The 72,089-nt window shown below is 37.4% G+C and overlaps 1 protein-coding gene across 1 annotated transcript; it reads right to left on the reverse strand.

The window, feature by feature from the left end:
- Window positions 1–8,706: 8,706 nt before the first annotated feature.
- On the reverse strand, window positions 8,707–49,217 carry SLC35F5 (solute carrier family 35 member F5). The gene is made up of 16 exons (XM_012468419.2): window positions 49,160–49,217; window positions 48,250–48,340; window positions 47,958–48,099; window positions 45,430–45,573; window positions 41,285–41,347; window positions 38,750–38,831; window positions 37,573–37,760; window positions 30,076–30,157; window positions 28,881–28,968; window positions 25,867–25,931; window positions 23,795–23,899; window positions 19,444–19,603; window positions 16,979–17,069; window positions 12,989–13,143; window positions 11,820–11,913; window positions 8,707–9,280 (listed from the first exon to the last, which is right to left on the reverse strand). The coding sequence occupies exons 1-15, from the start codon at window positions 49,197–49,199 to the stop codon at window positions 11,838–11,840; spliced, it is 1,572 nt and encodes a 523-aa protein (XP_012323842.1). The 5' UTR covers window positions 49,200–49,217; the 3' UTR covers window positions 8,707–9,280; window positions 11,820–11,837.
- Window positions 49,218–72,089: the final 22,872 nt, after the last annotated feature.

Genomic DNA, 72,089 nt, shown 5'->3' on the forward strand with positions numbered 1-72,089 from the left:
CAGGACAGCAGGTGGAAACTGGGACTGTCCTTGGCAAACCGGGACACGTGGTCACCCTAGAGACCCTTGAAAAATGATGCTATGAGCCAGGCGTGGTGGCTCACGCCTGTAATCCCAACACTTTGGGAGGCTGAGGTGGGTGGATCACGAGGTTAATAGATTGAGACCATCCTGGCCAACATGGTGAAACCCTGTCTCTACTAAAAATACAAGAGTTAGCTGTATGTGGGGGCACATGCCTGTAGTTCCAGCTACTCAGGAGGCTGAGGCAGGAGAATCACTTGAACATAGGTGAAGACTGCAGTGAGCCAAGATCGCGCCACTGCACTCCAGCCTGGAGACAGGGTGAGACTCCATCTCAAAAAAGGAAAAAAGATGCTGTGATTAGGGAACTGATTTTAAATGTTTATCTCTAAAGGTTAGGACTGACAAATGACTAAGTGACTTTTCAAAGTAATTAGTGGATGAAGAAAAGTTATAAGTAGACAGAGCAAGCCTTTAAGAACACCATCTCCTTAAGATTCTCTTTTCAGTCTTGCAAGAAAAAAATTTAAGAAATTATTCTTTACTTTCTCTTTACCAACACTTCTATGAATACACTATGCTGAATGCTTCCATTCTCATCTTTTGTCACTGAAAAACATTTTTCACGTTTTATATGTGTATGGTTTTAAAGAGGCAATAATGTTCTTCACATTTCCCTTTAGCCCAGTTTGGGAGAAGTAAAAGGGAAAGGGGAATAAGTAGAGGAAGAAGAGGGATGGAATTCGAAATACAAGTCCAGGGCAGGCACTTTCCCCTAATTCCGCTTTCTGGAGTCAACCTCAGATGGATAAAGGTGATCTTGGTTCCAGAATATTTCTTATACGATGACGTCTTCGCAGGCTGTGATTCTATTGTTGAAAGGTAAGTGTTGTCCATATAATATGGTCCCCAGTGCAAGGCAGCTACTTAGCGCCTGTGTCCATTTGAGCTTGCTTGACCTGAGATCTGCTGCTCTGCTCTAAGTCAGGGGCATTGACACCAGACGGATATATCTCCCAAGCTCCTGTGCCAGCTGGCTTCCAGTCAGGTCTTGTCAATGGGAGTCAGTGGCAAAAAGAAAAGAAAAGCGAGTATTTCTTTCCTACCTTCTTTGCCGCCAGCTGCAGCACCCTGAAAGAACCTGTGCTCTGCAGTGGAGGTTCTGCGTCCTCTGAGTGACCCTGGCCTTGAGCTTTGTGACGGCTTCCTCCCTCCACCCCACCGTCCTAGGGATAGCATTGGCTTTCCGCTGTTGCTAATTTCTATCCCAGTTCTGGAGGAAAAGATCAAAGGAAGGGACTTATCGTGAGATGGAATGTAGATCTCTTACACAAGACTCTCCCAAGGGCAATTTGATTATTCAAAAATTTCACCTTCTCTGTTGGCTTCAGACCTTAATATGCATAAGATGCAACTCAATGCATTTAATATTTGGTCTCCAAAGCTGAATGAATGTTCTCCACCAGAAGACCTACCTTATCAAATACCCAAGATATGTCTTCGAGATTGAGGTGTGAAATTATGAATGAGTGAAAATGTTTTAATAAAAGGAAACTAGAAATCAAATATTTGTATAAGGATAGATTTGACTTTTTATGTACTTTAAATGAGCTAGAAAATGCATGCTATAAATAGAATATACAAATGATTTTACACAAATAAAGCATTAAAAAATTCACAAATTTTATATTTGGTTATTCACAGTCTATAAAATAATGTTCCCAAATTATATAGTTTAAAATACACAATGTTTCAAGTTGCAGACAAAACCAGGATAGTTTTGGTCCTAAATCATAACTATTAACATAAGTAGAAATTATAATTAATTTTATAATTGTGTTTAAATTTTAAATACTCTAGAATTTGAAAATGTTAAATATTAAGTAGATGGAGGGATAAAATTATCAAGTTTTGTAACAAAATTGAGGTAAAAAAATCTGCATTAAATTACACCAAGATAAAACATTGTTTCCATAACTCATTATAAATATTTCATCTTCCGAAAGTACTCTTTGATTACCTCTGGCCTTCTGGGTCTGGTAATTAAGTTGACTTAACATTTGCACATAGCTACTGATTACTTAATACAGACCTATCAGATACAATTAAAATGCTGCAACTGGATCAGAATGATGCAATCTCGTCTTATATAAATATACAAATCACAGTATGCTGGCACTATACAATTTCAGCTTTAGTTGCCAAAGGGGATTTAGAATATACTATAAAACTGTATATAAAACAAACCTTTACAAGGATTTACTACACTGACTACAAAGAAAAGCAAATTAAATATACCTGGTCCCACACAAGAATTGTTGCCTAACCTCATATGCAAATTTGAATATGAAGACTCACTTTTTAATTTTTTAATTTTTTTGAGACAGGGTCTCACTCACTCTGTTGTCCAAGATAGAGTGGAGTGGTGCGATCTCAGCTCACTGCAGTGTCTGCCTCCTGGGTTCAAGCGATTCTCCTGCTTCAACCTCCCAAGTAGCTGGGACTACAGGTGTGCACCACCATGCCTGGCTAATTTTTTTGTATTTTTAGTAGAAATGGGGTTTTGCCATGTTGGTCAGACTGGTTTTGAACTCCTGATCTCAGGTGATCCACCCGCCTCAGACTCCCAAACTGCTAGGATTACAGGTGTGAGTCACCATGCCTGGCCTGAATATAAAGACTCACTTTAAATTATATTAGTTGAACCTTTATACTACAATGTATCCTGGAATTTATTTTTTTAAAATCATTATCAGAGATTCCATGTTCTACTAGTAAAAGGAATTAGCATTTTCAATGTCCTATCTGCATTCCTCCTAGCCTCTCTCTGCTCAGGTTTTGGAAAATATATCTTTCAAATGCAATTGTAGTACCCAAGGAAAGTCCTCCCAACCACACCACCAGTGTTCATCCTGTGGGCACCCCACAGTCAACAGTTTAAGACCATTCTGGATAAATGCAAATGCTTGATTCAATTTTTCCAAAACCCAATCAACTAGCTACACTTTTTATTGTATACAATCTTTCTGACATTACAGTAGAGCAGTCTAGATGGCTGGGGAAAGGCAAAAGAACCCTGGTTGTGATTATATTTTCTAACAAAATGGAATTAAAAGATGAGAAAACCTAGTAGTATTTTAGCCGGGTGCTTTTAGCATCCCCAACTTCTAATATTATAAATTCACAATAATGAACACCCTAGTGACAACTTTTAAATAAAATACTGGACAGCCAGGCACAGTGGCTCACACCTGTAATCCCAGCATTTTGGGAGGCTGAAGTGGTTTAGTTCAAGACCAGCTGGGCCAACATGATGAAACCCCATCTCTACTATAAATACAAAAAATTAGCTGGGTGTGTGGGGGTGCATGCCTGTAATCCCAGCTACTAAGGAGGCTGAGGCAGGAGAATCACTTGAACCTGGGAGGCGGAGGTTGCAGCGAGCCGAGATCAGACCACTGGACTCCTGGGAGATGGTGCAAGACTCTGTCTTATAAAAAAATAATAATAATAAAATACTGGACAATTACGTGCTATATTAAATTAATCATATGCTCACAATTTTAGCTTGGATTTATTTTGCAGCTAATTTGATGCTGTCTGAAAATCAAGCAGGTGATGAAAACTACATATTTTGAACATGTATTGGGTAACCAGGGAGCAACTTAGTGGAAACTAATAAGGCCAGCAACTCAGGGAAATCAGCCTATTCATTTGACATACTTGGCCTCCATAAAACTGCCATGGATTCAAATTGCACTCAAATGTAATACAACTTCTTAAATGCTACTTTATAAATCTGAAAACTTTTAAGGAGTCAAGATGCTAATCCCCAACAAAAGCAAAAACAAAACTATGGTCTATGTGGTATCACTGTTATTACCACTCTTTATAAAGCACTAAGTACACATAGGTGTTTGAGGTCAGGAATTCAAGACCAGGCATTGTCTCTTGAACTACAAAACTTTTAGAATCACAGCATTTTACACCTGAGAGGAATCTTAAAGGATACTGAATTTCGCTCCTCATTTTATAGCTGAGAAGAGTGAGGGGAGGACTGACCATGGGAGTCAGCATTTTTCAAGCACCCAGGCATGCTGGGTTGGGTGTTTCAACTATAGTTTCTCTTTTCTCACAGTCCCAGGCAGGTTGCATTAACCTCTACTTCATAGCTAAGTAAATGCGGATCTAGCATATTGAATAGTTTCCCCCAAATAAATGCACTAATGAGGAACAGAAGGAATCCAATGTCAAAGTTAGTGTTCTTCTCAGAGTAATAATTTGCAAAGCATGGTCCTGGGACCAGCAGCCGAGGCATTACCTGGTCACTTGTTAGAAAGGCAAATTCCCAGGCCCACCACCCTCACCCCCAGGCCTACTGAATCAGAAACTCTAGGGTGGTGCTCAGCAATCAAGGTTTTGTTTTGTTTCCAATAGACAGGGGTCTTGCTGTATTGCCCAACTTGGTCTTGAACTCTTGGGTTCAAGTGATTCCCCTGTCTCAGTCTCCCAAAGTTGAATTACAGGCATGATCCACTGTTTTTTCCCTCTCTGCCAAAAATGTGTATTCAACAAGGCCTTCAGGTGATGCTGATGCTGTTTGAGAGCCACTGCTCTACATGTTGTCTCTGAAACTTTACTTGGTAGTATGCATATTGAAATATATATAACTTAACGCTACACTACTACAAAGGTCAAAATAATTTAGTGTATTGTACTTTAGTTTAATGGATACTTTATTTTAATGGATACTTCAATGAAATTTTGCTTTGGATGCTACATGGTCTGATCAACAAGGAATTTATAAGAAAAATAAATGTGAAAACTATTCCAAGTAAGCAAATGCTGGCAAAAACAATCTGAAGAATTGGTTTTGGTCAGGCACGGTGGTTCATACCCGTAATCCTAGCACTCTGGAAGGCCATGGCGGGTGGATCACTTGAGCTCAGGAGTTCAAGTGGCCAACATGGTGAAACCTTGTCTTCACTAAAAATACAAAAATTAGGCAATATAGTAAGACCCCATTGCTACAAAAATACAAAAACCTAGTCAGGCATGGTGGTGCATGCCAGTAGTCCCAGCTACTCAGGAGACTGAGGTGGGAGAATGGCTTGAGCTTGGGAGGTTGCAGTGAGTCAAGATCCTACTGCTGCACTCCAGCCTGGGTGACACAGTGAGACTTCATCTCAAAAAAAATTCACCTGGTGTCAAAAATAAGACTCTTTGAAAGAAATCTTCTGTCTGCCTTGCAAAGACCCACTGAAATTAATGGATACTCTCACAGGACTGACTTTAATATTAAATACTTGCTGTAATCAAAACTAGGTATAGGAAAATCAAGTATAGAAATACTGAATGCCTAGCATATAAGGATCTAAGTGAAAGTTAATAAAAGTAGCTCTTAAGAAAGACATCTCATGCAAAATTAAAAACTAAGAATTTCATGAAGACCTGTTAAGAGTTTCAATTTAGAAGCTTTACTTTCCCAGTTTTAAAATATCATGAATGAAATGGTGTCTTCATCTAGGTGCTTCTCCAGCAAAACCTCTAGCTCAAAACCAAAAATCATGTTTATGTCAGCACAAATTCAAAAATGCTTTTATTGGAGATATGGCCATTTCACATGAACATTCTAGTAAATATGCATATAGAAGGTACTCATTACTTTGGGCTGGTAATTTTTCTTTAAATATATTTCAATGAATTCATTGTTTGACATTCTCATAGTTAACATATACTGAGTACAGAAAATTTTGTAGGAAAACACTATTTTTTAAATGTAGTAACATTAAAATATTAAAATGTCCCCAGTTTATTAAAAGATCTTAAGATTTAAAGAAAAATTTCCTATGCACATACAATGTACCTATGAAATACTATATTCTTAATTATTACACAGGCAAATGAGGCTGTTACTGTAAAAAAATGTGGTGTCTAGAAATTGCAAATCTACATGAAAAATGAACCTCAATTTATCTAAATGGGATTTTGGGGACATGACAGACTATTAAAATAGAACTCAAACTTCAAATTCTGTAAACTGAACATCTCATTAATGCCACTTCACGATTTAAAAAAGCACACAATGTTAGCTATGCAAGTTTATCTGCAGATGTTACAGGTAATTATTTCTGTTAATTCCTCCTAAAATATTCAGTAATAAAGAATATTTCAAAAGGAGAGTAGGGAGAAATGAAGCAAGATCATAACTATAATTATTTAATATGAAAATAACATTTCATTTATTTGCTAATATGTGGGAAAAAAATGCTTTCTAATTAATTCCTCCTTTATCCTTTTAAAGACATTTTATTTCTTCAACCAGCACACTGAGGATTAGTGCTATGGATATTACCAGTGCCTTATGAAAAAATTTGGCTTCCAGAGCAGTCATACCTCGCAACCCCAAATTGGCTCCACATGATTGATTTTAAAGTGTGCATTAGAATTCTTCTGAAACAAGGTTATGTACCTTTGAGAACATTCACATTTAACCTTGTGAGCTCACTTCTACAAGAACAATGAACTTATTTGTCAGCTGCCAGGAGGAAAATCAGCTTAATGTAAAGATTAATTAAATGAGGCTGACAGAAGCCAATATCTCAATTTTTTTAAATTAAAATTTATTTAAAGGAATAAGTATGGGTGCATTACATAAACCTAATAGCTTTTCTAAGCTCCAAAAAGCATTCGTTTCAAAAGCATTCACTTTTAAGGCTGCCTCATTTTTCAGCTTCGTTGTAGTTGAGATTCTGGTGTTCACCTGACAAAGTCTTTCTGACAAAACAGACTTCCTTCAATCAAGGTCATAATTTGAAACATTATACAATAATGAGATTTTAAGTTATGAATGGAAAGAAAAGTAGGAGACTGAAAAGATATCAGAAATTTCTACTTGTTTTTAAGATTCAGAAAAATATAATTACAGGCCAACATGGTTCTGATAGAGAGGAAGGACATCAGCAGTTACCTGCATGTAACCCCTTCTCAGCATTTCCAAAGACCCGAAATGTGGTCGTTGTAATCTATGGGCCTTGTTACCAAGTTTCTAGGTAATCCATAGAATTGAAGCAACCCGGCACAACTTTATTTCTTGAGAAGATGAACCCTTAACTATGAAGGCGCAGAAAGGAAGTTTTCAACTGCTCACTCACCATGGCTACAGTATTCGAATACAACATTCAGAAAAATAAAACCTGTGAGAAAAAGATAACAGGTGGGCAAGCAAAGCAGCAGTGATTCATACTTTCAGTTATCCAACTGAATGGTGGTACTTCTTTTTAAAGAAGTAGTTCTTTGATTTAAGAAACAGAAAAGCAGCAGTGTACTGGAAGAAGACTGGCTGAAGATCTCTCCAGCATGTTAACTACGCCTTAGTACTTCCAGAATCCTGAGTGACAACACATGACCTGTGTGATGATATGAGTACAGAGCACATGAACAACCAAAAGATTCTAAGCTCAGCCTCTTTCCCCATCATATTTACAGAATAATTTTAAATTTCAGTTTCACCTCCACTACTTCAACTATTTTATCCTGTAAATTGATGAAGGTCTTTGTGAACTGTCAAACAGCAAAAACAAAACATAAAGGTATCTAGATAATAAACTTCAACCAAAAGTAGTCCTTGAGTAATTAAAACGTTATTTCATTAAGCTCTTTTTAAAAGAACATTCCTTAGAAATCCACATTCTTTACATGTCTTCACCCTGTTGAGCTAAACAGGTCAAAAGTATAATAAAATCAACATTATTTTTAACTTGCGTTATTGGTGGTGCCAAATGAGAAAAGAACTGTTTTTGCCATTTTGGGCTGGATGATTAAAAAAAGAGAGAGAGTTGTTTATATTTTAAATTTAATATTATAAGCAATTTTTAAAGTTAATATAATATAGAAGTTCTCAGAATGAAGCAGAAGGAAGGCTAAACTTCATTTTAGACTCATGGTAACACCAAAGCAATTTGAGGAATGTGAATAGGAAGCTAAACACTCCACAGGGAATTCTTAAGAATCAGATTAGTTAAGAAATTTGGAAGACAACTAAACTATTCACACAAAACTTGAAAAGAATATTGATTAATCAAAAGCCTGTGAATCCTGGGACATACCTTTACTGACGTCTATGGTGAAGAGAGTCCAGGAGCAGTTGCACAGCAAGTACATATAGGGCCTAAGTTTAAGAACTGCAATTAGAAGTATTTTACATTTAATTTAATCTCAGTAGAGGAAAAGGTCAGATATGATTTTAAAAGCAGAATCCCTTCTCACCTTTCTTCCATGGTACTTCAACCATTACAAATTTATTCAGGAAAACTAAAATTCTTTAAAGAAGAGGCATCTAGTTCTAGAGTAATCTGGCACATTTATATGTGAAAAAATTATAAATCACTTGATACATCTATAATACACAAATACACATAAAAACATTGTATTTTAATAATACTCTTTGTCACTACAATTTAAATCATTCCATTATGAAAATTTCTTAAAGAGAGAATATTTCTTCAAAACTCTAAATTAAACAGAGCTTTATCAATTAAATTTATAGCAATATAGCCTTTAGAAATACATAATTCTTCATTTTATAATAATACTTCCCCTTTAAAAATTTGCCATGGTTTGTCACAGATTTAAAATACAAGGCACCTAATGCTATAAAAGAATAATACAGTAAATGTAGTGTAAGTGAACCAGATATTTTCTCAAATATTTATTCTTTTTAAAGTCCCACAAAATTTGCACAAACATGCTTGTTGCATAAATTAAACATTTTTTGTGTGGTTCATTTGCAATATTCTACAAAACCCAAAAATATAATCCACACTTATTACAGGTAGCTTATTTTAGCCTTTTACCTGTCAGAAACACTGATCTGTGAACATTTAAATGATTTCTTGAAAACATTTTCATAATATAGTCCAGCATTTAACAAATATGTGAAAATAAAGTCCCAGAACATTAGGATTTATTCCTTGATTAGTTCAAATGATTTCAACAGCTGAATTCCTTGAGATGTGTAAGGCAGGTTGGTCCTTTGGATGGACTGTAGACTGGAACTTCCTATAATTGTAGTGATATGTACACAGCTACATAGCAAAGTGCTTCATTATGAAAATGAAGAAAACATATATGAGAAAAATATATTTTAGAGTTTCAAAGAACTGAAACTGTTATTTTTCAGACTAGGCACTGAAACATTTTTCTACAAAAACTTGCCAGAGATTGTCTCTTCGCTGTATAATGTTCCAATTTCAAGCTAAAAACAAAAACCACAGAAGTGTGATTAGATTATAATCTTCATAGCTTTAGTTTGCTATAGTTTATATCTTAAAATTGAAATATCTATTTTCACTGTATACATTCTTAATACCTGGATACTGAAACTTGGCGTATTAAGAACTTATGAATGTGACTTCTACAGCAATGCCAAAAGCTGACATCAATACTAGAGACTGTGTATTAGAAGTTAGTTTTACTCCTGGTATATTACACTATTACTCCTGCAGAGACAAAGACACTTGCCCAGTCTATTCTACTCTACTGCAATCCATCTTCTTTAGTTTTTACTCTTTCTCCTTTATCCAGCTCTCACGTCTAAAAATACTGAAACCTTGCTGGTGGGTATGGCTGGGTTTAAGTGTGAGTATGAGAACAATGCACAGCATACCAAAGAAAAGTAATACATAAATTACAGCATTAAAAAGCTATCAAAGAATACAAAGTCCTCACTTAATGTCATCGATAGGTTCTAGGAAACTGACTTTAGTTTCCTGAATAACATTGTTTTGTTCAATGATGTTTCATTATAATGTTGATGCAAAAAAAAAATGGTTTTGCTGTCATTTTGCTTAAAGTCACAGTTTACAAGAACCTAATGATGATGTTAAGTGAGGACTTAAATTGTGTTTACAGTTTTTTAAAATTTAAAGATGGCACATAAACACATATTTAGTTCTACTTGCACTTTAAAACTTCACTAAAAAAAAAAGACAATTAAGGGTTAAAAAAATTTAATACAGTAAGGTCTCATGATGTTGCCCAGGCTAGTCTCAGACTCTTGAGCTCAAGTGATCCTCCCTCCTCAGACTCCCAAAATACTAGGATTACAGGCATGAGCCACTGTGCCCAGCCTAGAATTATTTTCTTAAAAGGAATAAACCACATGGACAAAAAGAAAAGTAGAGAGATGAGAAAATAACAGCCAACTCTTAGCAATGGAAAAATAGGACCAGATATCTCTGTAAAGAGGGGTGAAGAAACAACTAAAAACAAGAAGACTGGTACAATGTCTATAGAAAAAGCAGACAGTCTCAGATGCTCTCTCTTACTTTTCCCAGTTGGCCAAGTTTTCTCTATCCCAGGAGAAGACTTAAGGTTTATTCTCCAAAAAGAGTAGTAACAGAGAATCTCTGGATAGGGGAAATACCAAGCAGAATCCTACATGGCTCAGATAAGTAATAATTATTTAATGACAACAATATAAACACTGACTACAGATCTATCCAAAATTGATGAGGAGGCAGAACTGATAGGGAGACAGGAGGCATGTGAGGTGGGAGCAGAGGAGGAGTAAACTTGAAAAAAAATCTGTCCTCATTGATCTTAGTGGAAAAGTCAACTGAAGATGCCTAAAACTGAAAACACATGAAACGGAAGTCACAAGCATGATGCTTAGGGAGATAAGGAGGAAAATACTGAAAGCATCAGCTAAGAGTTTAATTTTCTCAGAGTGAAAAGAGAATGAAAGCAGGATGGGCAGGGCAGGGAAGGGCAGGGGTAGCTGCCTTGCACAAGAAGTCTTGGAAAGCTAGAGGTAAAATCGTGTACAGGTATAAACATCATAACAGTACAAACGAGGTTTAAAAACAGCCCACTAAAGAAAAACAGAAAAACAGGACAATTAGCCATAGGTTAGAGGCAAGTTTACTATAAGGATAATGAAACTTAATCTTCAAGGCCAGTGTAAGTGTTAACAATTGACAGGAGTTGTACAATGTTCTAGGTAGAGAGGAAAAACTCAGTAGCAATTAAAAAACATTTCGATATAAATTGCCTAAAGATATCTCAGAAAAAGGGACCAGGATCTTTAGAATTCTAGTATTTTATTGTGATCTTTCATTCTAAATAAATAATCACTTTTGTACCTGCAAAATCTGTATGTTGGATTTAATTCAAGCAAAATATTAAATGTCATTTACTCTATCATCTAAGACATATAAAAGATACTATTTCTTAACATGTGAAAAATGGAAAAATATTCCAGAAGCATTGTTAAGTGACAAAGCACCGTCAGAGAATGAGAATATACACTGTGCCAGTTATATAAAACACACATATAAAGACTAGTATTTTCCAACCAGTTGTACACCAGAATACTACATTTTTCTTACTTCTATCATCAGAGAAAAAATATTTTTCTAAAACATATCATTAAATAAAATAACTCTTAGCATTAATAAAAATAAGAGTTAAAAGTTTCTGATCATTTGATTCGGGCACTACTGTATATACTTTAAATTAACCAAGTATTTACTCTTTTAACATCATTATGAGGTAGATTCTATTGTAATCCCTTTTCACAAATAAGAAAACCGAAGCATCAAGAGATTAAGAACCTTGCATAGGGCCATACGGCTAGTATGTGGAGAAGATGGAATTGGAGCCCAGACTTTAGCCCCCTTAGCTTTTAAGACTGTATTGCCTCTCAAAAAACTAATTACAGAAAATCAATCTTGTGTTTGAATATTACAGAAATAAGAACCTTACTTAACACTAAAGCCAGCTCACATACAAACCTGGGCTACAGAGAACAGCTAACTAGTTCCATCCTCCTGAGAAACACTGTGCATAGAAATGAGACTCTCGCACTGTTCGCTGTCTTCTGGAACTCTTAAGGAAAAAAAAAGCAATAATTAAGGAAAGCTTTAGAGCTGAAAAGGAACCTTAAACCTTATTTATTCCACTGGCTGAAGCTATATGGGCAGGATGCAAGTCAGTGGCAGAACCAAGATTAGGATACGATTTCCCAAAAACTTGTCCCAAGTTAGTGTTTTTTGGTTTTTGTTTTTGTTTTTGTTTTTGTTTTTTAAATAAGAGATAGGGTCTCACTCTGCCACCCAGGCTAAAGTGTAATGGTGCTATCATAGTTCACTGCAGCTTTGAATTCCTGGGCTCAAGTGATCCTCCTACCTCAGCCTCCCAAGTAGCTTGGGACTACAGGTATATGCCACCATGCCTGGGTAATTTTTTTTTTATTTTCTGTATGTTGCCCAGGTTGGTCTCAAGTTCCTGGCCAAGCAATCATCCCACCTCAAACTCCATAGTCACTGTGACAAAGTTCTTTTTATAGCAAAATGTAAAAAGCTTTCTTTCTTAAAAAGAAAGAAATTTGAAAGAAAAATTGGGGCAATACTATCATATTCTATTGTGAATTATGTTCAAACCAATACAAGTTTTCCATATTTAAGTTCGTTACGGCAAAACAGTAAACTTTTTGGTATTACCTGTGAATCAAAACATTTCTTTTGAAAATGTAGTTACTAGGTGGCAGATCATTTGGGGTCAGGAGTTCAAGACCAGCCTAGCCAACATGGTGAAAAGCTGTCTCTAGTGAAAATATAAAAAGTAGCTGGGCATAGTGGTACATGCCTGTAATCCCAGCTAGCCAGGAGTCTGAGGCAGGAGAATCATTTGAACCCAGGAGGCAGGCAGAGGTTGCAGTGAGCCGAGATCATGCCATTGCACTCCAGGCTGGGCTACAGAGCAAGACTCCATCTCAAAAAAAAAAAAAAGAAACTATCTTATTACCCAAAAGATCTAAACAAATTATTTTATTTTTATCTGCATAAGTTATAATCTTTCAAAAATTCCTCACAAAATCTCTAAAAGCAAGGCCAGCATGATGTGATTCTCAGTTTATTTAGCAAACACTATTTTTAAAAATCCGTATTGGGACTAAACCTACCTCTGAATTCGATGTTTTCTGCATATAAAAGCAAATATTCTTCTGATTCCCACCATCACAGGATCCCAATTATTATAATGGCATAGGAGAGTTACAATAAAAAATGAAAAAAATACAGGGATAGCTCCTGCAAAAAATAACCAAGAAAACTGCACCTAAAAATAAAAGAGGAAAAAACAAACCCATAATTATCATTAAGGCAAATTCCCCCTTCAATGTTAGTTTTCTCTTTGTGAAAAACAGCAGGAATAAGAACACCAACAGACAAAATTAATCATTGAAAATTTATTATTATTAAGTGTATTATTATGAAATAAGAATTCAAGACTTCAACTTAAAATTCCACTTGTCTAAATTACCAACAACAATAGTTCCTGCTTGGAAAATAGGCTAAAGGAAAGCCAAGAAAGCATGCTTTCCATTTATTAGGCATAGTGCACTGAGAGTGGAGATAGACAGTATGAAACTTTGGTCTTGCACACCATGCTGCTCATTTCTTCTTCACTATTTGCTGCCTAGTCTCGAGTGGGTCCCTCTGCCTCAGTTTCTGAAGTCATCTTCAAAAAATGTACGTTTTTGTAAAAAGTTATAGTTGTGCTATAATGTGTATGCTACAGTTCTTCTGTCAGTACCAAAAACAAATGAAGTACAAATTTATGACACTTAAGTGCAAATTTATAACACTCAAAACTAGCTTGATTATCTAGTAATAAATGAAAAAAGCTCAAAATAAAATAATTACCAAGTAAAATGAAGAAAAAACATAGGAACATTTTTACTAACGAATGTTAGCTAGAGAAGACAAGCAACAACTCAAGCCTCATCAGTGAAGAGCCCTCTGATGTCAACAAGTCTGATCCTCCAATCCATCATTTATCAGGGTTGTCAAGAAAATAATATCAGTAAGTAGGGTGGAGGTATTAAAATCAAAAAGAAAAATAAATAAATAAGGAAAACAAATAAATAAATAAAAAGAAAATAAAAAATAATGAGATGCCATAAAGTTACCAAAACAAAACTCGTTCTTCCCTTTCGCTAGTTCACTTTTACCATCTGGACTCAACTAAGGATCAGAAACAATTGTCAAAGAAGTCCACAATGATCAACTAATAAGACTTAAGTGCAACACACAGGAGGTTTGCTTTAAAAATAATGATGAAAATAGTAACATCTATCTGTAAAATAGGTAAGGAAAACTGTGTTCGCCTTCTTTGAGAATTTAAAAAAAAAAAAGGTCTGGAATCATAGGCAAGACTCCCTCTGGTGGAAAACATATACTATTCCATTTCATAGCACCATTAGTCAGAGTAAAGGAGTTTTGCAAGAATAATGTCTTTTATGAGGGAACTCACAATGCATAATATGAGAATAATAACTGACAATTTTTAACATGCGTGCCCTATTTGTATGGTATTCACACACAGTGACTGAGTCAGCCTAAGAACACCCTGGAAAGAACAGTTATTAAACTAAAAAGCCTTCATTTAGTTATGAAATTGCCAATATATTTTAACAGATTCCTGGAATATTTGCTAGAATGTCTAATAATCAGGAAAAACCATGTTACATTTAAATTACCCAAGATCAGAAAAGATATTAAGAAGTTATAAATAATGCAATTAAAAATGTAGATATAGTTGATAGAATGATTTCATGAATATTTAACTAAAAACCTTATTTCATAACTGAATTAAAGCAAACTTAATAAAGGTAGATAAAGCCCTAGAAGACTTTAGAGGGCAGGTTCACTTTCAACAATGTTGTTTATGTGTTGTCTCATAATTAAAAACTTCTAATTAGATTTTCAACAAGCTAAGACAAAAGAAATGAAGCCATTTATTACAACAAAGAAAATTACCTATGTAAACAACAAAAAAAATTTTCCAATTCCTAAACATATCTGAATATAAAATGGAATAAGATCAGGGATGCTTCCTATTATATAAAATAATTATAAATTTAAATAACCAATTTGTTTCAAGAATAATGCTAATAAATGCTAACATTTCAGAAGCTATACATAAATACAGTTAGTTAATAGAACCTAAAAACCCTATAAAAGTAGATTTCTCTTATCATGTTTCTGTTACAGTTCTGGGCACATCTGCCGCTTTTTCCAGATGGAATCTCCCAAACCTCAATCCTGACACCAAAGGTACAGCCTACTCATTTAACTGACTGCCCATTTCTAGATATGAAGACAATCAAGAAAACCAAATCTTTTCTTGATTGTCTTCATACCTAGAACTGGAGAATCAGTTAAAAGTTTGGTTATGTTTTTATAATTAATTGCATGTACATACATTTCCCCCGTTTTGCCTTTATCTTAAAATACTTTATTAAACAAATTACAACCATTATTATTTGTAATGATAATTATTAAATGATCAATCATTTAATAAAATTAGGTCCCTCTGACAATTCTCTTAAAAATTCCTGAACATTAAACCTGCAATATTTTTCCAATCTACGAAAGCTTATGTTTTTAAAATATTAGTACAATAAAGATGATTTACACAGTAGTCTACCAAAATCCTCTAACAAGTAGCACTTTCTCAGTTTCACACCATTTGGTTCATATTCAGGATTATGGCCTGAAGATAAAGAAGGACCTGGATATTATTTAAATCTATAAAAGAATGATATATAATAATGTGTAATGTTAGTATTATAGAGAATATTCACATTCTTTGAAAATGCAAGTTATGTAAGATAATTCTGAAGTAAGGAGAGAATCTCAGTTATTTAACCATGACAAATAAGTAAGAATTTACTGAACCATAAAACAAAGTTAACGTCAGTACAGAATTTATAAGTAAAGAGGATATATAGCACTGAGAATAGGTCTTTAATCTTTTTTTTTTTTTTTGAAATGGAGTCTCATTCTGTTACCCAGGTTGGAGTGCAGTGGCATGATCTCGGTTCACTGCAACCTCTGCCTCCCAGGTTCAAGTGATTCTCCTGCTTCAGCCTCCTGAGTAGCTGGGAATACAGGTGTGTGCCACCACACCCAGCTAATTTTTGTATTTTTAGTACAGATGGGGTTTCACCATGTTGGCCAGGCTAGTCTAGAACTCCTGACCTCAAGTAATCCACCTGCCTCAGCCTCCCAGAGTGCTGGGATTACAGGTGTGAGCCACCATACCAGGCCGCTTTTATCTTAAAAACTGCACAAAGACCTAAAGAAAACTAGCTTTAAAAATTTGATTATTGCTTCTACACATTATAAAACTTTGGGCCTTTAAGTATTTCCCTCTTCAAATTATATTAGACTAAAACACATACACATACTTCTGTAACTTAGTAGTTGAAGTTAAATGCCTACAAATACTGAACTGTGTGATAAATGGCTATGATCCGTCTTTCAGTGTTGAGCAACAGCATACCTCTGTTCTTCCTGCTACACCTAGGAGCACTGAAGAAACTCTTCCCTTCTAGGCTGCTGGCAAAAACATCCCAGATTCTCTTTTCTGTGGTGTTAGCATTACTAATATTTATCACGAGAAACCCCACATCCATACTAGGCCTTCAGAGAAGAGGGATGGGACACCTACTCTGCTGAGTCCAGAAAGAGATGGCTAACATTCACTGCAAACAACATTATTCACGTGCTGCTCGTATCTTCAGTAGTATCAGCACAGTGTTAAGGAACCTGTGATAGGAGTTTATCGCAGAAACTAAAATACTTTTATGATGAAATGTGACTTACCAAAGAACACCTAGAACATAATCAGATCAAAAACTGGAGAACTACATATGAAGGTGATGCCCTTAACTTAGAAATTTAGGGAAAAAATGGAAAAGCTAAAAATGGAAATTATCTACTTCTTTGGTATTTTTTATATTTCTATGTAGTGAAGCACCTTGGGAGAGAAGGCATCAAGTATTATTTATGTTTGTATCCTTATAATTAAATCACATCTCAACTCTTGTCAGGTTTGTTTTCATAATATATGTAAAATATCTATCAATATTAAATCGTTTCCTTACCTTTTGCATACACATGTCAGCTATTATGGACAGAGGTATCGTAAGGCTTAGTGCAAGTGTGCCTATCAATGATGAGGTAAGAAAGCAGCCCCTAAAAAAAAAGAAAATACACATTTCTATATTTAAAAAATTACAGAAACAAAGAAAAACACTGAACAAAGACTTTCTAACTTATAGGCTTGTGAGATCAGGAGCAAAAATAAGAGGTTAGGATAGACTGAGACAAAAAATAATAAAGTTATTAAGATGATTCTCAAAGTTTTTCTTCAAATATTAAAAATACAAATATACAAGTATAAAAAGTTCAAAACATTTTATATTTCACTAATTTTTTTAAAAAAACTGTTGAACAATTATTACAGTTTTGTGATGATATGTAGATAACAAAGAAAACAGCATTATTAAAATTGCAGGACATAGCTCACCTTCATGAACACTAAAATAGTGTGTTATTCTTTTTTTCTTCTTTTTTTGAGTCAAAGTCTCACACTGTTGCCAGGGCTGGAGTGCAATGGTACAACCTCAGCTCACTACAACCTCTGCCTTCCGGTTCAAGTGATTCTCCTACCTCAGCCTCCTGAGTAGCTGGGATTACAGGCACTCACCACCACACCTGGCTAATTTGTTGTATTTTTAGTAGCGATGGGTTTCACAATGTTGGCCAGGCTGGTCTAAAACTCCTGCCCTGTGTCTACCCGACTCAGCCTCCAAAAGTGCTGGGATTACAGGTATAAGCCACCACGCCGGGCCCAATAGTGTGCTATTCTTTTGATTTGGCTTGGCATAGAAACAAAAGAATTGAATATTCTTAAAAAATATTTTCTTGTTGTTTTCCATTTTTTTAAACAATTCTCCCAACCAAGAGCTAGGCTCTTGAATTATCAATGTGGGTATGAAATATTGAAATATCAATCTACATATAATTTTGTTGAATTGAAGGAAAATACACCCAATGGAGACAGATGAGCCATTTATAAAGACTGATAATTTGGGCATATATGGAGAAAATGAATTATAAGCCAAGATAAAACCATAATGTATATATATAATTAGGATTACAGATCCATGGAAGTTATAGGCAAGTAAAATCTAGCTTGGTATATGTTAGAATTAATAATGCTGTCCTGAAATAAAAGGGCTATCTCTCAATAAAGTGTCACTAGAAGTACTGAACACAGGCTGAACAATGAGTCCTTATTGACGAGGTAAAGGGAATTTAAGCACTTGTGGTTCCCAATACTTAGCTGCTCTGTGAAAAGAGCATTCAGGGTCAACTATAGCATATATGTTCTTGGATATTTATCATGCAAAGTACTATAACAAAAAACCTGGGAGGCAGAATTATAAAACCTGTTTGACTTAATCCAGCTTTTAAGCTGGATCCAATTTAGCTGATGGCTAAAGCCTTTTGTCATCTGTTAATAGTTCAGGTTAAAAAAACTGAGTATCTAAAATGTACACAATTAAAGATGAAAAAATTAATGAGTAATGAATTATGAGTTTAAAGAATTTTAGATTAGCAAAGGAGTTTAAGTAAGAACATAAATTATTACAATACAAAATAAATCTTTAAGTATTATTTACTCTTCACAAAAGAGAGTGAATATAGGATATACCAAGAAAACAAATATTCCTTAACTGGGCAGGGAGGCAGAGCACTATAATCAGAGCTTTAAGGAAGACTCCCCAAAAAAGTCTATTTTTGTTGCAGTCTTTTGCAAGGGAAAACTAGTTAACAGTTTCAATGGGTATGTAATAAAATTCATTTTATTCATTTACGTTTTATTCATTTCTTTTTAAGTTTCTATTAAATAGAAATAGGACTAAGTATAAAGCTCTATTATTTGAAAGGTCTCCCAAACTCCATACATAATATTGTCTTCATATTATTTTAAGCTTATTATTGCATATCAACATATTGGATATTTAGTATATCAAAGTATGTTAACATCTCAAATCAGAATTAGGGTTTATGTTTCTGGCTCACCCATATCAAAGGTCCTGAAAATAAATGAAACAAAGACACCTATGAACAACCAAACAGATATTCCAAAGCCTCTTAAATAAGCACCAACTCCTGGATTCTCAATTAGACCTCATGCATTCATACTTGACATAGAAACCTTATACATTTGGATATCCATTAGGTAATGACTACTTTCATTTGCATAATACTCTACTTTCTAAATCAACTTTTACAGATTTAGACCATTCATATTCATTACTTCATTCAACAAGTATTTATTGAGCTCCTTCTGTGGACAAGGCACTCCTCTATGGAATGGGCACACAGAAGTTAAAAAACAAAGTCCCTGCTCTAATGGAGTTAAAGTATTTAGTTGCATGTGTGTTGTGGGGTGGAGTACACAGGAAGGGCCATCAGCAAACAGACAAAATATAAATGCTTAAAGTATCCAAAAATTAATCAATCGATAATTAATAATTGGAGAATAAACAGTACATACCACAACCACAGGAACTCTGAGAGTACTGTTCCAATAAGGCCATTAATGATAATGCACATTAATACTACTTTATTGGGAAACTCGAAGTCCTCAAATCCAGTATAATGTAGTAAAAAGAAACCTGGCCATAAGAGCAGCAGATTAAACAAACCTACAAAACCTGAATATGTATAAAAGAGACAAAAGTTAACATTGTGATTGATTTCTATTTTCCAAGCTTATTCACTCTAAAATCAAAATTAGATTTTGCACAAAAGGGCTCTGGGAGGTTTCCTTAACTAAAACTTCTGTTGGTTTCTTTTTAAGTCAGTCGTGTGAATAGCTCAACACCATAAAAAAAACTGTATGATCACTCAACTCAACCATCCATACTGTATTGGAGCAACTACTGTGGAATAAACCTCATAGGACAGCTCAACAAGAAGGGTTGTTAACCTTAGCTACTGATAATATAGTGCCCTAGAACCTCAAAGAAATAACTGGTATGTATGTGTTTGTGTACTCAGCCTAAATTAATTTTGAGGAATTAGATGGTTTGCTCTCTGATTCAACTATTTATGTCCAAAAAACTTGTGCTATGTGAGCAGCAATGAAAGAAGGTCCAAAGGAGATAAAACTGTTGGTTCCTGCCTTCCCAGGCCGCTAGCTAGTTAGTGAGAAAGTATGTACACATAAAGAGCTATTCAACATATGAATGAAATACAGACTAACTAGTTATTAAGGAAAGTCATCCCACGTAGTGGTTAAGTGTGTGCTCGGCAGTCTGATGGCCTGGGTCCAATCCCAGCTCTATCTATCATTCAATAGTAGTACAAACCCTATACCTCTTTTATGCCTCAGTTTTCCAATCTATGAACATAAAATAATATTTAATAATATTTAATTACGTTGCTGGGAAGATCAGACAAAACACATAAAACATAGCATAGTATCTGGCACATAGTAAGCACTTAATAAAAGTTAGCTAATATTATTGCAGAAATTAAGTTTATATATGACCATATACATCTGAATGTAAAGACTATAAACAAAAAAGATTATAATTGTATAATAATTTTTGTTGTACTTTCTATACAGTTTATGTTACAAATTTGCTATATGATCTATGTGGTAACTATACAAGAAAATTACAGTAGATATATAACTGATAACGTGTTATGTCATCTAATTAGGATGCCTAGTTATATTTTAACAGGGCAGGAGCACCCACTTTCTATCTGATGCTAAACACTCACAACTACCCCACTTCTGTGAAGGGAGGCAAATAAGTCTGCTTTTCCCAGAAAGTTCCCACCTTCCACCCCACCCCCATCTTCTGAAGCTCATGACTAATTGACGGAGGGTTTGCAAGGCCAGCCCTCATGGCTCAAGGCCCAGACATATTACCTGCTCTCGCTCTGCTCCCCGCCCCAGCACCTGCAATGAATTGGGCCAAGCCTCAGTTATACCTGTGTGCCACATAGTTCTCTCCCCTTCTCTATCTTGCTTCCTTCACTCCAAGTTTTTCCTTCGTCGAACTCCCCGAAATAAATCACCTACACAAAATCCCCATCTCATGACCTGTTTTAGGGAGCCTAACTGACAAAATCCCCATCTCATGTCTTGTTTTAGGGAGCCTAACTGATATGCTTTGGCTCTCTGTCCCACCCAAATCTCATCTCAAATTGTCATCTCCACACGTTAGGGAGGGACCTGGTGGGAGGTGACCCCATCATGGGGGCAGTTTCTCCCATACTGTTCCCATGATAGTGAGTTCTAAAGTGTTTTAAAGTGTTTGGCAGTTTCCCCTTCATGCTCTCTCTCTTGCCACTGTGTAAAACATGCCTTGCTTCCCCTTCACCTTACACCATGATTCTAAGTTTCCTAAGGCTTCCCCAGCCATGCAGAACTGTGAGTCAATTAAACCTCTTTTGTTTCTATATTACCTAGTCTCAGATAGTTCTTTACAGCAGTGTAAAAACAGACTAATATAACAACTTAAGACATTGAGTGATTTAAAAAAAAAAAAAAAACACACATAGACAGAAAGGACACCTGACATAAAATGCCTAAATAACATTACAAAGCTGATCTAATGAAACATCAAATTTGGCATTACCAAGAACTAAATGTATTTCCCTGAAGTGCTGAGTCTATGAAATCCCACATAAATTAACAACTTTTGACATAGAGACAGAAGTCCCAGTGACTCCACCTATTCCCTAGACTGCCCAGAATCTGGCACCACACACCTTTCTGTTCTTCCACAAAGTGAAGTTCCAACACAATCATTCAGAACTACTCACTGCTCCTTGTTAAGCCTCTGCTCACACTTCTTTGCCTGAAGAGCCCCAACATGCCAATCCTAACTTCTCTGAATCCTGTCTATTCTAAAACCCAGGGCAGGTCAATATTGCTTTATATATCACATCACATATGAGCAGGAACAACACAAGCTACATGTCTATATGCACTCTCCCTAATAGGAGTAAATTAAGAAATTTTTCTTGCAAGTTGTCAATGTTTAAATTTTTAAAAAGTCCCACTGACCCAACCACCTACTTGTAACACTCAAAAAATACTAGCATTTCATTCCATTCCAAAAAAATTTTCTATGATTCTCAAATAAAATATTATTAAAATTATCTTCTTTTTTTCTTAAGAGACAGTCTCACTCTGTCACCAGGCTACAGTGCAGTGACACAATCATAGCTCACTGCAGACTCGAACTCCTGGACTCAAGTGACTCTTCCCCTACAACCTCTCTAGTAGCTGGGACTACAGACACATGCAACCTAACCTGGCTATTAAGCTATAGTTCTTGAATTCTATATTTAAAAGGAATTTAAGCAATCATTCAGCCTCATGGCTTTTCAAATATTTAATTTTTGTTAGTCTTTAGGTATAGGTATTTAAACTATTTTTAGTTTAAAAATAGCTTTAAAATAGTCTTTAAAAAAAAATTAAAAAGAAATGCAGTCTCCCTATGTTGCCCAGGCTGATCTTGAATCCCTGGCTTCAAGCAATCCTCCTGCCTCAGCTTCCCAAAGTGCTGGGATCACAGGCGTGAGCCACCATGCCCAGCCATAAGAAAAATCTTTACTACAAATTAATTTCTAATGCAAAATCCTCAACAAAGTAGCGCTGTTCAGCTGGGTGTGGTGGATCACATCTGTTATCCTAGCACTCTGGGAGGCCAAGGTGGGTGGATCACCTAAGTTCAGGAGTTCCAGACCACACTAACCAACACGAAGAAACCCCGTCTCTACTAAAAATACAAAATTAGCCAGGCATGGTGGCACATGCCTGTAATCCCAGCTAGTCGGGAGGCTGAGGCAGGAGAATCACTTGAACCCAGGAGGCGGAGATTGCGGTGAGCTGAGATTACCTCATTGCACTCCAGCCTGGGCAACGAGAGTGAAACTTTGTCTCAAACGAACAAACAAACAAACAAACAAACCAAAGTAGCTCTGTTCCACAGGTGAAACAGCAAAGGAGTCCAAGAACTAGACCCCTACATGCAACTCTACTTCCTTCCAACCATCCAAGGAGCCCACCTATTCCCTAAATCACAGTTTGGAGGCCATTTATCTAGTCTAATTTCCTCATAGTTCAGATGACTATGAGATAAAGTTACAACAGCTGAATTCCAAGTCTCCTGACTCCTTGTAAGCTGTACTTTGGACTCTTACCACTGAGCTTCTTTATCTATTTGTATTCAGATATGTTTTGAAAGTTATCTTGTCAATGTGTTCTGCTTTTGCAGTCCTACAGATATCACAAGTTCTTTCCTGAACTGATGTTAGGCAAAGGAAAATTTATAAGCCATATCCAGAAACTATAACTGGGTAATTTGAGAATGAATCTATGTTATAAAAGAGTTTGTGTCTTAAAGAAAAAATGCAAATGAAAAGCCTTTACATGGCCCACAATTTTTAATGTAAATAAGTACACAGACTGTGACAGCATTAAACATATAGTTTGGGGGCAGTCTCCCTAATCCTTTGCTAACTAGTCGAAAATGGCAAAATGTAAGATACAGCACGTAAACTCTCACATGCTTATAACAGCAGAACTTTGTCATAGCAATCAGATAAATATCTGGTTTGCAGGCTGAAGACCTCGATTTGAAAAAACTGTTAGGAGTTTCTTTCTGTCTTACACTGAGGAAATGAGCATTCCCTCATAGGTGCACAACCATGCAGGACAAAGTAAGGAAAACATTGGGATTGGCCTTCACAATCTTTAAACGGCTTTAAAGAATCATATGGAAGGGGAAAAAAAGGCTTCCCTGTTCCCTTCAAAAAACAAAAGCAAAACCCTGTGTTAGTCATTTGGAGTAAACAGTCTCACAAGTTAAACATATTCTTACCAAAGAACATTGGAATATCCAACTTGTCTTCTCTGTCTACTTTTCTCTTAATCATAACAATATAGACAGCATAGAGCATGGCTCCAACAAGAGACCAAATGGAACCTGTAAAAATCAACATGATTTAAAGCAACCACTCATTAACTCATTCAATATACACTTAAAATCCAATAATGTGTCAGATAATATTGCAAGAATATATAAAAGTGAAAAGATATATAATGATATAAATCACCTTTATGTTGATATAAAAACATATAATGAAAAGGTATAGCTCACCCCATCCATGTCTTCTAGGAGTACAGGAAGGAGTTTAATATGTTAACAAATAAATGCAAAAGCATCCACCTCAATGATCTGACCAAAACATATACATAACAATACAACTCAAAAGTAATACTTTGTTTTTAATTCAAGTGCATGTTTTTATTTTACCCTATTCAAACAATCTTGACACCTGGCATTGTCCAACTAAACAAATGCTTCTTTCCATCACTAAGCTGTTGCTTGTATTGTCTTCCTTACCCCCATCTATCATTCTTAGTATATATTCCACCACCATTCCCATCTTCAAGGCTCTGTTAAAGTTTATTTCTTCCACAAAGCATCCTCTTTCTACTCTGCTGTATTTCCATCCTGTCTTCTGTTTTAGACAATACTTACTATTGTCAAGTATGATATTAGTCTAATTCCTAGTAGCTTCATTTTATAAATCTCATATTGTTCCAAATCAACAACTCCTTGAAAGCTGAAAACGCATACTTTATATTTTTTAATGTTCCAAAATAGCTAACATAATACAGATCTCACAGTACATGAATAATAAATACTGATTCTCTTTATTAACTCTCTCAAAAACATTTAAACCTTACAAAACAGCTAAATAATGTTCTGCCAAGTGACCATACTTAATATTTATTCAATTACTTAAAAGATGAATGTTTTATTAAATCTTTTTTTTTATTTTCAAACTTTTTTAAAAGCTAAGGAAAAGCCTGTCAGCAAAATCTTGCATACACATGCCCATAATAAATACATATATTGTTTTATATACACAAAGCTGCTCTGGGTAAGAAAGAGGTAAGGAGGTTCAAAGCACAGATTACTAGGCAGTACCTAGGAATAGTTTAGAAAGCATTGTTCTACTCAATAAACCTCAAATATCTAAAGAAGTATCCAAAGAGAAATCATTAATCTAGGTTTATTTTTTATTTATTTTTATTTTTTATAGAGATGGGGTCTCACTATGCTGCCTAGGCTGGTCTTGAACTCCTGGCCTCAAGTGATCCTCCCACCTTGGCCTCCCAAAGCACTGGGATAACAGGCATGAGTCAACATGCTCAGTCCAGCTAGGTTCTAATTACTTTTGTTTTTGTTAAGTCTAAGCAATGGATCAAATCTAAGTGTTCACCATAGCAATAACTGTTTCAGACAAGAATCAAGAATGAATGCCAATATTCATGAATGAAGATATACCTGCAACAAGAAATTTGTATAGTCTCAAAGTATCCCCCAAAAGATGTTTATTACTTACAGTAGGAAAAATTAGTAACTTCACACTGGAGTAAGGTAGTTAATTTTAATCAATATCACCTTCATTATATTCTTATCCAAAATGCACAACTTTAATTTAACCAAAGAAAATATTGGACAAATGCAAACTGAGAAACATTCTACAAACCAACTAGATGGTACCCTACAAAAGTGTCAAGATCATAAAAGACAAGAAGACTTAGGAACAGTTCTGCATTTAAAGGAAACATGAAAATTAAATGAAATAAGTGATCCTAGATCAGAAAAAAGACCATTAGTGGAAAAAAATGGCAAAATTAGAAATGGCTTTTTTATAACTATACAATAGTTATGTAAGTTGATAACATTTGAAAAATCTGAGTGAAGGCCATGAGAATTCACTAAACTATTTATGAAAAATTTTTTACATTATTTCCAAAGGAAAAGTTTAAAAAGACACCCTGCCTGCCTACCCTTTGTACATGTATCTGTGCACATGAGCATGCACATTTACCTTTCTTGTATACTCTAACACAGAGAATGCAGAGTCATGCACTTACCTATTGTATCTCTTCCAGCAGATTTTTCAGACCCTGACAGGTTTACCAGAACGACACCTCCAATGCTGTGAGAATAACAGTCATTAATGAAGAGCAAAAATAATTAATTCTCAAAAGGCTAATCATAAAGATAAAAATTATTTATAAGTGATCAAGACTAATCTCAATTTTGGGTAAAACTGTCAAATAATTTAGCAATTTTATTAATAATATCTAACAATATTATCAATATAATATAGTGTTATATTTGTATTAACTCATTTAATCCTCACAAAATGTACAATATTGTACCTTATAAGGAAGTAATACTACTGCCATTCCCATTTTACATGTGAAAATTAATACACAAAGAGGTTAGGTAACTTGATCAAGATCACAGAGCTGAGACTGAAATACAGTCAGTTTTACTCGAGTCCAGTGCTCTTATGTGCTATGCTATCCACTGTCTTTCAATTAGGAATGAATTAACTAACTTGTCATCCCTTTCCAATCTTTCTTTTGGATTATACAAATATATCAAACCCACATAAATCCAGCAATGGTACTACTCTTGCTTATTGGTAAAATCTAAATTAACAGTAAAACTATCCTTATGTGCTAAAACAACTTCACTAATCTCATGATTTCAGTGGATGAAAATAAGACTGAATTAAGGATGTAAAGATATCAGAGGTCATTCATAAACTCAATTGTTATTTGCTAGGCACCTAATATGAGCAAAGAATGGGGTTACAGAAGTGAAGAAGACAGATGTGGTTCCTGTCCTCAGGGAACTTACATTGTCTTTATATTTCTATGAATCTTATAAATTGTAACAACTTTTCAAGTAGATGAAATAGTGCTAATTAAAAAAAAAATAAATTAGCCTAATTCTCTCACCCTGATCAGAAAGACCAGGGTGGCGGTGGGAGAGGAATAGGAAAGAAAATATTTTTTCCCTTATGGAAAGATGTCATCACAACTTAAATGTAGTCCTTACATTAAATATTCATACCCTTCAATTAAAGCATCACAGTTTTCTGTAATAATCATTGTTCACATTCAGATTCAGCTATTATTTACTGAGTATCCACAATATATTAGAAATCAGGAATTTTGTTTCCATTTAGATGATGAATTATGATAATGGCTAAATATAGTGAGCACCTCCTGTTTTATATCAGACATTGTTCCAAGCACTTTAGAAGTTCTACTCATTTAATCCTCATAATAATCCTATGAGAGAAATCCTATTATTATCTGCAATATACAGATGAGAAAATTGGCACAGAAGCGTAAGGAACTTGCCCAAGATCTCAAAACTAGTAATGATAGAGATGGGATTGGATTCCAAGTTGTTTGGCTTGAGGCCACACTCTTGTCTTGTCTCTCAACAGATGAAATGAGATTTCTTCGCTTAGATTTCCTTCAAGATTGTTGCTATGTAAAATTCTTTTTATATCCTCAGAAATTGAATCTCTTAGTAAAATGCCAATTCAAAACAAAGTATTAAACAATGTTTAATACATAAGTCTTAAGAACATATACTTAAACAAAAAATTTTAAGTAACACTTTCTTTTAAAAAAAGTTAAGGTAGTAAATATTTAGGTTTGTGGGCCACATTGTTGCAATTCAACTCTGTCTCTGTAGTGCTAAAATGGCCATAGACAATTTGCAAATAAATGAGAATGGCTGTGTTCCAATAAAATTTTATTTACAAAAACCAGCAGCTGACTCAACAGTTTGCCAACCTCTGTTTTAGACTTACTTTAATGAGGAGTAATGTACTCTGTCAAAATACTTGCAAGTTTAATATTTTATATCCATTTCCTTCTTTATAAAGTCTTTATTAAAATACCATGAAGAAAAGTTATAAATTAGCACATATTTTAAATAAAGTTAAAAAATAAAACCTTATTTACTTCTCCAATGCAAATATATTTCCCTAATGCAAAAATTTGCTTAACTTAAAACATTAGCCAACCATGTAAAAGAATAAATCCTTAGTGGCCATAAAGTCAAAAGGATAAATTAGTTGGATCAACCAGCTGACCATTGGAGCAATCACGGTTAATTTTCCCTTACATCTAAAAAAGAATAACATATAAGAATAAGAGCTACGAGTCTTACATGATTGCCCAGTACCAGTCTCTGATAGACACTTCATAGCTATTACCTCTAAACTTTAAAACAAGACTCCAAGGAATAATAGACAATATTATTTTCTCAACTAGGAAACCTCTCAGAGTTTAAGAAAACTGCCCAAGGACAAACAGCAGAGCTCTTATTCAATCTCAGCTTTGATAACCAAGAAACACTACTCTCTATTAAATCATTCTGCTACCTTCTCTGATTTTCTTTCATAAAAATAACAGTTTTATTAAACCAACACATCTTTTTTGAGTACTGTCTATGGGCAAACCCCCATGCTAGGTCTTTGATGAGACAAATATAAAATAAGGCTTTGACCTTCAAGGGTATACAATCCAGTAGAGAAGACAACACAAACATACACAAAGTTAAATAAAAATAAAATAAAGTGTAGTTATCAGCAACACTGACATGCAGTAGTGCAAAACTGCCAAATGAATTACACAGAAAACAACTGAAACATCATCTGAGGCTCAGACAATTAGAGAAAACTGAATGTTAGCTTTCTAAGAAAAGTAGAAAAAGGAAAAATAAAAATCAAAACAAAAAGGGGAACTTGCCTTAAGAAAAAGAAATAGAAACTTGGATGATTATGAGGATTAAGCTGCCACATTATGTGTGAATGTCAGTACAATACTTGGTGAGTCTGCAGACACATGAATGGGAACCAAAGCAGCCTTGGGGTTTTCTCTCTGGTTACCCTACTCAAGGAGGTTTAGAAACCTAGTGCAGGAAGTGACAGGGCTGAGTAGCATCATGTCCATTTAAAGCTTTCTTTTATCCACATCTTTCTTTGCTCTTATAAGCTATCCTGGTACCACTATCAGAAATTGTAACATTGTTTTTTAAGCAGAGTAAACTAGCTATCACACTATATTCTTACCTTAAAATTACAGCTAATAGTTTAGAAAGGGTAAATCTATCTCCACTGTTACTTGGAAATACTGCAGCAAGGATTAAGGTAAAAAGTCCTATGAGGAGAAAAGAATTTAAAAATGGTACATGAGTTTAAATACTGTCAACATTTTTACTACCAACTTCCTGTTTAAATAAGTAAAGTACATGCCTAACTTTTAAATTATTTTTTGTCATTCTTAACTAAGAAAATGACTACAGTTAAATAATGACTGGAATGAAATGTTCAACATTCATGCATAAAATAGCCTCCAAACTAAACCACGTTTATTTCAACAGTACAGATCAAGTACAGTCCTATTTATTTTAAACTAATAGGAAACTTAAATCTTATTCAGAGTAACATGCTGACCTCATCATAATCAAGCTATGTTCTAAAGTTATTTTTATAGCTTCAAAAATACTTTTGTCTTCCAGATTTGAAAGGTGATTCAATCTTAAAAATAAAACACCTATCATAGGACAAATTATAGTTCTGAAATAAGCAATTACATTTTAGCCAAAGGGTCTAGAAAAAGATCTCTGGAAAGGATGTGTGAAGAGAAAGGCAACTACAAAGAGCCAGCCTATAAAACTGTAATATATTGTTATATTAAAAATACTATAAAGTATTTGAAGGAACATAAATAGCACAGGCTAAGGCATGAAATTACAGTCATGCTTAACGACAGGGATAAATACAGTGAAAATGTGTGTTGTTAGGCAGCGTCATCCTTGTGCGACCATCATAGAGCATACTTACACAAACCTAAATGGTATAGCCTACTACACAGCTAGGCAGTCTGCTATAGCCTATTGCTCGCAAGCTACCAACTTGTATAGGCTACTGTATTAAATACTCTAGGCAACTGTAACACAATGGTAAGTATTTGTGTATCCAAACATATTTAAACATAGAAAAGGTGCAGTAAAAATACAGTATTATAATCTTATGGGACACTATTGTATATGCAGTCTGTTGTTGACTGAAACAGCATATGCAGCACCTTACTGTATACAGATTCAAATCCAATTATAATAGACGAATATATATTAGAACTAACGTAAGAAGCTATAACAAGATAAAAATGTCGTATATGTACACACATATATACTAGAAATATATACATTTATAATGAATAAAATAAATAAAAATAACAGATTTTTAAAGACAAATTTCTTACCAGAAGTTGAAGATAAAATATTAACTATAGCAACTTGTGTGTCTGAAAGTGCTTCTTGATATGACAGATTTGCCAAAAACCACTAAAGAAAAAGAAAACCACAGTGAACCCTAATGAAAGACATGTTTACATCCATCATTACAATTCAGAGTTCCCTTTTTTGTTCTCCTCCTAAATACTGTTCTCATAAGATGTTTTAAAAGCTGCTTTGTATTGAAAAAAAATCACAGGCTCCCAAAAAAGATAAACATTTATAATTATCAGACCTAAGATCTTGCTACCCAAGTTCCCTTAAAAATTAACAATAGTTGGCCGGGTGCGGTGGCTCAAGCCTGTAATCCCAGCACTTTGGGAGGCCGAGGCGGGTGGATCACGAGGTCAAGAGATCGAGACCATCCTGGTCAACATGGTGAAACCCCGTCTCTACTAAAAATACATAAAATTAGCTGGGCACGGTGGTGCGTGCCTGTAATCCCAGCTACTCAGGAGGTTGAGGCAGGAGAATTGCCTGAACCCAGGAGGCGGAGGTTGCGGTGAGCCGAGATCGCGCCATTGCACTCCAGCCTGGGTAACAAGAGCGAAACTCCGTCTCAAAAAAAAAAAAAAAAATTAACAATAGTTGGTTAACAATTAGCATTCAGGTTTTTTTTTTTAATGAGGAGAAAATCAAGTATCAAATCAATTTTAAAATTTGCTTTACCTAGACTAGGCATAGTAGCTCATGCCTGTAATCCCAGCACTTTGGGAGGCTGAGGTGGGTGGATTGCTTGAGCCCAGAAAGACCAGCCTGGGCAACATAGTGAAACCCCATTCCTACAAAAAAAAAAAAAAAAAAATAGGCAGGAGTGGTAGTGCGCACCTGTACTCCCAGCTACTTGGGAGGCTGAGGTGGGAGAATTACTTGAGCCTGGGAGGTTGAGGCTCCTTGACTGCCTCACTGCACTTCAGCCTGGGTGACAGAGAGACCATATCTCAAAAAAAAAAATTGCTTTATCTAAGTATTGCTGATACTCTGTTATCTAAATCATATTTAAATTTGGGAAAATCCTCCAACATTAGAATACATACAGATGAATACAGCATAATGAGAAATCTATTAAACCAGATGATGTGCATGGATATGGATGGACCTAGCTAGCTAGCTGGATTGAAAAATAAAAGGCTATATTCACTTTGGAAATTTAGAAATATCCTAAAATTTTATTAATGTCCTAAAAAATTGTCAATGCCCAAAAAATTGTTAATTTACTGGTTAATTATGATTGCTTTTCTGAATCTCAGTTTAGAAACACAACCCAAAGAGTTCTCATAAGTTTGGATACAGTGAAGGAAGTTTTCCAGCTATCAGGACTCTTTAAAAAGTAATTCTTTCTTCTCTTCCACTTATCTAGGTTAGGATGGAGAATAAGAAATAAGACTTAATTTGATAAACCCTGGTAGGATGTGTATGTCCAAAGTAAATTAATTTTCACTGATAATTCATCCATTTTTTGTAGATAACACCTTTTAACTATCTGAAACAACACTACTATGAATATTCTAATTCTAGTACATGCCTGCCACCTGGTGTATAAGTATATGAGTGTCACTAAAGCATATACTCAAGAGGTGGATTGCTGGGTCAAGCAAAGTAAACTAACTGCTAGTCTAATTGTTTTTGGTGTCTCTGTTACTTAACACTGGTTGACTCGAAGTGTCATCCCACTGAATGACTTATCTCTATTAAGAGAGGGACATCTCTCGATCTCTTTCAGAGCTTGTGGCTGAGTGGTGTTACACTAGTATTTACATTGCAAAGAAGCAGTAGAGACATATGATTGTAGAGCACTACCAGAAGGCAGCAAATGGTTGACAGCCTAGTAGTCTCCATTCAGTGCATATTGTACTCAAGGCTAAAGCCAGAATGAAACTGTAGCAATGTGGTTCTGATTCCATCTGCAATCCTTTGATTTCCTAGATAATTACATTTGCCTATCTAGATAAAATGAAGTAACAACTGGTGAGATGGGCAATATCAAACATACATGGCAAGAGAACCCACAATCTGCCTGCACATGAAGTGCTAGAAAAGAAGCAAATTCTGCCCTTAATCTTATCTGTCAGAGATTTTCTCCATGAATAGATAATGCTCACAGAGTGATTATTAGCTTTCTTGACCCACTTCTCTTACTATTTTAATACCTAAATATTGTGCTCATTTTCCAAACAACCTCACTGGCCCATGCTAATACAAGGTAAAGAAATAAAAACAGATCACTTGGATAAGAAGCAGTCAAAGATCATAATATTTCTTCATTAGCTGTGAACTCTTTCCAGAATGACCTTCACATTCTTTTAACTCTCCCCAAACTCCATTCTCTGGCTCTTGTTTCCACAGCACCCTCATCACAAAAGAGGACCCATCTCAACCATCCTCCAATAAAATTTATCCATACATCTCCCTTATTTCAGAGTTGAAGACAACCATTTATGAATAATTATAGCAAATAACATATTTCATAATTTCATGAGTAATTCATTTTTAAATTGTCATAAAAGGTTAATATTTGACAAAAATTATATATGTTCAAGGTATATAACATGATGATTTAATATACACATAACATTGTCTACTGATTACTATAGTCAAATTAATTAGCACATCCAACATCACCCATAGTTACCATTTTTTTGTGTGGTAACTATCACACAAAAACTACCATTTTTTTATGTGATGAACACACTTAAAAATCTGCTCTTATTAAATGTAAAGAATATAGTACTGTTATCTGAAGTCTCCATACACATTAGTCCCCAGAACTTATTCATCTCATAATTGAAACTATGTACTCTCTGACCAACATTTCCCCATTTCCCTAGCATTCTACCCTCTGGCAACCACCATTCTACTCTTTGCTTCTATTTTAGATTCTACATAGGTAAGTGAGATCATATTTGTGAGTATTTGTCTTTCTATGCCTGGTTTATTTCATTTAGCATAATGTCTTCCAGGTTTGTCCACGTTGCTGCAAATGGCAGGATTCCCTTCTTTCTATAGCTGAATATTACATTATATCTGCCATAAAAATGTACTATATATATATTCATCCATTGATACACACTCAGGTTGTCCCACATCTTGTCTGTTGTGAATACTGTAATATAAACATGGAGGTCCAGACATCTCTTTGAGATACTGATTTCATTTACTTTGGATATATAGCAGGAGATATTCTTGAGAAAGCCAATATCACCTAAATTATATTTTACAGAAAAAAAAAAAACCTAATAAGACTAAAGATATTCAAAGACTGGCATATACAGTAATCATTAACGCCTTTTGATCTACACTATCCGATACATTAGACACTAGCCACACATGTCTACTGAGCAATTGAAATTGGCTGGTCTGAATTGAAATGTGCTTTAAGTATAATACATACTGGATTTAGAAGATTTTAGTACGAAAAAGGAAAGTAAAAGAAAAATGTATTATGTAAATTGTTATATAATAATATGTCTTTATAGCAGATTTAAAGATACATGTAAATAGCCTTTTCAAGATTTTTTGAAATTATAATAAAACATATATAAAATATACCATTTTGATCATTTTGAAGTGTACAGTTAGTTGCATAAAGTACATTCACATTATTACATAATTTATTGATGATAAAAATTATTCATCAATAATTTTTATATCAACATGTTGAAATATTGTTACATATAGTGGGTTAAATACAACTATAATATTGAAATTTATATCATCTGTTTCTTCTTCCTTTTTTAAATGCTTCTACTAGATAATTAAAACTATGTTTGGGGCCTGCATTTGAGGCTTACGTTATGTGTCTACTGAACAGCACTGCTCTTAACCTTATCTAAAGCTTATCATTCTATTAAGCTACATTTCCAAAAAGCTAATTTTCTCTCAGTATCTGCAGGGAATTGGGTCCAGGACCCCAACCCCAAAGGTATCAAAATCCAAAGATGCTTAAGTCCCTTATATAAAATGGCATAGTATTTGCATACAACCTATACACATCCTTCCATATACTTTGAATCATCTCTAGATTACTTGTACCTAAGACAATGTAAATAGTTGTTATGCTATTGTTTTTTAATCTCTATTATTTTTATTGTTGTATTGCTGTTCTTCTATTTTTTCACCTTCATTATTTTTGATCTGCAATTGTTTGGATCCAAGGAGGCAGAACTCAAGGATTTGGAGGGCCAACTGTGTATCTGGACTATATTCCTCCGACTTCCCAAAGGAATGCCTTTACTTTAATGATAACTTGATTAATATATTCTGCTAGGTAAACAGCAAGAAAATCTGTAGGATTTGTAATATGATAATTATATATGTAATAAAAATAGTTCAAAGTCTCATATACTCATGTTATTTTATTACGTGGGATCTTTGTTTGCTTGTTTTAAATGAGTGTAAGGCAGGACTAAAATGTATTAATTATATGCTACCCAGTTTTCAAAGGAAATGTGTAATAAAAGCATCTATAGTTGACCCTTGAACAACATAAGATTAGGGGACCAACCCTCATGCAGTAAAAAAATCTGCTATAACTTTTGACTCCCTCAAAATGTAACTACTAATAGCCTAATGATGACTGGAAACTACCAATAACATAAGTAAGGATTAACACACATTTTGTATGTGATATGTATAGTATACTGAATGCTTATAATAAAGTAAGCTAGGGAAAATAAATGCTATTAAGGAAATCATAAGAAAGAATATATTTACTATGTGGAAATGAATCATCATATAAAGGTCTTCATCTTCGTCAACTTCATGTTGAGTAAGTAGGCTGAGGAAGAGAAAGGATTGGTCTTGCTGTTTTAGAGATGGCAGAGATAGATGAAAATCTGTGTGTAAGCATTCCTGCACAATATAGACCCATGTTGTTCAAGGACCAACTATATATGGTAAATATTAAAACAAGAGTAAAAAGATAAGAGCCAGATTAGGACGGGCGCAGTGTCTCACACCTGTAATCCCAGCACTTTAGGAGGCTGAGGTGGGCAGATCATGAGGTCAGGAGTTTGAGACTAGCCTGGCCAACACGGTAAAACCCCATCTCTACTAAAGATACAAAAAATTAAAAAAAATAAAAATAAAAAATTAGCCGGGTGCGGTGGCATGCGCTTGTAATCTCAGCTCCTTGGGAGGCTGAGGCAGGATAATCGCTTGAACCCAGGAGGTGGAGCATGCAGTAAGGTGAGATTGCTACATTGCACTCCAGGCTGGGATATAGGGTGAGACTCTGCCTCGAAAAAAAAGAGCCAGATTAAACAGGTAATGGAGTGGGAGCTGGCTGTGGAACATGATGATTATATCAGAAACTTCAGTTTAAAGGAAGAAAGCTATTTCGGGTGAGCACACAACTCATCTGTAGGCAAAAAGGCAGGAAGGCAATAAGGAAAACCTGGGTTACACAGCTTACTGTCTATTAAAAGGAATTATCTCCCTTTCTTGGAAAAAGCAAACTTTTTCCTAACTTAAAACTCTGAGAGAAATGCATGATGTAAACTGTTTTATAATAACACTAGTCTTTGTAGCAGATTTTAAAATAGGGGCAGATAATAGCCTTTTTAAGAATTATTTTTTGAAATTATAATAAAACACATAAAATATGCTATTTTCATCATTTTTAAGTGTACAGTTAGTGACATAAAGTACATTCACATTGTTGTGCAACCATCCCCCCATCCATCCACAGTATTTTTTCATCTTATAAAACTGAAACTACCTGTTAGCACTCTGCTTTCACAATGTATTTTAAGTTGATTTTTTTTAAAGACAATTTATGGTCAAAGTGACCCAAGCGTCTATTTATTCATCACAAGAATGAATAAACAAAAGATGGTCTATCTGTACAATGAAATGCTATTCTGCTTTCAAAAGAAAGGAAATTCTGACACCTGTTACAACCTGGATGAACCCGGAGGACATTATGCTATGTGAAATAAATCAGTCTCAAAAAGACAAATGCTGTATGATTCCATTCGGCATGAGGTACTTATGAGCAGTCAAATCCATCTAAACAGAAATAGAATAGTGGTGGCCAGGAGTTGAGGGAGGCAGAAATGAGGAGTTACAGTTTAATGAATAGTTTCAGTTTTACAAGATGAAAAAATTCTGTGGATGGATGGGGTGATGGTTGTGCAACAATGTGAATGTACTTTATGCCACTAACTGTACACTTAAAAATGACCAGGGCCAGGTGTGGTGACTTAGCCTGTAATCCCAACACTTTAGAAGGCTGAGGCAGGGGGGATCATCTGAGGTCGTGAGTTCAATACCGGCCTGACCAACATGAAGAAACCCTGTCTCTACTAAAAATACAAAATTAGCCGGGTGTGGTGGTGCATGCCTGTAATCCCAGCTACTTAGGAGGCTGAGGCAGGAGAATTGCCAGCAGGGAGGTGGAGGTTGTGGTAAACCAAGATCATGCCATTGCATTCCAGCCTGGGCAACAAGAGTGAAACTCCATCTTGGAAAAAAAAAAAAGGTCAAAATGGTATATTTTATGTACATTTTATTATAGTTTCAAAAAATAATTCTTAAGAAGGCTATTATCTGCACATATCTTTAAATCTGCTATAAAGAATAGTGCTATTAGTAGAGCCAGGGAATGGAGAAAAACGAGCTATTCAAAGTATGAAAGGCAAAATCATGAAGTTAAAAAAATTTTATAATCAGGCTAATAACATTGACATTAGCATTGCACTATTTAGTGTTATAAGATGCCCGATATACATTTGAATCTTAAAGGCTCATATTTGAAAACCTTGCATTAGGCTACTTCAAATGATGCATACATAAAATAGCATGGAAGTTCATTTTTTAAATTCTGCATGTTAGAGTTCTCACTAACTCTGATAAGTCTCTAATCCTAACTTAGTCCAAAATAACAATACTTTATCATGATTCTATGTGAAATCTTAAGCACGTTTTTCAGTTTCTATATAAATAATACAACCAGAAATTCTATAGAAATATACTGAGTACTTGATAATATAACACTTAACCTCATTTATATGAATACAAAACTGCAAAACACTTATTGGAAAAAAAAATCAATGCACAGTAAACTCTTGTCTGGATATTTACTAGCCTTTGTGTGTGTGGTGTGTGTGTGTGTGTGTGTGTGTGTGTGTATATATATATCAGTGTAAAATAACTCAATTCATTATCCTGACCATAAGGCAATGCTAAATTCTGAAGAACTTACCAAATTCTGTGTGTTCATAAGTTTGTGTATACATATAAATAGCTGAAGTGTTATAGGACTTATTGAATTCTAACTCTCTGAGGTGTATCAAGCATTTACTAATTTGATACCCTAACTTCCTACTGGTATCAAATAGCAGAGTTAAAAGTTATGATTAAACAACCTAATTGTCTCACACTTCAATCCTGTATTTTTGATATGTATACTGTCTTAAAATTCAAGTTTCAAACATCATATGCAAACATATCATAAAAAGACCTACCACAAAGCAAAAAAAAAAGCTAATTTTCGCTACTTGAGTTGCAGTAAGTTTCCCCACAGTTTTCAGTATGGATTCTTGTTCTTTCACAGGATATGACATGCGAGACAACTTTGCTTCCAATGCATGGCTTGATGGAAGCTGTCGAATCTCCATGATATTACTGAACCTCACACGAGACTTTTTGGGAGCTTAAAAGGAAAAGCATAATACAAAATAATTAAATGACTCCTCTCCAACAAAAGTTGCAAGTTTTAATTTACTGATAAATGCATAAGTTCATCTACGATCAGAGTAAGACCAGTCGAAGTAAACCAGAGGTGTATCATTACCGAGGCAGCTTTGTTCACTTAAGAATTAACAGGAAAAATGTTTTCTGAGACAGCTATTCAAACAAGGTTTCTGCATTTATGTACTGTATATACACAACTGCCTATTTCAGGATTTTAGTATGATTATTATTTTAGTATTTCTAGTAAAACTTTATTTGGATTTTTCCTCATGCATATCCAATTTATGAGAATTAGTTTCCTGGGCAAGCATGCAGAACAATTCTCTATAGGTCCATTCCTTGTAAGAGAAATTATGGATAAATACTGCACATTACGTTAAAGGTGGCATTCTTTACTAAATTCACAGAACCAGCAAAACTCTTATAATTTGCTATTAGGGTCGTTGAGGGCATATATAAGAGGATATTATTTTTTAAAAAAGTATATATATATACATATATACACACACACACACATACACATATATGCATATATATACACACATGTGTGTACATATATATAATGAAACCATAGGTACTTCTCATATTTAAAAGAAAAAGCATAATACAAAATAATTAAATGATTCCTCTCCAACAAAAGTCACAAGTTTTAATTTACTGATAAATGTATAAGTTCACCTATGATCAGAGTAAGACAAAGTAAACCAAAGGTATATCAGATGAAATAATACAAAATTTCCAGTTGAAACAATACAAAAATGATTGTACTATATTAGATTCACAATCCAGTCAAACTTCCAGACTTGTAGGCTGAGCCAACACCACATGGAGCAGAAGAACTACAGGGTGACTTCATTTAACCCACATCATCACTAAGTTTTGAGGCGGCTTGAATAAAGCTAAACTTTCTACCCATTTCCAAGTTATGGAATTCTAAGTTTTGCTTACTTTTTTCAGTATCAATGTTTGTGCTCTCAGGTTTTTCACTTGGAAGATCATGAAATTTCACAGGAACATACAGAGGTTCACTCTGGATTGTAACAGAAAAAAAGGTAAACAACAAATATAAAAGCTAATAGACCGGTTAAAATTTAAACGGATGATACATAGACACAAATACCATCTAAAACGTGGTTGTTCACCACCATGCTTAGAGAGCATAACTTTCCCAAAATGCATTTTCAAGACTTAAGAAAGGAAACTCAACAGATCCAAACAGGTACAATGACAGAAAAGAATCAGTTTACAGTTTGGAAATGTAATATAACAGTATTGGTAAATTATGATATTCCATATTTAAATGTCATAAAAACATTCTCTCTCTCTTAGCTAACAGATACTATCTCAGCTAACAGATTATCTCTCATTCCTTTTCATTCATTTAACAAACGCTGAGCTCCTACTATGTCAGACACTGTTCTAAGTCCTGGGAATATAAAGGTGAATAAAAGCAGTCTCTTCCTCAGTGATCATGCAGTCTAATGGGGAAGACAGACAACAAACTGATAATCAGGTATATACTATGTATTTATATTTACCAAATTATCTCCTCTTATTGTATAAAACTCAATAAAAAAACTAAAATTCTTGAAGACCTTTACACAGAATAGCTACTACTTATCAATTCTTACTATGTATTGAGTATCAAGTCTAGAGCAGTTAAACATATATTTCTCATTAGCCCTCACAAAAATTTTATAGAATATGGCCAATGCAGTGGTTCATGCCTGTAATCCCAGCACTCTGGGAGGCTGAGATGGGCATATCACTTAAGGTCGGGAGTTCAAGACCAGCCTGGCCAACATGGTGAAACCCCATCTCTACTAAAATACAAAAATTAGCTGAGTGTCGTGGTGGGTGCCTGTAATCCCAGCTACTCAGAAGGCTGAGGCAGGAAAATCACTTGAATCTAGGAGATGGAGGTTGCAGTAAGCTGAGATCATGCCACTGCACCCTAGCCTGGGTGACAGAGCAAGACTCCATCTCAAAATAATAATAGTAATAATAATAATTTTATAGAATAAAGCTGAGACATAAAGTAACCAAGTATAGACAAAAGAATTAAAGTCAGGTTTGTCTAGGCTACTCCAAGTAGTTATAAATTCCTCAACTGTTTTTGCAAATGTTCTTCAGATGATCTGTATTTAAGGTACAAATCTCCAAATAGGCTAATTCTTCAAAATTAACAGAACTTTTTTTATGTCTTTATCTTTTAACTTGTGGTATAGAACTCTGCCAATAAAAAAAAAATATTCAGTAAATGAAGGGACAGTAGGTCTGGAAAGAGACATAATCTCTTTGTTATACTGAACTTTTCATTATAGCATCTGGCCTAGAGCAATTTGACATATCCATCTTACAGATAATAGCAAGAATTAGTACAAGAGTAGTCAGAAGAACAGGCTGCCATCTCAACTGTGCCTTCTGTACTGATAGAGACAAATGACATTATTTTACTGATGCTTAAGATACTGGGAAAAAAAAATTCTTCATAGTACCTGGTAACCTACTCTGCATGTCATTGCAGTTCTAAAAAACAGAGAGACAAACAAAAAAAACTCTACTATGAATAAGGTCACGAAGCCAGTGCTTCACAAATTGGTATTAATTTTAGAGTAACTAAAACTTTTCTCTGATAAAATGCCATGTTTGGAAAGAAAACAAGTATTATTAAAAATATATTTTAAAGAGATGCCAGTCTGAGCACATAGCAAGACCATGTATCTAAAAAAATAATAAAAAATTAGTGGTGGAGTATGCTTGTATTCAGGAGGCTGAGGCAAGAGGATCACTTAAGCTCAGTAGTTCAAAGTTACAATGAGCCATAACTGTGCCACTGTACTCAACTCCAGACAATAGAGCAAGATCCTGTCTCTAAAAAGAAATCTAAAAATAGAAAATAAAATAAGAGATGCCTGAGTTATCATCTTAAAAAACCAGATTTTTATATACTACCTCTCCAACTAGATGATAAACACTTAAAATAAGTGACCATGTCATTACTTGATTTATTACCTGTCCCCTCGCAAATATGCACACACTCACACACTAGAACAAAGCTGTATTTTCAAAGCCTAGAACAAGTATTTAATACATACTTGTCACTATAAAAAATTTGTGGAATAAACAAATGAATAATTTGCCTATATACTCTCAGTGTCAAAAGTATTTGTTTCTAAACTATAATAATCATGCATGAAGTGAAAAAGCTGGTTAGTAACAAAGGATTGTCTTTTACTATTTTCACTCCTTAACCAGTTTCCCCTTCCCCTCTCTCTTCAGAGGTAGCTAAATTGTTTACCTCTAGGCCCCAGGTATCCCTAAGGAGGAAAAAAGTACCAAATTACAGTCCACATGACAGGCAGTCAATACTGAGCTATATCTATGTTGTAATATAGCTTTGTTGCCACCAGAACTGTTTGAGTTCTTCTTACCATCGCTCAACTCCACTTCTCCATTCCTGATAAGAAAAGAAACACTTACCAAAGAACTATTCATAGTTGTATCTGTCGTGCAAGCAGCAAAGTAACCTTCAGCATCTGCAAACTAAATACAGATAACAAGATATAAAATTCAATTAAACTTACATTATACTGTAGGACTAGTCAGACATGACTCAATGAAATAGCAGCAAAAATCCAGAATCAATCTATAAGAGGATAACTGTTACTACTAATAATAGCAGCTAATGCCACATGTTCACCATTGCTACAAAGGTATTATCTTCATTTTATTGATTAAGAATTTGAGGGTGAGAGATTTTTAATCCTGACAGTCAGGATTAAAAAGTTAGTCTAACACCAAAGCATGCGCTTTTCACAACATGATTATAACATTTCAGATAAGTAGGGAAAGGAGGGATGGGTTAAAAAGTCAAGTAACAGGCAAAAGCTGGTTGATCATTTGAGGTCAGGAGTTCAAGACTAGCCTGACCAACATGGTGAAACCCTGTCTCTACTAAAAATACAAAAAAATTAGCTGAGCATATTGGCAAAGCACCTGTAATCTCAGCTACTTCGGAGGCTGAGACAGGAGAATCGCTTGAACTCTAAAGGTGGAGATTGCAGGGAGCCAAGATCATGCCACTGTACTCCAGCCTGGGCGACAGAGTGAGACTCCATCTCAAAAAAAAAAAAAAAAAAAAAAAAAGCGGGGGGAAGTAACATCTCAGTATTATTATGAAATTAGATTTGACCTCAAAAACCCCTGAATGAGACCGAGCACAGTAGCTCATGCCTGTAATCCCAGCACTTTGGGAGGCTGAGGTAGGCAGATCACTCGAGGTCAGGAGTTTGACAGCAGCCTGGCCAACATGGTGAAACCCCATCTCTACTAAAAAGCACAAAAATCAGCTGGGCATGGTGGCACACACCTGTAATCTCAGCTACTTGGGAGGCTGAAGCAGGAGAATCACTTGAACCAGGAGGCGGAGGTTGCAGTGAGCACAGATCATGCCACTGCACTCCAGTCTGGGCCACAGAGCGAGATTCCATCTCAAAAAAAAAAAAACCTGAATGATTTCAAGGCCTGGACCACACTTTGAGAATCACTGCACTAATGCTAGATAAGTAGGATTTCATTTCACATCCACAGCTAGTCTATCATTATCTCTGCTGCAAGTCTGAAGAGGTTAAATAACTCGTCCAAGGTCAAAACTTGGCAAGTGATGGAACAAGATTCAAACACTAGAGCCCATGCTATAAAAGAACCCCAACAAATCAATAACAAAAAGGCAATCAATGTAGAAAAATAAGACATAGACAACACATAGGAGCTCTACTTTCCAAAAAAATATATACAAAAGTAAACACAAACAGGTACATTAAACAAGATACCACTGTTTACCTGTCAAGTTGGCAAATGTTGGGATTTTGGTAAAGGTTCAATCATGAGACTTAATGAGTGTTTAATACGTGTTTAATTACATACTGCTAACAAAGATAAGAATTAATGCAAACATTACAGACTGTAATTTAGCAATAAGAATTAAAAGCTTTAAAAATGACATTACTTGGCTGGGCGCAATGGCTCATGCCTTTAATCCCAGTACTTTGGGAGGCCAAGGCAGGCGGATTGCTTGAGGTCAGGAGTTCAAAACCAGCCTGACCAACACGGCAAAACCCTGTCTCTACTAAAAATACAAAAATGAGTCAGGCATGATGGTGGATGCTTGTAATCCAAGCTACTCAGGAGGCTGAGGCAGATTCACTTGAATCCAGGAGGCAGAGGTTGCAGTGAGCTAAGATTGCACCACTGCACTCCAGCCTGAGCAAGAGAGTGAGACTCTGTCTCAACAACAACAAAATGAATGAAGTACAGATATACTACAATGTGGATAAACCCTGAAAACAAACAATTCCATTTTTTTTTTTATTTTATTGTTTTGAGACAGTCTCACTCTGTCACCCAGACTGGAGTGCAATGGCTCAATCTCAGCTGTCTGCAACCTTCGCCTCCCAGGTTCAAGCAATTCCCATGCCTCAGCCTCCAAAGTAGCTGAGATTACAGGAGTGCACCACCATGACTGGCTAATTTTTTGTTATTTTTAGTACAGACAGGGTTTCACCATATTAGCCAGGCTGGTCTTGAACTCCTGGCCTCAAGTGATCCATCCGCCTCAGTTTCCTAAAGTGCTGGAATAATAGGCATGAGCCACTCCACCAGGCCCAATTACATTTTTGTAAAAAATAAAAAATAAACACATAAAAAGAATGGCAGGATATATGTCAAAATATCATCAGTGGTTCTTCCTTGAATGGTAGAATTTATTTTCCTCCTTTTGTTCTTCTGTATTTTCTAAATTTTCAACAATATACCTATGCTAATACACATACAATTTATTCCCACATGTGATATGATGTATATGTAATTTCTACAATGTATATGTATTACTTGTGCAAAGTAAAAAACATATAGTCATATTTTCGTAAGTTAAGTTTGTGCACATGAGTACACATTTCAGGCTTCACCTAATAAAAAATATTTTTGTTTTTTATTTCTTTTCCTTTTTTTTTTTTTTTTAAGATGGCATCTCGCTATATCGCCAGGTTGGAGTGTAGTGGCATGATCTTGGCTCACTGCAACCTCCGCCTCTTGGGTTCAAGCAATTCTTCTGCCTCAGCCTCCCAAGTAGCTGGGACTACAGGTATGTACCACCACACTCAGGTAATTTTTGTATTTTTAGTAGAGACGGGGTTTCACTATGTTGGCCAGGATGGTCTCGATCTCCTGACCCATGATCTGCCTGCCTTGGCCTCCCAAAGTGCTGGGATTACAGGTGTAAGTCACCATGCCCGACCTATTTATTTTTCTTTTAAGAGACAGGGTTTCACCATGTTGCCCAGGCAAGTCTTGAACTCATGAAGCTGAAAAAATCTGCCTACCTTGGCCTCCCAATGTGCTGGCATTAAAGGCAAGAGCCACCAAGTCCAACTTCAGAAAGCAATTATTGAAAAGCCCCTGATTGTTGGGTGCAGTGGCTCATGCCTGTAAACCCAGCACTTTTGGAGGCCAAGATGGGAGAACTGCCTGAGGCCAGACTTTGAGACCAGCCTGAGCAACATAGTGAGATATTGTCTCTACAAAAAATACAAAAATTAGTGGGTGTGGTAGTGCGTGGCTATGTGTTCAGCTACTTGAGAGACTGAGGCAAGCGGAATGCTTGAGCCCAGGAGTTCAAGATTATAGCAAACTATGATTAAACCACTGCACTCCAGCCTGGGCAACAAAGTGAGACCCTGTCTCTAAAAATAAATAAATAATTTTAAAAAGAATGTACTTACTAGATAAGACAAGAAACAATACTATTTTAACCCACACACACAAAAAAAAACACAAAAGAAAAAGATTAATAGAAGCAGAAAATAATACAGTGGTTACTAGGGTTTGGAGGAAAGAACAAATAGGGGTTATTTTTAAGTCTGTGTACAGGCTATCTAGGATGATAAAAAATTCTGGAGCTGATGGTTGTACAGCAAAGTAAATGTACTTAATGCCACCAGTAAACATTTAAAAAAGTTAAAATGGTATATTTCACATTATATATATATATTTAAATAAGAATTTTTAAAAGGATTAATATTTAAAAAGTTTTATAATCCTTCATTCTCAATAATTCAAAATTTCTACTTCTATGAGGAAGACATCATTATATAAACTCACATTTCTTTCAACACTATGAATGAGCATGTTATATTACATCAAAGAATATAATTTGATTAGCCAAACATCTAAAGTATGTCCAGAAATATAATATTTTCATTTTAATATATAAAACTTTGAATTTATTTCCAGAATCCACCTAACAATTAGAGGGCTCTTATCCAGTCTGCAAATGATAGACTCTTGATATTTGTCTTATTCCTTACTTTCATCCTCATCTCCACATTAATTGATCTGAGCTAATTCAACAATGTTTAACAACTCAGAAAATGTCATGGGGTAAGAGTTCTCACAAAATATTCTGATACTAAGTTGATTAGAAGAACAAATTTAAAATTTTGGGCAAAAGTAGGTTTTCTTATATCTTCACTCACTTAACTGAACAACTTAAAATCTGACTGTCCTTAAAGAAACTAATACAACTTTAAACTTCCCTTCTCAACAGACATTTAAAATTAAAAACTTACAAAAGCAGCATGCTTTCCTCGAAGTCCTCTTGTACACTGTTGTCTCCATGGCTTCCAAACAATAAAGCCCAAAAGGTACAAAACAAACATAGAAGTTTTTGCAAAGGTGCTGAAGAATGGTTTGTTGTACTGGGTAAAAACATACTGTAGAGGAAAAAGTTACACAGACAACTATGAGGTGACCTTAAATCTTATTACTTGTCTCCAAGATAAAGTCACTACATGATTTTAACTCTTTAGAAGTTCACTTGGAAAGGAAAAGTCAAAGGGATAACAAAAATATTTTAGATTCATTTCTGAATACTGTATTTACCTTGCATACAAAAGGATATCACCAAACAAAGCAGCAACAACCTTCAAAAATAAGTTAGTTTCAACATTCATTGAAACCTACTATGAAACAGGGCATATGCTAGGAGCTAAAGAAAAACAAGACAGGGCCAGGCATGGTGGCTCACATCAATAATCCCAGCACTTGGGGAGGCCAAGGCAGGCGAACTGCTTGAGTCCAGAATTTCAACACCAGCCTGGGCAACATGGCAAAACTCTGTCTCTACAAAAAAATAGAAAAATTAGCCAGGTGTGGAGGCATGCACCCCATAGTCCCAGCTACTTGGGAGGCTGAAGCAGGAGGATCCCTTGAATCCACAAAGGTTGAGACTGCAGTGAGCCATGATCAAGCCACTGCACTCCAGCCTGGATGACAAAGCAAGACCCTACTGCATAAAGAAAAAAAAAAGAGAGAGAAATAAGGAAAGTTATTCTGTCCTTGGGGAGCTTAACATCTAATAGAGGAGACATATATATGAAGAGAGTACAGCATAATGTGCCAGGTACCACATTATTGAACCAAGAGCAGGGTTCAGGATGCCATAAGAGCACCAAAAGGAAACTGACAAATTTCAAGGTTATGGAAGTTTCTTCAGGTAGACTGTTTTTTTGTTTGTTTGTTTTTAGTATATTGTGAATATAAACTCACAATTTTGTATACCCTAAGAAAAGAAAACTCCTGGTTACATGCACTAAAAAGGTGTAGAAAAAATATGACAACCCAGGAGGAACATGCAACTCTAGGATGTATGGTGGTCAGCACCATTTTACACTAAAAGAAACGATGGCTCCAGGCCAGGTGCAGTGGCTCACAACTGTAATCCCAGCACTTTGGGAGGCCAAGGCGGGCAGATCACTTGAGGTCAGGAGTTCAAGACTAGTCTGACCAACATGGTGAAACCCTGTCTCTACAAAAAATACAAAACTTTGCAGCGCATAAGGGCATGCGCCTGTCATCCCAGGTACTCAGGAGGCTGCAGCAGGAGAATTGTTTGAACCCAGGAGGCAGAGGTTACAGTAAGCCAAGAGGGCACCACTGCACCATTCCGGCCTAGGCAACAGAGTGAGACTCTGTCCCCTGTCTCCCCAAAAAAAGTACCAAAAAAGAAACAATGGCTCCTACAAAAAATGGCCAAATCCATGTATGGAGCAGAAAATGTACAAGATGAGCCTAGGGCATCTTGTGGTGGAAAGAAAGTGTTAAAGATTAATAAGATGCCGGGCGCAATGGCTCATGCCTGTAATCCCAGCACTTTGGAAAGCCAAGGTGGGTGGATCACTTGAGGTCAAGAGTCTGAGACCAGCCTGACCAACGTGATGAAACCCAGTCTCTACTAAAAATACAAAAATTAGTTGGGTGTGGTAGCAGGCACCTATAATCCCAGCTACTCAAGAGGCTGAGGCAGGAGAATTGATTGAACCCGGGAGATTGAGGTTGTAGTAAGCCGAGATCTTGCCATTGCACTCCAGCCTGGGTAACAAGTGAAACTCCATTTCAAAACAAAACAGAAGATTAATATGATCATATTAAAAAGACTTTAAGAATTCCAGCTAATAAATGTAAAAATAAATACAAAAGAAATAACTCAAAAAAAAAAAATCACCATTTTGCAAATCCTAATGTAATACTCTATCTGGACAACTTAAACATGTGGCTATTCAATTATTACCTAAAAGTTGATGAGGAACTTTACAGTACTTAAATTGGCATCACCTAAAATGAGACTTGTAGTCATTATGTATGTCAGGCTGGAATAAGAAGTACTCAGTACCCCAAAGTATTCTTTCCTAAAAACTAAACCTAAATCAAGACTTTACACCTAACTACCACTTTACTACCACTCTACTAAATGGTGACATTGTTTTGCATACTGATTATTATTTCACTAGAAAGTATTTACAGAAAGAATTTAAATTTAGAAAAAAAAAGCCAAGAGAAACACTTTCAAATATTAGAAAATATGCATACAATCTAAGTAACCCTCCTTAAAGATACAAGAAAATTATATGAAACAATAAAAAAGATCATCCTTTCAGTTTTAACTTGAAGTGGCAATAATTCAATATTTCTTTTAAAAAAATTCAATAGCATTTAAGATACTGCTTTAGAAAGCAGGCGATTGTAATGGCTACAGTTACTACAGGTTAACAGTAACACTGTGGCGGTAATGTAACATTCCTGGACCAAAGATACATACCGAAGTAAGTTCAGAGGAAGCAACCCATATGACATCAACTAGCAGGAGAATAACAATCCCAAGAGCCATTCGCCTGCGCTGAGTGAAGCCACTGTTCTGGGAATTCATTCGGTTCATGATAAATACACACACCATTTGCAGTCTGTTTTTTTAAAAAATACACATCACAGTAGAGATGATTTTAGAAAAACACCCATTAAAAATGAGAAAATTAGTATAACAGAAACATCTGACATTTGTTAACTAAAGTTCAGTGTGAAAGTTACATAGTGGATAAACATGTGGAATTTACCTTGTCTTAAGAGCCTTTCTGAGATCTTCAAGAACAATGCCGCAAAGCTTGGCAAATCTCAGTCTAAAATGAAGTGAAGAACTCAGCGCCCCTAAAAACAACCACGAAAATGATGCTATGAAAACGTCAACAACTTCAAGGTAAGATTCATCACATCGTTTTTCACTCTTCACCTTCAAACTGAAAGCAAATGGAAGAAAAGGACCAAAATGTGTTAAACATATTTGCCACCTTTCTGTATACTTTCATGGTATCCACTGTACGCTTCAGATTTTACTTAAGAGAAATACAGGACACAGGGGGAAAAAAATAATATTCAACATATGGCAGATTTAAGAATAGTTAACTAATGGAAAATAGCTTCTCCGAGTTTCACAAATACATAACTCCATTCACCTCTCCCTCCAGAGGAATCCACCCCTAGGGACGGCGTCTAGACACTGTTTCTAAAAGTGTCTTTTCTGTCCCTGACCTCCTGGAGTGGAACTTCGTTATCGGAGAGTAAGTGATTTGTTGTGAGTCTTGAAGGCACCTTTCCAATCTCCTCACGTGGTAAGAGAAAAGGATTCTCCACGCTCCCCCACCCACTCCTGTCAATACATCCAATCGTTTTAGAAGAAACAGCTGGAAAAAGGAAGCCTCCTCCTTTTTTGGACGGGGAAAGAAACTTAAGGCAGCGACGCCTCCCCGGGAAGCCGAGGCAAGGGCGCAAGCTCGGCTTCCTAGATTGCCAGGGTGGGCGCAGGACTAGAGCGACCCTGTCAGCTCCTGCTCCCTCCGCCCCAGGAGACCTTCAAGGTTTCGGTCAAGGCGCTCCGGCTGCCACTAAGGGCTGGAGGTGGTGCTGTTGGTAGGCACTGCGTCCCGGTGTGGGCTCCAGTGATGTCGGGGCCCTTCCCTGCCTGCCTACCTGGCCTTCCTGCCCCGCGATGGCGTCGTGGCGGCACCATGAGCGGACCCGGGCCAGGCCCCGTAGCCGCCCAGCGCCACGGCCGCGGCCTCGGACTCACAGAGTCGTCACGGCACCTGACATCGCGCCGCACTGGAGGCCCAGCTCCTGAAGCCGCGGTGCCCCTCAGGGAGAGGCCGCCGACACCACCCAACTCCACTTGGCCCAGGAGGGCGGGGAGCGAGTGAGGGGAAGGGACGGCGCAGGCAGCTATGGCCGCGGAGGCCGGGAGCTTTGCCCTGGCCCCGGCCCCGCCCCCGGCTGGCCAGCCCCGCAGCCCCGCCCCCTGAGCCCGAAGGTGGTGGCGCGCGTGACGTCATGGAGGCGCGACGGCGGACAGCGCCGGGGTTCCCTATTTAGTGTGGCTAGGCAGAGCCAAGGGAAGTAATGCGAGGCGCTGGGCACCGAGCGACGATACACGGTGGCGATGCGAAAGGAGCAAAGATAGGAAGAAGGGAAGTAGGGCGAAGTGGTAGAAGAAGAGGGAAGCGAGCGTGGGTGTCTGGGGCAGAGCGATGGACGAGGGAGTGGCCAAACCTCCAGGTGGCTCGCCCTAGAACGAAAGCTGGCAGCTCCGTTTCACAAACTGCGAACCTGAAACTTTGGATATCCCTTTCTCGATGAAAGGACCGAAACACGAAGTGGTTTAGAGTGCTTTTGTTTCCTGAAACCTTTTGTATATAAACAAGATCTCGGCTCTAGGAGTTACAAGCTACATCCTATGGCAAGCCACTTCAACTTTTCTGGACTTCGGTTTCCTCGTCTAAAAATGGAAATGATAGTACCTGCCACATCTGCTTTCTTGTGTGTATGCCAGGGTTGCATGAGTTTACATATGGGAAGGACTTAGATTAATTCATGGCTCATAATAAGAACCACACAAACGTTAGCAATTTTTTGTTCGTTTCTTTTGATACAGGGTCTCACTCTGCCATCCAGGCTGGCGTGCAGTGGCACAATCTCAGCTCACTGCAACCTCTGTTTCCCGGACTCAAGTGATTCTCCAGCCTAGCTTCCAGTGTAGCCGGGATTACAGGCGCAAGCCACCAACCCCCGGCTGATTTTTATACTTTTTAGTAGAGACGGCGTTTCGCCATGTTGGCCAGGCTGGTCTCGGACTCCTAGTCTCAAGTGATCCGACCACCTCGACCTCGCAAAGTGCTGGGATTACAGGCGTGAGCCACCACGCCCTGCCAAATGTACAGATTTGTTAAACTGTATAGATTTCTTCCTTAAATATTTTGACTATTCCATTAGAAAGGTTTGTACAGCATCCTGATTTCTATCTAGAAAACAAAATCAAGACTAAAGAGCACTATAACATCTTGGTCAGATGATGTGAAGAAATTAAATTTTCTTACTCCTATAGTCACGATGTAGTGTACCTCTTATCTTTTAAGTCTTGTTTCAGTGAAGTTGAATGCATATTTTAGCGACTAATAAAACAATACCAATGAACATTTTTAATTGATCGAATCCATTTCAAATAAACTATCAGCATCGAATACCTCCAATAAATCATTCAGAAACCTATTGTGCAGAATAAAAAAATCTTAACCAAATACTTGGTATTACTACTTAAGGGAAATTTGGTTGCAGACATTAATCAAATTATTCTAGCACCAGTTTCTTTAGTTCATTAGCATTTTTTAGGGTATCAGCTCGTAAGATGCCTACGAATTATTTGTGCTACATTGTTGATGTATAGTCTGAAAAAATAGCATAAATATCTCTCAGAATCTGAGTCAGGAAAGCTAGATGACAATTCTTAATCTGACTACAATTTGTTTTGTAATCTTGGGGATTATTCCGCTCTCTACTGTGCCTCAGTTTCTTCTATAAATATTGGTTTCTGAATTAAAATAATGCAAATGATAGTACTTTGTAAGTTACCATTATGACCACCTGTCTCCAGACCATCTGTTAAAGGACAAGCTGTGGATATTCTTGTAATGGATAAAGTAATTCTGGCAGACTGTCTCCAGCTAGTCTGAAAACCTAGTTTAACTTCCATTAATATCTTTTCCCTGGGTTCTTTAAGGGAAATTCCACTGGACTTCTGTAACAATAGGCCCTAGTGTGTTTCTGTGCTGTGGCATCGTCCTGAGCATCTCAGGCATTCCTTTTTTTGTCCCTATGACTATGTCTTGCCCAAGGCTAAATCTTCATGTAATTTCAAATATAAGTTCCACAAGAGCAAGGATTTTGGTCCATTTTGTTCTTCACTATTATCCTCCACATGTGGAATAGTGCCTACCATTCTATAGCTGGCAGTTAATGTTCGTTCAATGAACTGGAACATCTTGCTGTCTCTTGATCTATTCCTTATACTTAATTTCCTTTCCTAAGTCTCCATTTGTGTTATTTAGTAGTGAGAAAAGAAAATAATTTTTATCTGAGGAATGAAGTTCTTTTAAATTGTCAGGCCCAGAGGGACATTAAAATGAGACAACAATCACAGCCTACTTCTCTTGAGCTATGTATTCATCTCTTGAAACTGCTTGCTTATGCCACAGGTAGCTATAAATTAACCTAATGTCGCATTGGACACTATAACCCACATCCTATAGCTTAACAATGTAACCAATCACTAATAAGTGTTATTTCCATAAACCAATAAGAATTCTTGTATACAACTTGGTATCAGCCCACTCCTTGTCCCCTTTTTTGCCTTCAAAGATTCACTTGTGATGGCTACTAATTGGTGTGTATATTCAAGGCAACTTGAATCTATGCTCCTAAGCTGCAGTCTTCAAGCTTGGCCTGAATTAACTCTATTTATATTAATTTTGCTTCAGCTTCTTTTTTAGGTCAACAGAGTAGCACTATTTTTCTAAGTCCCACAGGCTTGGTCTTTTAATTTTATTCATTTTCTTTTTGCTCTTCAAAGTTGATCACTCTTGAAATCTCTCAATAGTAGACCCTTAAGATACATCAGGTGTTAAGTCTGACACCTTTAAAAAAAGTCCCTCAAAATATACTCTAGAGAATATAATTTCCCCAGTAAGGTACATGTGTCACAGTATGTATATAAAAGCAAAGTTGTGTGTGTGTACAGGGCAGTCACTAACTATCACATATCAGTCTCAACCCTAATACAATTCAAATTCAAACCCAATAAAATTATAAATGACTATGTCTTGAGTCTTTGGGGGTCTAAATCAATCATTAAAACCACCTATAATAATTGTGTAATTCCAAGAGCAGAAATAAATGGAGAACACTCAAATGAGTACAAGTAAAGGATATTTATTCAAAGCTTGCTGTAGCAAGGCAGTCAGCCACCATCACTTGTGTTTGTCAGACTGGAAAGCCGGCAGGGAAATGTGAAAGCTTTATAATGCAAAAAAAGGAAAGACTTCAGGTATGCCCTGATTTGATGTTGTTGGCATGGGGAAGCTGGAGGCAGGTTAAGTGGAAGCATGGCATCCTATGTGGTCAGTTAGGGGTACATATTTGGCTTTCTCTGGTTGGTACTAAGCTGGAAACAGGACAAAAACTAAGGAAACTGGCAGTTGATCAAGTCAGAGATTGCTACTGTAGAGATTGCTGTGTCTTTCTGCACTAGTTCCTGGAGAGGTTGTAGGTCAGAGTTCTATTTTTATATATGCTCTGATCATTGTCCATTTCTATATTCAGTCTGTCACAAGAGTCTACTGTATGTCATCTTATTTTCTGCAGAATGCTGGGCACATGATAAGCTTGACAAATGTTTGTTGACTTGATTTCCTTCTAAGATGTAGTTAAATGGATTGAGGTTAACAATTTTTTAAAATTATTGTATGTGAAAGACTTATTTTGAATTTGAACCTTACTACATTTTTTTTTTTTTTTTGAGATAGGGCCTCTCTCACTACCTCTTCAGGAATGTCGTGGCTCAATCTCTGCTCACTGCAACCTCTGCCTCTAAGGATTAAGTGATTCTGCTGCCTCAGCCTCCCAAGTAGCTAAGATTACAGGTGCACACCACTACCACCTGGCTAATTTTTGTATTTTTAGTAGAGACAGGGTTTTGCCATGTTTGCTAGCCTGTTCTCAAACTCCTGACCTCAAATGATCCACCCGCCTCAGCCTCCCAAAGTGCTGGGATTGCAGGCATGAGCCACCTTACTACATTTTATGGAGTAAATCATGCTGTAGTGAACATCATAAGCTTGGGAGGTTCTGAGATATCTAAGGTATTAAGGGTTATTGCACGCAATCGAGTCATAGGTTTCAAGAGGTTTACTGGCAAGCTGGACGAGTAATATATTCACAGAGATTTGAATAAAAGTTCCAAACATCCATAGAATAAGCATCCCTAGGCAGTGTTTGCTTGATGATAGCAACTAATCAGTGTGTATATTCAAGGCAACTTGAATCTATGCTCCTAGGTTGCAATCTTCAAGCTTGGCCCAAATTAACTCTGCTTATATTAATTGTGCCTCACCCAAATATGTACCCCACTGAATGCCATGCCCTTGAGGGGATGGACCAGAGTCTTAGAATGACCTATTCAGGTAGATATTGATAAAGAAGACTTTTAAAATGTGGTGGAATCCAAGTTTGATTTCAATGATGGTAAGATTTTAATAAGGGGGGAAGAGGATTTTTTTCCAAGTGAGCAAAACTATTAAGACAAAGAAAAAAAAAAGATGTGTTCAGAGGCAAGTATAAAACTGGTTTGGCATATATGCAGAGAAGCAGTGGGAAATAAGACAGGTCAGGTGAGTTCTGTAGAGACTGAAGTGTGCTTTGGAAACTAGGCAAGAGAGTTTTTAATTTATATGTGATGAAAACCTAAGGGTATGTAAGTAAGAGAGAAAGGCTTTTAGTAGATTAGAAAGTACTGAGTGTCCACTTGATGTCTACCCAGTGAGGTGGTATTGTGGAAGTACTGCAAAATGCATGGAGCCTGCCCTTAGGGAAATCATGTTACAGACAAAACTGATTATCAAATTGGGCAGGTATTTGCTAAGTTAGAAGCTACTGAATCTAAATGTACTTCTCTAGTATCCTCCATCAAAATAATATATTTTGGTTAAAATACTTCGAGTTCTTTCAAAGCCCACTATCTGTCATGTGATGCTATACTAGAGTCAGGCTGAAATTTGGTGTCTATAAAAGTGTGTTTCATCAGTCTTAAGATCTCTATGTTAATGTTAATGCTGGTCAGCTGTGCCTGAATTCCAAGGGGAGGAGGGTATAATGAAGTATGTCTGACCCTCACTTCCCATCATGGCCTGAAATAGTTTTTCTGGCTAAGTTTGGAATATCTTTGGCCAAGAGAAGGGGTTGATTCAGTTAATTAGGGAATTCTATTTTTGGTTTACATCTCTTGGTACTCTGTACCATGCTGCAAACCAAATCAATGCTAATTTTGAAAACAGTCTCACTTGATTATCATTTTTTATTGTTTCTTATTGTTGAAGGCAAAGTTGGTAGGGAATTGGATAAGAAAGTAAAAGGTCCATCTGATTGGCTCCTGAGCAATTTAAAATGGCACTGTCTATGCCCACCCTGTGCCTTCCAGAAGTTGACCAAGCACCCTGCCAGCTGAGTGGCCCATGCCAGCAGATTAGAGCATGGTAAGAGGAACTCATTGACAGCTACACCCAGTTCCCAACATGGTCTTGACCTCAGCTTCTAACTTGTTCCCTCATCTCCCATCTTTGGTGTGTTAGTTCATTTTCATGTTGCTATAAAGAACAACTATCTCAGACTGGGTAACATATAAAGAGAAGAGGTTTAAGTGACTCAATTTCACAGGCTGTACAGGTAACATGGCTGGGGAGACCTCAGAAAATTTTCAGTCATGGTGGAAGGTAAAGGGGAAGCAAACATCTTATATGGCTGGAGTAGGAGAGAGAGAGCAATGCGGGAGGTGCTACCCACTTTTAAACAACCAGAGGCCAGGCATGGTGGCTCACATCTGTAATCACAGCACTTTGGGAGGCCAAGACAGGTGGATCACTTGAGCTCAGGAGTTTGAGACCAGCCTGGGCAACATTGCAAAACCCTGTCCCTACAAAAATCACAAAATTTACCCAGACATGGTAGATGCCTGTAGTCCCAATGTATTTGTCTGTTTTCACACTGCTGATAATGACATACCCGAGCCTGGGAAGAAAAAGAGGCTTAATTGGGCTTACAGTTCCACATGGCTGGGGAGGCCTCAGAATTATGGCAAGAGGCAAAAGGCACTTCTTACATGGTGGCACCAAGAGAAAATGAGAAGGATACAAAAGTGAAATTCCCTGATAAAACTATCAGATCTTGTGAGACTTACTACCACAAGAACAGTATGGGGGAACCACCCCCATAATTCAAATTATCTCCCACTAGGTCCCCCCAACAACATGTAGGAATTATGGGAGTACAATTCAAGATGAGATTTGGGTGGGGACACAGAGTCAGACCATATCACCCAGCTACTTGGGAGGCTGAGATGACAGAATTACTTGAGCCTAGAAGGAAGAGGTTGCAGTGAGCCAAGATCATGCCACTACACTCTGTCCTGGGCAACAGAGCCTGACCCTGTCTCAAAAATAAATGAATAAATAATAAATAACCAGACCTCATGAGAACTCACTCACTGTCACAAGAACAGCAAGGGAGAAGTCTGCCCCATGATCCAATCCCCTCTCACCCAGCCTCTCCTCCAACACTGGGGATTATAATTCCACCTGAGATTTTGGCAGAGATACAAATCCAGACTGTTTCATTCACTCCTGGCCCCTCCCAAATCTCATGTCCTTCTCACATAGCAAAATACAATTATCCTGTCTTGGTAGTTCCACAAGTCTTAACTCATTTCAGCATTAACTCAAAAGTCCACAGTCTAAAATCTCATCTGAGAAAAGGCAATTCCCTTCTGCCTATGACTATGAACCTATAAAATCAAAAACAAGTTAGTTACTTCCAAGATACAATGAGAGCACAGGCATTGGGTAAATGAACTCATTCCAAAGGGAAAAATTAGCCAAAATAAAGGGGATATAGGCCCTCTGCAAGTCTGAAAACCAGTAGGGCAGTCATTAATTATTAAAGCTCCAATATAATCTCCTTTGAATTCATGTCTCACATTGAGGCCACACTGATGCAAGGGCTGTGCTCCCAAGGCCTTAGGCATCTCTGCCTCTGTGGCTCTGCAGGGTACAGCTTCCTCAGCTACTTTCATGGGCTGGCATTGAGTGCCTGCAGCTTTTCCAGGTGCATGATGCAAGCTGTCAATGAATCTACCATTCTGGGATCTGAAGATGGCTCCACTAGGACACTGTATGGGGACTCCAAGCCCATGTTTCCCCTCTGCACTGCCCTAGTAGAGGTTCTCCATGAGGGCTCTGGAGACTTCTGCCTGAACCTCCAGGCATTTTCATGCATCCTCTGAAATCTAGGCAGAGGCTCCCACACCTCAGCTCTTGCCCTCTGTGCACCTGCAGGCTTAACACTATGTGGAAGCCATCAAGGCTTATGACTTGCACCCTCTGGAGCAGTAGCCTGATGTGTATCTGGGGGCCCTTCTAGCCACAGCTGAAGCTGGAGTAGCTGGGATGCAAGGAGCAGTGTTCTGAGGTTGCTCAGGGCAGCGGGGCCCTGGACCCAGACTGTAAAACCATTTTTCCCTCCTAGGCCTCCAGGCCTGTAATGAGAGAGGTTGCCATGAAGGTCTCTGAAATGCCTTCAAGGCATTTCCCCCCATTGTCTTGGCCATTAACATTAGGCTCCTCTTTATTTATGCAAATTTCTGCAGCCAGCTTGAATTACTCCCCAGAAAATTGTTTTTTTCTTTTCTACCACATGGCAGGGCTGCAAATTTTCCAAACTTTTACACTCTGCTTCCCTTTTAAATATCTTCTATTTCCAGGTCATTTCTTTGCTCACAAATATAAGCATAATCTGTGAGAAGCAGCCAGGCTGTACCTTGAACGTCTTGCTGCTTAGAAATTTCTTCAGCAAGTTACTCTAAATTATCACTCTCACGTTTAAAGTTTCACAGATCTCTAGGGCAGGGGCACAATGCTTCCAACCTCTTTGCTAGTGCATAACAAAAGTGATCTTTGCTCCAGTTCCCAGTAAGTTCCTTATCTTAATCTGAGACCACCTCAGTCATCCTTATCACTCAGTATTTTGGTCACAAGAATCTAACAAGTTTTTAGGAACTTCCTAAGTTTTTCTCATCTTCCTGTCTTCCCTTGAGCTCTCCAAACTGTTTTAACCTCTGACCGTTACCCAGTTCCAAAGTCACTTCCACATTTTCAGGTAACTTTATGCCAGTGCCCTACTCCTCAGTACCAATTTTCTGTATTAGTCCATTCTCACATTGCTATAAAGAACTACCTGAGACTGCATAACTTATAAAGAAAAGAGGTTTAATTGACTCACAGTTCCACAGGCTGTACAGGTAACATGGCTGGAGAGGCTTCAGGAAACTCAATCATGGTAGAAAATGAGGGGAAAGCAGGCATGTCTTACATTGCTGGAGTAGGAGGGAGAACCTCTAGTAGGTGCTACACACTTTTAAACAACCAGATCTCATAATAACTCACTCACTATTACAAGAACAGCAAGGGGAAATCCACCCCTATGATCCCGTCATCTCCCACCAGGCCCCTCCTCCAACATTGCAATTTGACATGAGATTTGGGTGGAGACACAAATCCAAACAATATCTTTTGGCATTTACTCTGCTCCTGATATCTGATACCACTCGCCCAGTACAACCTTGGCTCTTTCTTGTAATTTGCACTAAGGGAAACCAACATATTTCAGCCCAAAACAGAATTCTTTAACATATTTCAAGATGGATATTCAGAAGGGCTGGAAATACGAGAACAGCTGAAAAACTGTCCTTTGTCGGGGAGAGGTGCATCTGTAGAGAAAATCTGCATTGATACAGCCAGGCTTTCTCTGAGGCCCTTTCTTGTCCAGATCTAAGGAAGATTAACTGAGAATTTAATACCTTTAAAGATCTGCAAGAAACATTTACCATCTAATCTCTCTTGAGGGCTGCTATCTGTGAGATTTCCTCTACATAAAAAGACCATCTTTTCTAGCCAGTCCTCTTCTTCTTCCCCATCTGTGACCTATTTTGCTCCCAAAACCTGTTTTGCCACAATCAAACCCCCTATTCTTTCTTTAACCTTAAGATGTTCTGTAAGCTTCTGTGCCCCACTTTGCGCTTGGGGTGATCACTCTGTGATTCTTTACATTACCATGCTGTAGTCTGCTGGCATGGATCATTCAAATAGCAGGTGGCATGGTGCATGTTAATACATTTGCATACCATTTTACCTATTAACTTGTCTTTTATGAGTTGATTTTTCAGTTAACCTTCAGAGAGTAAAGGGGAAGTTTTGCACCAGCACTTAAATGCCTATCTGCTTCTTGTCATTAAGTGAACAAGTCAGCCTGAGCTTCATAGTCCCTGGGACCCTTCCTCAGCCCATATAACCAGTGGACATCCCAGATTGCCTTAAGCCCCAAAGAAAAAGATTTGGGGAAAAAAAAAAAAAGACTAAGGCCGTGACATGTGTAACATGTTATTAGATACTACTTTTCTTTTCTTCTGCTTCCAGAAGAGTCCCTCAAAATATAGAGGCAGTACCAGCCCAAACTAGGTCTACTCTGTTAATAAAAAATGTTGCGTTACCTTGTAGGTATATCAGAGTCAAAAACTGAAGATCATGTGGCCTGGGCATGCACAGTAGAAAAAGCTTTGACCTTAACAATACCTGGAACCAATGATTTCTCTCCTCAGACCAACAAGACTGGAACATGACCTGAACCTGAATGCCAGAATTTGGTAAATGGTCAAATTTGAAGCCTTCCAATCAGACCCTGCCAAGCCCACATTTCTAAATCCTTTCTCTGCCCTCTGAGCCCGTAAACTTGCCCCAAACTCCAAATCAGGGAGATGGATTTGAACCTGACTCTTGTCTCCTTACTGGCCGGTTTGCAATAAAGCCTTGCTTTTCTCGAAAGCCAGTGCCGTGGTTATTGGCTTACATGTGCATCAGGCAGCAAGCCCATTTGCTTAATAATGAAAGCATAGAACAAAAAATAGTTAACAAAGATAGTCATGGTGTAACATGAGGTATTAGACTATGGAATTTATAAGGAGAGTGTCTTAGCCAGCTTTACCATCAGCACATCACACATATCCAGCCTATATATGTAGACTAAGAATCCATAGGAGGAGTTGAAGAGATGGGTAAGTATGAATTTATTTGAAGAGTTGTCACATGATCTGAATATCACTATCAGCATCCCCACAGGGATTTGGGTGGTATTCTTCCCTTCTCAAGCCAAGCAAAGTGGGAGTTGGACACTTTGAGAGAGCATACAAAGATCTTGGCATATATTCTCTCAAGTTTAAGGAACACTGGTGCCCTGATCTTAGGGTGATGCTACAGCTAGAGGATACGGGAGGCTTGCTACTCTGATAGCCAGATAAGAAAATGGGACTTGGCTCATTCAAAAGTGGGCGAAAGATATGAACAGATACTTTACAAAAGAAGACATACATGAGGCCAACAAACATATGAAAAAGTGCTCATCATCACTGGTCATTAGAGAAATGCAAATCAAAACTACATTGAGATATCATCTCACGCCAGTTAGAATGGCGGTCATTAAAAAATCTGGAGACAACAGATGCTGGAGAGGATGTGGAGAAATAGGAACACTTTTACACTGTTGGTGGGTGTGTAAATTAGTTCAACCATTGTGGAAGACAATGTGGCAATTCCTCAAGGACCTAGAAATAGAAATTCCATTTGACCCAGCAATCCTATTACTGGGTATATATCCATAGGATTATAAATCGTTCTACTATAAGGACACATGCACACGAATGTTCATTGCAGCACAGTTTACAATAGCAAAGACCTGGAACCAACCCAAATGCCCATCGATGATAGACTGGACAGGAAAAATGTGGCACATATACACCATGGAATATTATGCAGCCATCAAAAACGATGAGTTTGTGTCCTTTGTAGGGACATGGATGAACCTGGAAACCATCATTCTCAGCAAACTGACACAAGAACAGAAAATCAAACACCGTATGTTCTCACTCATAGGCAGGTGTTGAACAATGAGAACACATGAACACAAGGAGGGGAGCATCACACACTGGGGTCTGTCGGGGGGAAATAGGGGCAGGACAGCAGGGGGTGGGGAGTTGGGGAGAGATAGCATGGGGAGAAATGCCAGATATAGGTGATGGGGAGGAAGGCAGCAAATCACACTGCCATGTGTGTACCTATGCAACAATCTTGCATGTTCTTCACATGTTCCCCAAAACCTAAAATGCAATAAAAAAAAAAAAAGAAAAGAAAATGGGACTTGGATGGGAATGGCCTGTACTTCTGGGCAGGGCAAATGAAAATGAATTTCTCATAGATCAGAAGTGGATCTTGCAGGAAAGAGCCATAATGGGTTTCTTATTGTGATATGAGGGATTCTATCTACTAGGGCTGCCTACAGGAATGGAGTGCCCCTAACAGAGAATGACTCAATAGCCAGGTGAACCAGACAGGACCTATGTCCAGGAAACTACAGGAAACATATTTCTCAGCAGAAACATTCTGTGAAAACAGAGATCTGTATTTGGAATCTACAGTATTTCTCAGCAGAAGCATTCCCTGAGAGCATAAATGTGCATTTAGTATTCCAGTAAAGATTTCACAACCAGATCTCTAGGAAAACAGCCCATATATGTAGTGTTTCTGATGTCTGTGTCATGATTCCATGGTTTTTGACTCCCACCAAGGCCAAGTTCAGTCTACTAATGTGATGTCACTGAATATGGAGTTGAGAAAATACGCACAACAAGACATCATTATAGAGTATTTCCACTCTGCAACTACAATTAGACATAAGTAAACTCAAGATAAGAGTATAAGTAATAGTAAATGTAGTTAAATAATTTGGAGGTAACGAGTACTTATTACCTTCAAGTTGAATACATTTATTTAATTATAAGTTTATATGTAATTTCATTTGTTGGGTGTTTTTTTTTTAATTATTTCATTTTGATACAGAATCTCACTCTGTCACCCAGGCTGGAGTGCAGTGGCATGATCTCAGTTCACTACAACCTCTGTCCCCTGGGCTCAAGCAATCCTCCCACCTTAGCCTCCCGAGTAGCTGGGACTTCAGGCATGTGCTACCACACTGGCTAATTTTTGTATTAATATTTTTCGTAGAAACAGGGTTTGGCCACATTGCCCACACTGGTCTCAAACTCCTGGGTGCAAGTGACCCACCCACCTCACAAAGTGCTGGGATTACAGGAATGAGCCACCATGCCTGGCCTTGTCATTTAATTATAATGATGGCTGGATTTAACAACCTCCTTGCAACAATCCCAATTTAACTAATTTAACTATCAGCTCTTGTGAGTCGGTGCAGGCCAATTCTCACATACCACTGTACAATTTCCAGAAGGCACAAAAGCCAGATTACACCCAAAGCAGTCAAGTAAGACGTTTCCTGATTCTTACCTGGCCTCCTTTCTCTACTCTGACTCCTACTTATGGAGGCATTAGAAATAGCCTCATGAGTCAGGGAAAAGTAATAGAGCAAGATGTGAAATAAAGAAATGAGGCAAGTTTTCTTCCCAATTGCAGGCTTTCAGGCCTGAAATAGGCCTTGGCTGGCAGAGGGGCATAGCTTAAATTGAGTAAGAGTTAGAAGTTACAACTTTTAGACTAAAATGGACTTACTAATATCTAAGGATATTCAGAAAAGTTAAGCAAATTCCTACTGTTTTATTCTGGGACAGCAAAGAACTAATAGAGTAAACAAGTTTAAAGGAGAAAAAGTAATAAAGAATAACATTTTATTTGTGTCCTACAAAGTTCAGTTCATTCAAGAAACAAATATACTAATTATATATTTCTGTGTAACAAATCACTCTGAAAGTTAACAGCTTAAAACATTATTTAACGATGTATGTGGGTCAGGAATTGACGGTATAGCTCAGTGGTTCTGGCACAGAGTCTCTTTATGAGACTCAAGATGTTGCCTGGACTGCTATTATCTGAAGGCTGGACTGAGACTGGAGGATCTGATTCTAAGATGGCTTGCTTACATGGCTGTCAGCAAAAGGTCTCAGTTCCTTGCTGATTGTTGGCACAAGGTCTTATTTCCTCCCGATTTGGGCTTCTCCACAGACTTTTTTTTTTTAAGAGAAAAGGTCTCACTCTGTTGCCCAAGCTGGAATGCAGTGGTGCAATCAGCTCATTGCAGCATTGAGCTCCTGGGTTCAAGCGATCCTCCCACCTCAGCCTCCCAAGTAGTTGGGACTACAGGCACACACTGCCATGGCTGGCTAAGTTGACAGAGAGAGAGAGAGAGAGAGAGAGAGAGAGAGAGAGAGAGAGAGAGAGTGTGTGTGTGTGTGTGTGTGTGTGTGTGTGTGGCTGGTTTTAAACTCCTGGCCTCAAGTGATACTCCCAACTCAGCCCCCCAAAGCACTGAGATTATGGGCATGAGGAACTGTGCCCCGCCCTTCCAAGGCTTCTTGAATATCTCTATGACATGATGGTTTGCTGGCTTTCCCCAGAGCAAGAAGTATAAGGAGAGCAAGAAAGAAGCCACAGTGTCTTTTATGACCTAGGCTCAAAAGTCACACTGTCATATTCTATTCATTAGAAGCAAGTCACTGAGTCTGGCCCATATACAACAAAAGAAAAATGAAGCTCCACTTTTTATAGCAAAAAAAAAATGTCGAGTTTCTGGACATTTTGAAACAATCTGCCTTAGTCTGTTTGCGTTGCCATAAAGGAATACCTGAGGCTGGGTAATTTATAAAGAAAAGAGGTGGGCTGGGTGCAGTGGCTCACACCTGTAATTTTGGGAGGCCAAGGTGGGCGGATCACTTGAGCCCAGAAGTTCAAGACCAACCTGGGCAACATGGTGAAACCCTGTCTCTACAAAAATTACAAAATCAGCAAAGCTTGGTAAGATGCATATGTAGTCCCAGCTACTTGGGAGGCTGAGGTGGGAGGATTACTTAAAGCCCCGGGGGCATAGTTTGCAGTAAGCCAAGATGGCATCACTGCCCTCCAGCCTGGGTGAAAGAGTGAGACCCTGTCATAAAAAAAAAAAAAAAAAAAAAGGGGCCGGGCTTGGTGGCTCATGCCTATAATCCCAGCACTTTCGGAGGCCAAGGTGGGTGGATCACGAGGTCAAGAGATCGAGACTATCCTGGTCAATATGGTGAAACCCCATCTCTACTAAAAATACAAAAATTAGCTGGGCATGGTGGCACATGCCTGTAATCCCAGCTACTCGGGAGGCTGAGGCAGGAGAATTGCTTGAACCCAGGAGGTGGAGGTTGCAGTGAGCCAAGATCAATTCACTGCACTGCAGCCTGGGTAACAAGAGCGAAACTCCCTCTCAAAAAAAAAAAAAAAGGTTTATTTGGCTCACAGTTCCCAATCCCTGGGAAAACTTGGAGTTGATATACTTCAATACAAACATAGTAGGGATACTGAACAAATTAGCAGAAATCTAGCGCTTTGATTGATTAGCTCTTTATCTTGCACCTACTCTGTGCCTGATATGGTACTTGCCATGCAATAGTAAGTAAATCAGAAATTCTCTCTCTCTCTCTTTTTTAAGGCCTGTGGGAGACCCCAGGAAGGAGACTGGAGCTGACCTCCCCGGGCTTCAACATGTAGGTCCCCAGAAATCCTCTTTGTTATTGAGCTCAGTCTCATGTAGTGGCTCTTGATTGGTTGGTTTTACCCCTCAAAAGACATCTGGCAATTTCTGTAGAAAGTTTTTGATTACCACAGAGGATAAAATGCTACTGGCATCTAGTGGGTAGAGGCAAGGGATGCTGCTAAATCTCCTACAATAATACACAGGACAGTCCCCCGACAAAGAATTATCTGGCTGGAAATGTCAATAGTGCCAATGCTGAGATACCTTGGTCAATGAGTATAAATACATTATACACAGATGTACTGCATAGTAAGCTAAAGTTTCCCTGGATGGTTCCACCTGCCAGGAATCCTCACTTAAAAATGAAATGCTTGAAATCAATGTAAACATCTCAAAACTGCAACAGAAATGGGTAAGCCAATATTAATGTATAAGGATGAGCACTGAAAATAATAAAACATTAATGAAGATAACTGAAGAGGCCGGGCTCAGTGACTATGCCTGTAATCAGAGCACTTTGATAGGCTGAGGCAGGCAGATTGCTTGAGCTCAGGAATTTGAGACCATTTTGGGCAACATGACAAAACCCCATCTCTACAAAAAATAAAAAAATTAGCCCAGCATGATGGCGTGCCTGTAGTCCCAGTTACTTGGGAGGCTGAGGTGGGAGGATAGCTTGCACCTGGGAGGCAGAGATTGCAGTGAGCTGAGATTGTGCCACTCCATGTCAGCCTGGGCGACAGAGGGAGACCCTATCTAAAAAAGAAAAATAAATAAATAAATGACTGAAGAAGACACAAATAAATGGAAATATATCCTTTGTTCACAGATTAGGAGAATTAATATAGTTAAAATCTCCATGCTACTAATTAATATAGTCAAAATCTCCATGCTGCTAAACATGATCTACAGATTCAATGCAATTCCCATAAAAATTCCAGTAACATTCTTCACAGAAATAGAAAAAAAAAATCCTAAAATTTATATGGAACCACAAAAGACCCCAGATGGCCAAGGCAATGTTGAGCAAAAAGAACAAAGCTGGAGGCATCATACCATCTGGTTTCAAATATACTACAAAGATACAGTAATCAAAATGGCATGGTACTGGCAAAACAAACAAACAAAAAATGGACACATAGACCAATGGAACAGAATAAAGAGCCCAGAAATAAATCCACTCATTTACAGTTAATTGATTTTCAACAAAGGTGCCAGGAACACACAATGAGGAAAGGACAGTCTCTTCAATAAATGATGTTGGGACAACTCAATATCCACATACAGAATGAAATTAGACCCTTATCTCTCATGTCATATTAAAAAAAAACTCAAAATGGATTAAAGACTAAAATGTAAGACTTGAAACTATAAAACTTTTAGAATAAAATGGAGAAGAGGGGAACCAGGCATGGTAGGTAGCTCATGCTTGTAATTCCAGCATTTTGGGAGGTGGAAGCAGGAGAATCACTCAAGAGTTCAAGACCAAGACCAAGACCTGGGTAGCATAGCAAGATTCCCATCTCTATAAAAAATAAAGGAATTAGCTGAGTGAAGTGGCACATGTCTGTGGTCCTAGCTACTCAGGAGACTGAGATGAGAGAATTACTTGAGCCCAGGAGTTCAAGGCTATAGTAAACTATAATGCTTCACTGCATTCCAGCTTGGGTGACAGTGAGAACTTGTCTCAAAAGAATAAAATATACAAAAAAAAAAAAAAAAAAAACCAGGGGGAAAACTCCCTGACAGTGATCTAGGCAATGATTTTTTGGATATAAATTCAAAAGCACAGGCAAGAAAAGCAAAAATAGACAAATAGGATTACGTTAAACTAAAAGCTTCTGCACAGCCAAGGAAATGATCAACAGAGTGGAGAGAAAACCTGTGGAATGGTAGAAAATATTTGTAAACCATTTATATCTGAAGGAGCTAATATGCAAAATATATAAGGAACTCAAGCAACTCAATAGTAAGAAAACAAATAACCCAATTAAAAAATGGGCAGGCCGGGTGCAGCGGTCACGCCTACAATCCCAGCACTTTGGGAGGCTGAGGAGAGCAGATCACCTGAGGTCAGGAATTTGAGACCAGCCTGGACAAAATGGTGAAGCCCCATCTCTACCAAAAATACAAAAATTGGCCAGGCTTGGTGGCAGGCACCTGTAATCCCAGCTACTCAGGAGACTGAGGCAGGAGAATCACTTGAACCTGGGAGAAGGAGATTGCAGTGAGCTGAGATCATGCCACTGCACTCCAGCCTGGATGACAAAGCAAGATTCTGTCTCAAAAATAAAAAATAAAATAAATTATTTAAAATAGACAAAAGGTTTGAATGGACATTTCTCAAAAGAAGACACATAAATGCTCAGCAAGTGTATTTTTAAAATGTTCAACATCACTAATCATTACAGAGATGCAAATTAAAACCACAATGAGATATTATCTCGCACCTATTAGAATATCAAAAAGACAAAAGTTAACAGTGGTAGAGAGAATGTGGGGAAAAAGAAAACCCTTGCCCACTCTTGGTCGAAGTGTAAATGAATATAGCCAATTATGGAAAACAGTATTGAGGTTTATTTAAAAATTAAAAATAGAACTACCATACGATCCAACAATCTCACTACTAGATATATATCCAAAGGAAATTAAATCAGTACAGTTGTGCCTTGGTACCCTCAGGGGATTGGCTCCAGAAACCCCTGAGGATAACAAAATTAGCAGATGCTCAATCTCTGATATAAAATGGAGTAGTATTTGCATATACCTCTAAGTCATCTCTAGATCATTTATAATACCTGTATAAATACATTCTCACACTGCTGTAAAGAACGTCCCTGAGACTGGGTAATTTATAAAGGAAAGACGTTTCATTGATTCACAGTTCCACATGGCTGGGGAGGCCTCAGGAAATTTACAATCATGGCAGAAGGGGAAGCAGGTACCTTCCTCACAGGACAGCAGGAGGGAAAGAAGTGCAAGCAGGGAAGTGCTAAATGCTTATAAAATGATCAGACCTCATGAGAACTCACTCACCATTACAAGAAAAGCATGGGGGAAACTGCCCCCATGATCCAATCACCTCCCACCAGGTCCCTCCCTTGACACATGGGAATTATGAGGATTACAATTCAAGATGAGATTTGGGTAGGGACACAGAGTGAAACCATATCAATACCTAACATAGTGTAAAAGCTATGTTAATAGTTGTTATACTGTATTGTCTTTTTATTTTTGTTATTGTATTGCTATTTTTATTCTTTTGTTTTCTGAATATTTTTGATTTATGGTTGATTGAATCCATGGATGTGGAACCCATGGATATGGAGGGCCAACTTTATGTCAAATAGATATTCTGTGTTCTCATGTTCATCACATCATTTTTCACAGTAGCCAAGATATAGAATCAACCTGTGTCCATCAACAGATGAATGCATTAGAAATATAATTATGCATACATAATGCATTAGAATAATATAATATATATATTATATATATATAATAGAATTTTATTCAGCCTTCAAAAATTTTGTCATTTGTGACAACATAGATGATTCTGGGAGACATTATGCTATGTGAAAAAAGTCAGGCACAGAAAGACAAATGCCACATGATCCCACTTATATGTGAAATCTAAAGGAGTTGAATTTAAAGAACCAGAGAAGAGAATGGTGGTTACCAGGTGCTGCAGGGAGGAAGGGTTGGGGACATGTTGATCAAAGAACACAAAATTTCAGTTAGTGCTCTCATGGCAAGATGGCTAGTGAGAGTACCCTTCCTGTAGTACAGGAAGTAAAAATTACATTACTAAAAGATCCTTTGTCTCAGTGCTAATTTTTCTTTGCATCTATTTCCAACAGATAGTAGGAATAAGTTCAAGTGATCTATTGTACAACTTGATGACTAAAGATAATAACAATGTATTATGTTATTAAAAATTGCTGAGAGTAGATTTTAAGTGTTTTCATCATAAAAAATAAGTATGCAAAGTAATGGATATGCTAATTAGCTCAATTTAGCCTTTCTACCATGTATACATATTTCAAGACAACATGTACATGGTAATTAAAATAAACATCAATTAAAATAAATTTTACAATGTTTTTAAAAAATATTATAGGAGCAATTGCTGGAATTTGAATATGGACTGTGCATTAGATGGTAATATGGTATCCAAGCTAAATATACTGAATTTGATCAATGTTCTGTGGTTAAATAAGAGAATATCCTTGTTCCCAGGAGACACATCAGGAAAGGGGAAAGCATAATGGCATCTGCAACATCCTCATCAAGAGTTCAACAACATTAGTAGTAGTAATAATAATATGTGTATATGTATTTTATTATGTATAGATATAAAGGGATGGTGGTAGAATAAATACTGCAGAATGCTAGCAGTTAGAGAATTGAGAGGAAGAGTATATGAGGATTCATCGTACTGTTCTTGGCAACTGTTGTATAGATTCACATTTTCTTTTTCTTTTCTTTTCTTTTCTTTTTTGTGAGACTGAGTCTCGCTCTATTGTCCAAGCTGGAATGCAATGTCTCCACCTCGGCTCACTGCAACCTCCCCCTCCCAGGTTTAAGCGATTCTCCTGCTTCAGCCTCCTGAGTAGCTGGGATTACAGGTGCCCACCACTAATTAGCACCAGGCTAATTTTTGATTTTTGTACTTTTAGTAGAGACGGGGGTTTCTTCATTTGGCCAGGCTGGTCTCAAACTCCTGACCTCAAGTGATCCACCTGCCTCAGCCTCCAAAAGTGCTGAGATTACAGGCATGAACCACTGCGCCCAGCCTTACATTTTCAAAATAAAAATTTTTTTAATTACATATATCTGGCTGGTCGCAGTGGCTCACCCCTGTAATCCTAGCATTTTGGGAGGCAGAGGCAGGTGGATCACTTGAGGTCAGGAATTCAAAACTAGCCTTGCCATCATGGTGAAACCTCCTCGCTACTAAAGATACAAAAAATTGGTGGGGTGTAGCGTCAGTCACCTGTAATCCCAGCTACTCCAGAGGCCAAGGCAGGAGAATCACTTGAACCCAGGAGGTGGAAGTTGCAGTGAGCTGAGATCGTGCCACTGCACTCCAGCCTGGATGACAGAGCAAGACTCTGTCTCAAAAAAAAAAAAAAATTACATATATCCCTAAAATATTATAAGGAAAATTAACTTAAGCTTGGTGGTTGCTTGAATGCATCCAGCAAAAAAGAGCCAAAGCTTCCTGGAATGGAAATTGCATGTTTGCCATCTACTACAAACAGGATTTACTTATGTGGCTACAGCAAGGTTCATATGTAAGATGGAATTAAACCAATTAAGGAAAAGTTGTGCTTGTCTCTCTAAATAAAATTAGGCAATTTATTTCAAATCTGCAGTTGGATGACAGACTGTAAAACGTGGTTGGAGGGTTTCTCTAGCTCCCTGTTTTAGCTAAAGAGTCCAGTTATTATTCTAATGCTGTCAAGAAAAAAAAAATTGTTTGCCCACACCTCCTTGAATCTCTAAAGTGGTAGATCAAAGAACATGGCCAAGGAAAAAGTCAGAAGCCTTGGGACAAAAGATCTAATTTTCTTTTCTTTTCTTTTCTTTTTTAATCCCTCACCTCAAGCTCTGAAAATATTTTGACCTCCACTGTGGTGCTAATTCCTTTAGATTATGGTTTTAATATTTGATGCTATGACACTCCTAAGTACTCTGTATTTCTTCAAGGGTTTCTTTTATTTTTTTGAGACAGGGTCTCATTCTGTCACCCAAGCTGGAGTGCAGTGATGCAATCACAGCTCACTGTAGCCTCCAACTCCTCAGACTCAGATGATCCTATCATACCCTTTACCCCCAAAACTCTAGATAAACTCTACTATGATCTAGAATGACTCTAGACTATTATATACTCTTCTTATCTCATAATAGTGAAAATAATTGATCATCCTCATCATTCCAAGTTTGGAACATCATTAATTGTTTGATACATTCATTCAATAAACATTTAGTGAGTACTGAGCCCCCTCCTCTACCAGCCTTTCATTATCTTAGTAAAGGAACTTTCAAGGCATGCTAAAGTGGGGAAGGGTTGCTCTTTATTCACCTCTGTTCCTCACACCTTGTTACATCAACCAGTTCTACCAGCTTTTACCCTCCAAACATTTCCTGAGTCCAGCCCTTTTTCACAACCTCCACCTTCACACTCTGGTCCCAAACCACCATCACCTCTTGCCTTGACTACCAGAACTGCTCCTGATGGAACTGCTTCCATTCTTGCCCTATAGTCTATTCTCGAAACTTGAAATATCTAGGAAGATCTTCTAAAAATGTGAATCAGATTACATCACTCTCATTCTCAAAAGCCTCCCACTGTTCCCAGCACAGTGAATAATCCATATTTCTTATTGAAACCTTCAAAGTCCTAAATACACTGCCCTCTACCTACCTCTCCCACTTAATCCCAGCTCACAAGATTCCAGCCAAAGCACCTTCTTGCTGTTCCTTCATTTTTCTTTGCCTAGGACATTTGCATTCTCTTCTCCAACATTATTTCCAAAGTGTTCCAACATTACTTCCTCAGAGAGGTTTTTCCGAATCCATCCAATCTAAAATTACTTCTCCTGGCTAGGTGTGGTGGCCCATGCCTGTAATCCCAGCACTTTGGGAGGCCAAGGTGGGAGGATCACTTGAGGTCAGGGGTTTGAGACCAGCCTGGCCAACATGGTGAAAGCTTGTCTCTACTAAAAACACAAAAATTAGCTGGGCATGGTGGTGTGCACCCATGGTCCCAGCTACTCAGGAGGCTGAGGCAGGAGAATCACAAATCTAGGAGATGAAGGTTGCAGTGAGCCAGTATCATGCCACTGTACTCCAACCTGGGCGACAAGAGTGAGACTCCATCTCAAAAATTAAATAAATAAATAAAATAAAATCACTTCTCCCAGTCTAGCCTGCGCACTTGCATCCCCCTACCCCCAACACACTCCCATCACTCTCCATGCTCCTACCTTCCCATATTCTTTTTAAAACAACACTTATGGCCAGACGTGCCGGCACACGCCTGTAATCCCAGCACTTGGGGAGGCCGAGGCCAGCAGATCACCTGAAGTCAGGAGTTCAAGACCAACCTGGCCAACCTGGCGAAACCCGTTCTCTAGTAAAAATACCAAAAAAATTAGCCAGGCATGGTGGTGGGTGCCTGTAATCCCAGCTATTTCGGAGGCTGAGGCAGGAGAATCTCTTGAATCTGGGAGGCAGAGGTTGTAGTGAGCCGAGATTGTGCCACTGCACTCCAACTTGGGTGACAAGAACAAAACTCTATCTCAAAAAAAAAAAAGCACTTATCCCTAACTGTAATTACAGAGACAGAGAGAGAGAGAAAGAGTGTGTGTGTGTGTTTATGTGCGTGCATGTGTGTGTCTGTGTTTTCCCAAAAGAATATCAGCCCCATGAGTGCAGAAACTTTTTCTATCTTGTACACTGTTGCATTTCCAGCACCTTGATCAGTGCCTAAAGCATAGGAGCTCAATTAATATTTATTGTTTAATTTTTATTTTTTTAGAGACAAGGTCTTGCTATGTCACCCAGGCTGGAGTACAGTGGCACAATTATAGCTCGCTGCAACCTCAAACTCCTGAGTTCAAGCATCCTCTACCCTTAGTCCCTTGAGTAGGTGGGACTACAGAAGCATGCCACCATGTCCAGCTAATTAAGAAAACATTTTTTTTTAACAGATGGTGTCTTACTATGTTGCCCAGGCTGGTCTTAAACACCTGGCCTCAAGCAATTATCCTGCCTTGGCCTCCTGAAGTGCTGGGATTACAGGAGTGAGTCACTGGGCCTGGCTTCAATTAATATTTGTTGATAAAATAAATGTATGACAAATGCCCCTGTGGGAAGTAGAAGAGTTCCTCTTTAAAGCTTCCTTTCTTGTTAAAGCATAAATCATAAATGTGCTAATAAGTCTTTGCTAAGCCCTATCCTATGTAGCTGTTAGACATGCTTATAGGCACGTAGTACATGTCCTTGTACTTTAACCAAGATACCAGTGCTGGATGTGCTTACAGGCATGTTCCAGCTCACAGCCTATGCCCCTTACCTATTTTAAAAAGTTTTAAGTTGTTAGCCAATCGGGTTTTAGTTTAGATTGTGAGGTCTGGCTCCAGCTAACGGAGGTCAGACACAGCAGTAGGGACAACCCCCAATGCATAAGAAATAAATATGCCTGCTTTCTCTTTGTTCATTG

Source organism: Aotus nancymaae, unplaced genomic scaffold, assembly GCF_030222135.1.
Source record: "Aotus nancymaae isolate 86718 unplaced genomic scaffold, 86718_ANA_hifiasm-v0.15.2.pri h1tg000029l, whole genome shotgun sequence".
NCBI lineage: Eukaryota > Metazoa > Chordata > Mammalia > Primates > Aotidae > Aotus > Aotus nancymaae.

Excerpts from the sequence above, each read along its gene's own strand:
- SLC35F5 (XM_012468419.2), bottom strand. The coding sequence starts at position 49,199 with ATGGTGCCGCCACGACGCCATCGCGGGGCAGGAAGGCCAG. Across the intron at positions 48,341-49,159 it reads TCGCGGGGCAGGAAGGCCAG|GGGCGCTGAGTTCTTCACTT; the intron begins GTAGGCAGGCAG and ends GGTTGTTTTTAG. Across the intron at positions 37,761-38,749 it reads AAACATTGATACTGAAAAAA|CTCCCAAAAAGTCTCGTGTG; the intron begins GTAAGCAAAACT and ends TTTCCTTTTAAG.